Here is a 70,798-nt window from a genome sequence, read left to right as displayed (position 1 = left end):
TTCCTACACAGAATCTCCTCTTCTCATGGTTGTCCTTTCTTACCTTAGTCATGTGCCACTGTCACAGACGAGGGGCGCAGGTCCTGCTTGGGAAGAAGTCCCACATCCATGTTTTTGAACATGGAGGGGTTGCCCAGGTAAGTGGCACTGGGGGAAAGCCTACAATGCTTGCTTTCTCTTTTACCTGTCTTCTCTTAGCATATGGCCATGCCAGTGGAGCTTGGATGAGTTGTGGTATCCAGGGCATCACTGAGTCAAAGAATGGCTAATTCACCACAAGGGGTACAAGAGGCATTATTATACAGACTATTATACAAAAGAAACACAATTTAAATTTATTTTTGTTTGTTTTTGTCTTACATCTAAAAATGCCTCCAATGTGGGAGAGAACTCAAAAGAACAGTCAAATGTACATGCCATTCAGTACAGAGGTGGCATATATTAAGAACTTATTTAAACATGGCATAAAAAGACCACCATTACCTCTTAGATAATTTTTGGAATCTCATATTGCTGCCTAGGGCTAAGGTGTGGAAGACCCCAAGAAAAAAGCCAGTGTGATGTAGTGGTTAGCATGTTAGGCTATGCCTTGAAATAACCAAGTTCAAGTCTTCACTGTGCCATGAAACTCACTCGGGCCAGTTATTCTCTTAAACTGACCTACTTTACAGGGTTGGTGTGAAAAAAGAGGAAAGCCATGTTGCCTTGAACTTACTGAAGTAAAGGTAGAATATAAATGTACAATGATAGTAATAATAGGTAGTAATAGTAGTAATGATTAAAGAGTATTTGAAAGCTACTCAGAAGATCATGTGCTGTAGCTCTTCCAGGCACAGTGTCAAAGCTGAAAAATTATGCCTAAATTGTATCCAGAAAAAAGTACAGAATGAGTAGACTAATTAAACCATCTCAAGAGGCATATTTGGAATGAATTATGGTAAAGGCCTTCTACTTCTTGCAGCTGCCATAGCAAATGAAGTCATCAAAGCGACAAAAAGACTGAGTTTTCCAAAGCTTTTCCAGAATCTGAGGCTTATGGTAGAAGAGAAATAATGAGAATCCTGGTGATGTGCTTCCCCTAGTGGCCATTAATAGAAGCTGCATCCTTCATAAGCCATATCGTACAGTGGGTCCTTGGCGTCATCTGGAGCTTGGTTCCAGGACTACCACCACCACCACCACCCCATAGCTACAAAAATCCATAGCTGCTCAAGTCCCATTATATATAATAACAAAGCAAAACCGTGCCCCTTATATAAAATGGCAAACTCAATATTTGCTTTTTGGAATTTATATTTTAGTTAATATTTTCAAGCTGTGGATAGTTGAATCCATGGATAAAGAATCCGTGGATATGGAGGGCCAACTGTAGTTACATTAATCCAGGACTGCACTCACATGCATTTCTGTATACAAAATCAGAATAACGCATCTACGAAGCTACTTCTAATTAACTAATTAATTCCCAGTGATTGGGCAGTATATAAATAAATCCTACTACTACTACTATTATTATTATTATTATTATTATTATTATTATTATTATTATTATTATTGAGCCAACTATAGAGCTTTGTAAAGATTTGCTTTTTTTTGGGGGGGGGTCCCTTATTCCTGAGCCAGCATAGTTTCAGTGTTGGTCTATGACTCTGGAGACCAGGGTTCAAACCTCTGCTCAGCCATGAAAAGCCATTGGGTAACCTTGGGCAAGTCACACTCTTTGCCTTAGAGAAAGGTAATGACAAACCCCCTCTGAATAAATCTTGCAGATAAAAACCTGTGATAGGTTCACCTTAAAGGTGCCATAGGTTGGAAACAACTTGAAAACACACAACAACAATGCCTGGAACTGCCTTCCAAAACATCCACATGAACCCCCCTGCTTCTGCAATACACTTTTTCCACTAAATGTTTTTGAAATAATCACACTTTCCCTTTGTTCACTTTCTTCCCTTTCACTGTTTCATATAATGCACTGAATTTTAGATCATAGTTGCTTGAAGGAAAAGAACGACAACATTTATTTATAACACCCTTTTCACCAAAGAGCAGAAAATCAAACATATGTAATCAAAAACAAAACAATAAAGCACAACACTATAATATACTAAAATAATGTATTATCAAAACAAAATCCTCAGCACTCTACCTATCTCAGCCACCTTAGCACACTCAGCACCTTATTCCAGTGAACTGAAGAGGACCGTCTTCAACCCTTTGCAAAAATAGATAAGATTATCCTCTAGCTGGAGGTACAAAGGAAGACTGTTTGACAACTGCAGAGCCAGATTCTGAAAGACTCACAGCCTTGACAGACCCATACACATTGGTGGAACCACAAATAATCCTTTGCCTGTAGATCTTGCATGCTTAGATGCTACATGTCAAGCTAGAGGAATTTAGACTCCTTCCCTCCTTTGTACTCTGTCAAGTGCCAGGCACACACTGGTGGCCAAAAAGAAATGAAGCAAGGTGACAGAAGCTTCCAAAGGTCCCACAACAATGCTAGCACATAGTTTCCTGAACATGCTGGAGAGAATATGCCAGCCATGATGTGCAGAAATCTCTGAAAAGTACCACTCTTGGGCAGGAAAGAGAGAAGACACCATCCTACAGTTAAGATATGAATATTTTATTAGTTTTCACACATCACTGCCACTCATGCCAGAAATAAGCTTGGACTTTGAGACTCCCCCCCTCCTTTGTGGGTCATGTACATCCTCTGGTAGATTTCCAAACCAATAGGTACAGTGCAACTGTCGGGGTGGGGAGAACCCTACCATCCTCAATGCAATTGTTAAACAATGCTACTGTTAAATGGATTTGTAATTTGTTGACTGGCTGAACCCAAAGAGTGTTTACCAATGGCTCCTCTCCATCCTGGAGAGAAGGGACTAGTGGAGTACCACAGGATTCTGTCCTGGGCCCAGTGTTATTCAACATCTGTATCAATAACTTAGATGAAAGAATAGGGACATGCTTATCAAATTTGCAGATGACACCAAATTAGGAGGAATAGCTAATACCAGGATCAGTATTCAAAATTGCCTTAATAGATTAGAAAGCTGGGCCAAAGCTAACAAAATGAATTTCAACACAGAGAAATATAAGGAAGTGCACTTAGGACAAAAAAAATGAAATGCCTAGGTATAGGATGGGGGATACCTGGCTTACTGAGACTACATGTGAAAGGGATCTAGGAGTCCTAGTAGACCACAAGTTGAACATGAGTCAACAGTGTGTTGCAACAGCTAAAAAGGCCAATGCGATTCTAGCTGTATTAATAGAAGTATAATGTCTAGATGAAGGGAAGTAATAGTGCCACTGTATTCTGTTTTGGTCAGGCCTCACCTGGAATGGGCACCACAATTCAGAAAGGATGTTGAGAAGCTGGAGTGTGTCCAAAGAAGGGCAACCAAAATGGTGAAGGGTCTGGAAACCATGCCCTATGAGGAGAGACTTAGGGAGCTAGGTATTTTTAGCCTGGAGAAGAGAAAGTTAAGAGGTGATATGATAGCCTTGTTTAAATATTTGAAGGGATGTCATATTGAGGATGGAGCAAGTTGTTTTCTGTTGCTCCAGAGAATAGGACCCGAAACAATGGATGCAAGCTACATGAAAAGAGATTCCACCTAAACATTAGGAGGAACTTCCTGACAGTGAGAGCTGTTTGACAGTGGAACACACTCCCTTGGAGAGTAAGTGGAGCCTCCTTCCTTAGAGGACTTTAAATAGAGGTTGGATGGCCATCTGTCAGGGATGCTTCGATTGTGATTTCCTGCATGGCAGGATGAGGTTGGACTGGATGGCCATTGTGGTCTATTCCAACTCTTATGATTCAGACAACTAAGCTTTCCCCCTTCATCTCTCCAAGGCATCTCCTTCTGGCATTCGGAGGGGACAGCAAGTGCCCTACATCCCTACCCCCCACCCTGCCTTTTTAAAAAACTATTGGACTTGTGTCTTAGGTAATGCCAGAGCCTTGGATACAGAGAACTATGGTTGCAGCTAGGTGACAGTACTGATCAATCCTAAATGTATTCTTATCTCCTCCCTTCCCTTGCCAGAGATGCTTTACTGAACTTTTGCTGTTCTTTGCAACAAGTATACTGATGCCATGCCAACAAAAAGGTTTTGACTTTAGCTGACCCTGTCAAGGGATTTCTTCCTGTCTGACAACACTGTGACTGAAATATTATTTGCAGTTTTTGCTTAAGGGGAAAAAGCTCCCATGTCGTTCTTCATAGACTCTCTTACTTTTCTTCCTCCTTTTGGTTATCCCTGGTTATGATAAATTTTGCGCACATTGATCCTAAACTGATATCTGACTTTATGTCTCACTGATTGCAACAAGACTTGCTTCTACATTATGCATCTAGAATCAAGGTACCAGCCTCTATGACTTGTACTTTATAGAGAGAAAAAGAACAACACTGAAATTGCAAACAATATATGGGGTTGATGGTGCTTGTACTTCCACAAACAACATTTCCCCTCTACATTCTTATAATTGAATAACACTTAACACTTTTGAGTAGCCTTCACTCTGCTTCTTACTGGATCCCATCATAACTGACCTGTTCTCTGCACTCATAGCTCAGATTGTAGTCAGTTGAAGAAAGTACACAGAGAAACACAGGAATGAACACACAATACACATGGCTTGATCAGAACTGAAGTCTCTTTAGATTCAGATTCTATATTAATGCAACTAACTAGCAGCTTCTTAGAAGTCCACAGTCAGGACTGACATGATCTGTCTTACATGCAAGTCTTTGCTTTGTTTACATAGAAGTAAGTCCCGTCTTGTACAATTGACTTAAGTATACAAGCACGGGAGGCAGTTGGGGTTCTGACACTCCAGATGCTGGCTGGATTGCAATGCCTATCATTCCTCACCATTGGCTATGCTGATTAGAGCTGATTGGAGATGTGATTGAGCAGCATCTGGAGAGCCACAACTTTCCCAGCCTAGGATTAAAGCTTTGGTCCTGCTTGTGCAGCAGCTGACCTAAAGATAGCAATTAGAGCCTCAAAATATCTGAAAAGGATATTTTCCTCACTAGCTTGTTATCGCAAAGGTTCTGTTGTGTTCACAGGTACTGATTGTCTATAGGCCCAGATCACATAATTAGCATTATACCCAGGGTCACAGCTCACCAAAATAGGTCATAGGCCTGTGATTCTGCATACAAAATTTTGTTTTCTAGAGGTTTGTGGTAACTCTGGGCACCAAATGCTACAACATAACATAAATGCCATCAAAGTTAACTTTATTTTCTTCTACCAAAAGGAATTTAACATCTGCAGATTCCACTTTCACTGTCATTGCCTCTTGCCACCCACTTTGCTCTGGAACAGGTGGCTGGAGTCCATTCAGAGCTATTGCAGGATCTGCCCAATGGGCTCTTCTGTCTTGATGAACTGGAGTGTAAGATCCAGCAGGCCCACAAAAGCCAGTATCATCCCCGCCCTGAGCTCATCTGCCTGGAGAATACGCACTGCTCAGCTGGAGGACGTGTGCTGCCCCTCATGTACCTGCGGGAAGTGAGTACTGTGAGCTCCCTCCCTCTACTTACTGCAAACGTTCATCTCAGTTCCTACCTGAATGGGCATCTTTTCCCATTGTGGGGTTTCTGAGAAGGGCATCAGCAATTGCAAGTGGCCTGCAACAAAAAATTGCCATTCATACACTATTCCTCCAAAACAGGAAACCTTTTGACTTAAAGATGTATTTTGAACTATAACCACCATAATCCTTCAGCATTGGCTTTGCTGGGTGGGGCTGGTGGGTGTTGTAGGCCAAAAGAGGGAGAGGCTTCCGCTGCTGCGCCCTGTAGCCAATTTTTTTGTCCTTCCAGGATGTTTGCTGGTGGCTGTCATTAAATTTCTTAGTCTTTTTCTCATCCCTGTTTCCTCTCCTACTTCTTCAACTGACACATACTAAATCTGGGACGCTCATAGGTCCTTGTCAGACCAATTACATTTCTTTTAATTTACAAATTTATGCTGAAGTATGCTTAGGGAGTTTCCAAAGATGGAGAAACTACTACTCTTATTTTGGGGGTGGGGATCAGATTGGGCAAACACCCAAGCCTGCTCCTGGAAAGAATTATGATTCAACTACTAGCATGTTTCCCTATGCTATTAGAGAGAATTATGGTAATAAATTACAATAATGAACTGAAGTCTCAATAATGAATTCAGGCTCTCCTGGTTGGGTTCAATCTTAGTAAGCAATCTCCTGCCTGGACATTTTGACGTCTCTGACTGTTCCCCAATTACAGTCCAGCATTGCCTCTTCACTGTTACGTCTGAACTAGAGCCACCCTTCCCTGATCTAAAATGTCCTATCTTGGGTCAGAATGCCCCTGGATTACCTTCCTCTGCCTCTTGCTCATCTTTCTTCAAGTGGTAACAGCCCCCTTCTCAACACAGGTGCACCAACTAGCCCAGCAGTATGGGTTGCGGATACACATGGATGGTGCCCGGGTGCTTAATGCTGCTGTTGCATTGGGGGTACCAGCAACTCGTATATCTCAGCATTGTGATTCCATCTCTTTGTGCCTCTCAAAGGTGAGGAGTTGCTAGTGGGGCTGTAAATATTGCAAAGGGCATGCAGGTGAAAGAGTACAAATGTAGCACCTATGAGGTTTTCCTAACTATAAACTATGTCAGAACCCTATGACCATGTGTTGAGTACACCAAAATGGATGCTTTACCAGATCCCTCCTAGCCAATGGGGATGTAGGACTGCAGCTCCCATGCTCCCTCACTATTAGCTGCACCAGTTAGGGCTGATGAGAGAAGCCCAGAACCCTTAGCAGGACACATGTTATCTATCCATGAACCGGCAGCGATTAGAGGAGATCGTTAAAGAACAACTGCACACTACAAGCAGAGTCACTGGGATGAATTGTGAGGCAGGTGTTAGGCTATTATATGGTTCTTATTTCCTTTTTGCTCTACAGGGTGTGGGTGCACCAGCAGGTGCACTTCTAGCTGGATCCAAAGAGCTCCTCTCAGAAGCCTGGCGTGTGCGCAAGCTCCTTGGAGGTGGGATGCGCCAGGCAGGGGTTCTGGCAGCAGCGGGGCTTGTTGGATTAAGCCAAATGGAGGAGACTCTGGAGAAGGACCATAGTAATGCCAGGTGCTTTGCCCAAGGTACCTATTTTGTGAGAATAGGATGGGGAGACATAGATTAACTTCTAGGTCTCCTCAGAGCAATTAATTGAAACTGCCTTCATAGATACTGTGTACTACCTTGAGTACACTAACATGGCTGGAGAATAGATATCTTTTTGTTGGGTTGGGCTGGTAAAACCCATTTTATCAGGTTAGGCCCTGCTGTAAACTGGGGAGAAGCTCTCTTTTTCTCTGCCTTTCTTCTTCATATTTCTCTCACAAGCACATTTTTTCATGTGGTAGAATGCTAGTGTTAAAGGCAAGGGATTCTCACAATGTCCCATCTTTCTGACTCCCATCATTTTTCCTCACAGGTGCCTCTGCTTTTAGTTCCTCTCTCTGCTTCATAAATCCAGCCACAGTGGAGACCAATATTGTCATGGTGACAGTGTTAACACCCGGGCTGACTCCTGTCAGGTTGTGTGAACTAATGGAGGCTGTGAGTGAAGAGGAGATTGCTGTCACAGGACAAGCCATTAGCGTGAGGCTCTTCCCATGGGGTGAACACTGCCTTCGTGCTGTCTGGCACTGTGACGTCTCCCCTCATGACACACAACTTGCTGTGAACAAGTTGCGCTTTGTACTAGACAGGTATGAGCAGTAATATCCTATCGGGCTTCAGACCAGAAGTTAAGTTGGTGCTTGGCATGTCAATGTGGAATTAAGCCAGAGCATGCTGTTAAACTCAGTTATGCTAGTCTCAGATTTAGTTTTGCCAGTTGATCTGAAACTGAGACTGAAGTCTATATAAAACAGGGCATTGCAGTGGAAATGCAAATCTGGATGCCAACAAAAGGAAGACTTCAAGCACTACACACCACCTACAGGCTCAAACAAACATATTTGGCAACTCCTGCATCCCTTTTAATTCTGTTCCTGGCCACCTTACCTATTAGCCCATGATTCAAGACTGGTGTGCTTAGAAAAACACCATTCTTCATCCTATGATCTTAGGTGGAAATTAACAAAAGTCCAAGATGGAAATTGGTTTAACCTCTATCTTCACACTGCTCCATGTATTGACCTCTGCAACAAAGGCATCTCTGTAGCATTCAATGTGCAGCATACCAGGAAAGTAGCCCAGTGCAGCTGGCCAGTCCCCTGCTATGGAGAGACAGTGGTGGGAGAGCCAGTTAACATCTAAGTGTGGAACTTTCCAGGATCCTTTCTCTCCAGACCCCAGGCTGTCTTCCAACAGCTTGCCTTCAATGAGCTACTGATATTTCACCACCTGGGACCAATTCTGCAAGAAGTGCCCATCTTTTTCAGCCTCACCACCTCCCACTGATCACAGTGGAGAATGTTGTTACCCAAAAATACTCCACTGTTGCCAACTGAGGTCTTTTGTGAGGCACTGCAATGATTGTAGTGTAGCTGGAGGCATCCCTTTCTTCAGCCCAGATGGTACCAGCACCCACTGTGCCTCTCTGTGTCTGAGAACTTCCAGAAGTGCTCTTGTTTCAGGAAAGCAGACAGAGCTAGCAGGACCTTAGGACAGAGAGGCCATACAGACTGACTTGCTGCAGACAGTAGCAGTGGGCCTTCTGGAAAAATGATTAAACTATGTCAGCCATGCATAAACTCCCACTGCTTGTGCAACCTCTCTGCAAGCATTGCACATATTGCTGACTGTCTCTGTCTGAAGGGAATCATTATTTCAGAAAGTAATGCTACATCTACTTACTGGAGCAATTTATTTCAAGATGTTCCAGGTGTGCCAAAGGAGGACAGACAGTAGGCCATGCTTTGAGCGGTACTATCTATGCATAGTGAGAGATAGGATGATGGGCTCTGGCCACCACAGTTCTTGGGAAAGGGACAGGGTGTCACTTGCTTATCTTTGTGCTGAGGAATGGAGTTTTAAGCTTGGCCCTTCCCAGCACTCTGTGAAACCAAAAAGCATAGAGGGTGACTGTTAGGCCTTATGAGTAAGAGCTTCCCCCTGACATCACACCTCTATCTGCTAGTCACAACCCTGGCCCTGTAACTCCATATGATCATGGTGTGTGTGTTATTTTTGTGGAAGAAGAGGGAGCAGTGTCAGGATTTCTCATAAGGGACACGGAAGGTGCCACTGTGAGAGCGAGAGATTCCACTGCAAGCCTGGTAGCACTGTTAACAACTCTCCCCCAACCCCTGGCCATCCTCCTACCCTTTCCAGGGTGATCAAATGGCCACTGAATGTGCATCCAGCTTCAGGTGGAGCTGCCGAGCAGCCAGGAGAAGAAGAAAACCAGCCAGTCCCTCGGTGCCAAAGGAGAGCCAGGCAAGAGCCAGCGACCAGCCAAAGGTAATGTGGACATGCTCGAAGCGCTCTTGGTCAAACATACGCACTGTCTCTGTGAATGCTGCTCCAGAGTAGCAGATGTAGATGCTAATTCCTGACAGTGTCAGCAGTGCTGGGTAGGAAAAAAAAGAGGAGTGGGAAAGAAAAAAAAACGCATCAGAGGCAGTCCGGACAGCAGGCATTACTCTGAATAGAAAGCCTATTAACAGCCTGCATGGTGTAATGGTTTGAGTGTTGGACTACGACTCTGGAGAACAAGGCTTCAATCCCCACTCTGCCATGACAATAGCAGCTTTATTTATATACCGCTTCATACTGAATTAAGCAGTCTCTAAGCAGTTTACAACTGTAAGGTAATTACCCACAACAAGATGGGTATTCATTTTAGCGACCTCGGAAGGATGCAAGCCTGAGTCGAGCTTGAGTCCTGGCTAGTACTGAATTTACAACCTTATGGTTTTGAGTGAGTGGCTGCAGTACAGGCATTTAACCACTGTGCCACCAGGGAAACCCAGGGGTGACCTTGGGTGAGCCACACTCTCTCAGCCTCAGAAAAAGGCAATGACAAACCTCCTCTGGATAAATCTTTCCAAGAAGACCCCATGATAGGGTCACCCTTAGTATAACTGTAAGTCAGAAATGACTTGAAGACACACAAAAATAAGAACAATCCCATAAATTACATGGATAAATAAATGGAGCCTTGCTTGGCAGATATAGGACAACTGCTCTTACCATTAGGCAAAGTGAGGCATCCACCTTGAGCAGGTGGTTTGGATGCATAAAAGAGCAGCAAATTTTTAGCTGTTTAAGTCATGTTCGTTCTACCTGAGAAGGGTTGACAGCTTTGAAACATATGTTCTATTTCCTGTGCACATGTGTTTCTTAGTTCAGGGTGTTTGGGTACTCTGGGAATACCTTTGATGCTTCAGCTACAAAATATTCTTGGGGACATGGTACATTTTTATATCCTGCAGTACACTGGAATTCTCAAAGGGGTCAGAAAAAACCACAGATTAAGTCATTCAGTGCACCTTTTTTTCCCCCTAGATGAGGAGAGTTAATAAGTCTGCTTGCCCATCACCTAGTTCAGAACTGTCTAACCTGGCCTGACAATGGCTCTTTGGGGTCTCAGGGTGAGCTCTTTCACATCAACCGATAACTGTTCTTTCTTAGATGATATGTCAGGGGTTGAATCTGGAACCCTGTATAAACTAATATTTCAGATAAACAATTTTGAGACTCAAGCCTGCCTTTAAAGATGTACAGTTTAAAAATAAAATCTCCTAGGTGGAGTTATCAAGAAAAAAAATGAGAGAGAGAGAATGAAACAAGAAATTTGGGATTGAAATATATACAATATGTACTTTTAAGTCCTATTTTTCTAATGAATTTTATTGCTTTAATAAAATTAATTGCATATTTATGACTTAAGCATTTACAACTATTTGTAAATTTTTAGGACAATTTTACTTATTTGGCTTTATTTATAAGATTTAGGTTTTGTACTATTCCCTCAAAGTGGGCAAAGGGGAGGAAGGGGCTGCAAGGAGACTAGCCAAAGCAGCCTACAAAGGTTCCTGATATCAATAAACCAAAAGGGATGAAATGATAATCCCTGACCCCATAATGTAGGGCTGGGCAATTTGTGGCCCTCTAGATATTAGACTACAATTCCCATCATCCATCCACATTGGTTATGCTGGTCTAGACACTGACAGAAGATGTGGTCCAACAGTATCAAGAGTCATACATCCTCCAATCCTGTCATCTTAGTCATACCTCTCTCCTCAAGTCTACACTGGCTGTCCAGGAGGAAAAAGAAAAGAAAAGCAATCAGGAATTGGTAATGAGACAAAATACCATTCCCATGGCAACAAGGATGTGGCTATCACACAAATAGCCACTAATTGGCACCTTTACACTTGGTTGGCTGTGGCCAGCTGGCAGCCGGAGCCAACTCGGGTTCTAGTAAATAACCCCCAGGAGCAGAAATTGGGCAAGTGCTCAGTGGCAATTTTGACCACTGGAGCACCACTCCAAGACCTTTCCAGCCTCAGGATCACTCACCACCCATCAGAAAATAGCAGCCTGTGAACTGAAGAAGGCAGGTGCTCCTAACTAAGGATCCGATGATCCCACAGATCCAGCCAAAAACAATCAAGATGAGACTGAGCGGTAGGAGGACCACAAAGGCTCGGTGCATGCCTGGCAAAGAGACAGAAACAACAGATGTTGAGTTACAGAGGGCCAGAAAACATACCTGTTGTTTAGAGGCTAGACAAGTGGACTTGTCATTTCATCCTGAAATTAACTATTGTATTTTCTGTTGAGTGGAAAAGCAATCCTGCTATCTCCACTCTGACATGAAGGATGAAAGTCAATCTCCAACCATAATTTGAGTTTATAGATGGTACCAGCCTTACTCAACCCTAATTTCCAACAAGTTGGTCCCACCAACAGAAGGCATACGTCCAAATTCACCGTAACTATAAACTGAAGATTGCCACCACCTTCCAGAATCCCAAGCCCCATAAAATATTCTCTACTCACAGATAAGATGTTGGAGTGATGCTGGAACCTGCCAGCTCTCTGCACCAAATGGGTCAATCAAAGGTATGCAGGCATTCTGCCCTGAGGAGAGAATAGAGAACCACAGCATCAGAAGGGGAGACGCATAACTCACCCAGCCATGGAGGCAATGCTCAACTGCTTCCTCTCCCTATTTAGCAGTGTGAATTCATGCAGTATATTCTGAAGCTCTGACACAAACACCTGTCCATAAAATCAGCTGGCACTGACTTACTATTGTCTCTCTTATGAGAGGGCAGTAAGCCCTCCGCATTCACTGGAGTTAGGAGCACAGGACCCCCATGAAAGTCGGGAAATAGCACAAAACAACTTTTTAAAAAGTTCTCTAGGAATCTCTAGTCTAGGTTCTCCAGCAGAACCCTGTGGTCAACATCTGCCAGAATTTGACCACAGAATCATATTGGAGGACCTACAAATGCCTAGAGAAGTGTTCTCTCTAGCAATTTCTAGGTCCTGCAACACAACTGTATGGTCAACATCCTGCAGAATTTCCTGGAAGACCTAGTGATTCCTAGTGAGGACATATTAATCAAATCTGCAAATAATCAAAACTGCAAAAGTCAAAGCTGTAAATGTGGAGGACCAACTGCAATGCCTGAAGGCTTGTTTTTATTTTGGTCATTTACTTTTACACCTTATTCCATTACTTCTCAGAGTAACTTAATTGATAGAGGACTCCCTTCTACCTGTGTTAATGCCACAGCGGCTGATTCACTACCTTACTGTAGTGGAAGTCTCCATTTCAAACATGGGGGAGGAATGTTATGTGGGCCAGGGTGCACTCGGTAAGAAAATTGGCCCTCTTATTGGGCTGCAAGTTGCTAACCTTTAGTAGTCTGGAAGACCGTTCCCTCTCCTACCTGAAAAGTGTTTCAAAATTGCAAGAACAAGGTAAGTGATCACATTCCATTATTTCTGCCCAAAACTGCACTTTGCAGGCTGCAAATTCAAGCCTCACTTGCAGATGCGGAGAGAACGAGCGACACGGCAGGGCTCTGAGGCCAGAACAAGTCTAGCTTTCCTACTTTCTTTGTTATTTGCGCTGGGCTATTTCCACAGGAGTCCAGTCATCATACCACTGGGGAGCCCAGAACTCTTGCCAGGCATCAGAAGTGGCAATAAGTGTATTTGATGGTCTCTTTGACAGCCAGACAAGTTGTCTCCAACCAGGTGCAGCTAGCTTGAGGTTACACATTTCTGATTATCTTTGCCCTAACTCAGCTCAGCCTTCTCAGCTGATCTTCAGCCACAAAGGCACCTTGAGCACTGGACTCGACTCTAGAGGCCAGGGTTCAAATCCAGGTTCAGGCATGTTAACTCACTGGATGACCTTGGGCAACTCACACTCTCAGAGGATGGCTATGGCAACCCCCCCTCCAAGAAACTTTTTTAAAATTTATTTATTTATTGAAATACAAAAAATAAGACAACAATAAACCATTTCTACAGACTTCTACACACACAACATCACATCCACCTAAACCAAAATAAAACACACAGACAAACCCACATTAAACCCAAAAAATGACTTCCTGAGTTCCTTCTAGACCTATTTCTTTGTAATAATTCAAGATTTTCCATTTACCCATAATAAATTATTTACCTTACTTGGTTTATAACTCTTCATAATGCTAATCAAATATACCATATACAGTATGGCTGTTCAATTTAAATTCCAATTTAAATTATCTATATTTCTGTATTTTCACATTTCTTATTTTGAAAATTACATTACTTCAGCAATTACTTTTTCTTCCCATTCTTTTTGTAGAACATTTACAAATGGTTCCCACTCTCTTTTACAATTCTCCCAGGACTTTCCTCTTAGTAAGGATGTTAGTTTATTAACATATAGTCCAAAACATTCATCAGTTGTTCCTTACAATTTGGAATTCCTTTCCCTTTCCCTTTGGAAGCATATAAAATTCATGCAGCAGTTATCAGATCAAATAAAAGTTTGCCATGTTTATTTTCTAATTTATCATTAGAAACCATAGCTAAAAATATAGCTGAATTTCTGTTTTTTCTTGAGAATTCAGAATTTTGGAAATGAAATCATATATTTTACTACAATAAGTGTTGGCCAGTTTACAGTTCCACCATAAATGAAAAAAGTACCTGGTTCCTCAACACACTTCCAACATTTGATCCATGTGCTTTTCTATATCTTAGCTAATTTGGATGGTGTTAAGTACCATCTGTTTTGCATTTTTTAAAAGTTATCTCTTAAATTATAACTTAAAAGTACATTTTAATCTTTTTGATCAGGATTTCTCCCACTAATCTAATTGGATTAGATTAGTGGGAGAAATCCTGAGCCCATTTCACCATACTTGTTTTAATGGTTTCATCTTGCATTTCCAGTTTTAAGAAAAACTTCTAGAAATATGAAATTTTCTGAAGTTATGATCTTATCGAAATCCTGATCTGCTGTTTTGATTCCCATTGCATTTATATCTTTCATAAATATTTCCCCATGAAGAAACTTGCCAAGAAAACCGTCATAGTGACGCTTTAGGGTTGCCATATGTCGACTAGAAGGCACACAGCACAGACATACACATTCTGAGTAGTTTCTTAACTGGAGCCAGTCTTTTGTTCCTCCTTCCCAGCTCCATTACCACCACCAGGTTTTTCCTAGATCTCCTTGCACTCTCTTTTAAGGATGCTACATAAACGTGCTTGGAAAGCACCAGTGGGGTCTGGCACAGTGGGGATAATAGGAATAAGAACCTATCGTGGGGTTTTCTTGGCAAGTTTCTTCAGAGTGGGTTTGCCTTTGCCTTCCTCTGAGGTTGAGAGAGAGTGACTTGTCCAAAGTTATCCAGTGGACTTCCATGGCCGAGCTTGGATTTGAACCCTGGTCTTCAGAGTCATAGTAGTGTCGACACTCAAACTACTACACAATTCTGGCTCACTCTCTTGGTAGAGAGGTCCTGAAAAGTGCTGCTGTCTTACTTCCAATCATTTTCCCTCAGTGAAAATAGCTTGAGTGTTGAGATGATGAATTATTATTATTATTATTATTATTTTCTTATATCCCACCTTTCTCCCAACATTGGGACTCAAAGCAGCTAAGAACAAATTTAAAAACAATAAGACCACAACTCTGGAGACCAAGGTTCGAATCCCGGCTCAGCCATATGAACACACTGGGTGACCCCTTGGGTAGGTCACGCTCTCTCAGCCTCAGAGGAAAGCAAAGGCAAACCCCCTCTGAAGAAACTTGGCCAAGAAAACCCCATGATAGTTGCACCTTTTTGCGGTGGTGGTGGTTGTGTGCCTTCAAGTCCTTAGGCAAACCTGTCACAGGGTTTTCTTGGCAAGTTTCTTCAGAGGAAGGTTGTTTGCCATGGGCATCCCCTGAGGCTGAGAGGGTCAGAAAGGACACTAACCTCCAGGGGACAGACTCCTGAGCACAGGGCAGGGAAGTGGTGGCTGTTAAAAGAGCAAATGTCACACTCTCTCAGCCTCCTCAGGGGAAGAAGGCCATGGCAAAGCAACCCCTCTCAACACACCTGGCCAAGAAAAACAACAACAACAACAACAACAGCCCATGCTAGGTTTTTCTTGTGGTTGTGTGCCTTCAAGCCTTTCCCGACTTATCCTGGGCAAACCTCTTCTGAACAAGCCTTGCCATGAAAAAAACACCCCCCTGGAGAGGTTCCCCTTGTGCTTCTGGGCCCTCAGTGACTCCTTCCCCAAATGACAAAGCAACCCCCTTTCCGGGGGAGGGGGTGTTCCTTGGCCAGATTTGTTCTGAGAGGCTGAGAGAGTGTGGCTCCTCCTCGCCCAAGGTCCCGGCGGGGTCTCCACCCTCACCCAAGTGGGCAAGCAAGCCCTGCCTAGAACCCAGCACTCCCAAGCCCTCTACAAGGCAAGACACCCGCGCCGCCTGCCTTGGCCCCAGCAGTGGGCTGGCCCTGGCCCTGGCCTTGAATACCTTCGCAGAGGCGCCAGAGTCCGGAGTGCGAGTCCAGCTGCTGCTGCTGGGCGTCCCAGGCGCTGCTGCTGCTGCTGCTGCTGCTGCTGCGGTTGCCGGGTGCCAGGTCCACGCGGAGCAAGTACCAGTAGTCGGTGGCCACGGCGGCGGCCAGGAGGACGAAGCTGCAGAGCCCGCTGAGGGCAGCCCCCAGGCAGAGCGGGCCAGGGGACACCCCCATCCCCGCCGTCCTTCCAGCATCTGCCCACTGCGCAGGCAGAGCAGAGCAGAGCAGCAGAAACGCCCCCCGCCTCGCCTTGCCTTGCCTCTGGGTGAGCAGCCGTCCTCCTTTCCCAGGACGCGTCCTACATCGCCAGTGACGTCAGCAGGGAGGGTGCTGGGGGCTCCCACCCCACCAGGGGACACCCCCTGAAGAGTGGGGAGACACCACTGCCCCCCAGACACCTGTCCCTCTTGGAAAGGCTGAAGAGGTGGTGCCAGTGGGGCTGAGGCTCAGTGGGAGGAGAAAAGGCAGGCCCCAGGGTTGGTGGGGGGGTTGGTTGTTGAAATAAATCAATAATAGCAATAGCAAGCCCATTTCTATACCACAGGGACGAAGGTGAAGATGCCCGTTCTGACCATCTGAGGCCCAAGTGCTGCATGATGGGGTGCGCTCTCACCCCTAGTCCCAGCTTCTGCCAACCTAGCAGTTTGAAAGCATGCAAATGCAAGGAGGTAGATAGGTACCACTCCGGTGGGAAGGTAGCCTTCGGTGGAGTCATCATGCGGACCACATGACTACCAGTGCAGTCCTCATACAAGGCTGGCTCTTCGGCTTAGAAACGGAGATGAGCACCATCCCCTACAGTTGGTTAGGACTAGACATCCATGTCAAGGGACTACCTTCACCTTTTAAGTGGTTTACAAAGTGTAAGGTAATTGCCCCCAACAAGCTCAACCTCAGAGGGATGCCAGGCTGAGTCAACCCTGAGCCCTGGCTGGGACTGAACTCACAAGCTTGTGGTTTGTGAGCAAGTGGCTGCAGTACAGGCATTGAAGCACTGCACCACCAGGGCTCATTATTAATTAAAAATTTGGAAATACAATTAAAATTTTATTCTTTAAGAAAAATGTGGGGGGGTACCAAATTTTCATTTCCGCCACATGAAACTATTCAAAGATATAGCCATGTTCATCTGTAGAATCAGCATGGAGAGAGATCTGAGGGGCTACAAGATAGCCTTGGCTGAAGAGCAGGGTATAAATAAATATTATTATTATTATTATTACACATGAAACTATGTATATGTAAATGCATTGAGGCTGTGTGTATGATATTGTGATTTAAAGGTACAGTCAGCCCTCCATCTCAACAGATTAAAACATCCACAGCTTGAAAATGTTCAAAATGAGTACAGTCTGTCCTCCTTATGGGCAGATTTAGCCATCCAGGGAGGGCAAGCCCCTGTTTTGCTTAATGATGGCACATGTACATAGCTGCAATAGTGAGCACCACACCACCATTAATTTCAATGGTACTTCAGCATGCATGGATTTTGGTATCTGCAGGAGGGGGGTCTGGAATGGATCCCCCACAAATATGGACCTTTAAATCACAATATCATACATTCCAAATAGCCAACCTTGATTTTGCCATTTTATATAAGAGACAACATCCTACTATGCCATTGTATTTAATGGAACTTGAGCATCCACAGATTTTGGAATCTCAACTCAGGCTTGCATCCTTCTGAGGCAGTCGCTAAAATGAATACCCAGATTGTTGGGGGCAATTAGCTTACACTTTGTAAACCACTTAGTTAGTGCTTAAGTGCACAATAAGTGGTCTAGAAATGTACTTGCTATTGCTATTCAGCTTTGTCGCCCCCAGCTGTCAGCCGGCTCGCCCTGTCTCCATTTCAGAGTCCCTCAGGTTTCCAGAGATAACTGAAAAAGAACCCCCTCTTCCCTCTTTCTTTCTTCCCCTCCCCTCCAGAGGCCCACATTGTGTCCAGTTCTGGGCACCACAATTCAAGGGAGATACTGACAAGCTGGAAGGTGTCCAGAGGAGGGTGCCCCAAATGGTGAAAAGTCTAGAAACTATGCTCCTGAGGAGCAGCTTAGGGAACTGAGTATGCTTAGCCTGGAGAAGAGAAGGTTAATAATAATAATAATAATAATTTTTATTTTTACCCCGCCTTTCCAAACGCATGATCAAGGCGGCTTACAAGAGGTGCTGTGGTAGCCCTAGTTAAATATTTGAAAGGTTGTCATGCTGAAAATGGAGCATGCTTGTTTTCTCCTGCTCCAGAGAATGGGGCTGCATCCGTACTTGCAAAATAATCTGGTTTGACACCACTTTAACTGTCATGGCTCCATGCAATGGAATTCTGGGAAATATAGTTTTGCTAGATATTTATCCTTCTGTCAGAGCGCTTTGGTGCCACAACAAACTACAACTCCCAGAATTCCATATCATACAGTCATGGCAGTTAAAATGATGTCAAACCAGATTGTTTCTGTATTCCAGATGTAGCCTAGAACTCTTCCAAGTCTACAATTCTATGATTCTATATTGAGATTTGCTCCAATAATGGACTCCCCCACAAACCCTCACTTTCCCCCCTCCATTGCTGCACTTGGGCATCTGACTCTGGGAGACCAATCACGAAAAACCTAAGGTACAGAGACACATGAAAAGAGACAAGAGCAGAAGAGATAAAAATACTATTTCATTCCTAAAAACTTTAAATGTTCATTTTGATATTTGTGGGCTGGCTCAGGCTAAGAGTGACTAGCTCAAGCTCATTCAGTGTGTTGAGCTTAACAGCTGAGTAAGGAATGTGAGCCTGTTTCCTTTGCTTGGGGTCCAATAGTCTAACAAGCCACACCAGCCCTTATTTAAGTTACAATTTGTGGCATAAAGTGCACAGATATGTCTGGGACAGGGTCCAAGTAACAAATTTAAATTTTAAGAAAAAGTCAATGATGGGTTGAAGTTGATGGCACTTAACTAATTTTATTTCATTTCTCCATCCAGTCCCACATCTTCAGTTGCTTCCCTTGATAGTTCTCTTTAGATGCATCATCATTGTCAAAGGAAAGTATATTTTAATTGCTATACAGTACTTTATGACCAAGCCAAAATAACCACATATTCTTCCCTACTTTCCCCATTGTTCTGCAGTTTTCCCTCATCTTGTGAGCAACAGCCCATGCAAATCAAGGATCACCCAGTCACAGCCCCACAGTTTGATACCTGAGACAAAAAGCCCACCTCATCCCTGCCCAAATGTAAACAACTAATCAATCATAGCTGAGTATTCACTGACCTTTAATGGCATCTCAGAATGTGTTGAGGTGGAGCCCCTTGCTGGGCATACCAGTATTAGCTAGTCCCACCCAAGAAGGCAGCAGCTTTCTCCCCTTCATGCTAGACAGAGCTATGGCACACTTTACAGAAAGTGTAGTTCAATTATTTCCACTATTCTATCTGCAATTACTCTGGGAGTTCATTATAGCTTCACCACAGAGAGAAAAGCGAGGACTTAAAACTTCTGGAAAAGTGCATCTACATTGCTCGCTCATTGTCAGCACTCAGCAGGAAGGATTCTGACTTCCAGAGGCACAATTTAACAGAAATTGCTAGTTTATCCCGTCAGCTTTTCTGTGAACTTAGCTGTCTCCCTGTGTGATTAATCACCTACAGTGTCGGCAGCGCTATGAAGCCACCTTTCTCCAAACGGGATTATATACTAAGAAATCAACTCACAACAAGATGCGGATGGACAGAGCAAGGAAAGGTCGGTCTCCTGAGGCTTTTTCTTCCTCCACAGTACAAAAGTGTTTCAAAAATGATAGAAACAGAGCTTACATTTTTTGATACTATCAAAAATGCTAGCATATTAGATGCCAGTATAATTAGTGACCACAAACAAAATTACTGCACTCCTCAAAACCACTTCTAACATCCCACTGTTATAAACAGGTTGCAGTTGTTTTATTATTAACTTAGTGTTGGCTGTTTTAATATTCTCAATTTTTCAGTGGGCATTTCAGTTCCCACATCAGATGGTCTTGTAGTTCCCACAAAAGAAGTGGGAAAATGCACTTTTCCCCATCATAGCTGTGTTGCCTAGTTATTGTGGGTTCCTATTATCACAGTTATCTTGGTTTCATTGGTGATTGCTAAGTGTTCTTGAAAAACACAGGTTTGCTGGGATCTACCCAAAGGTTCCACGTTCTACCAGTGGGTAGGAGGCATAGATAGGAGACAGGGCTAAAGGTAAGTAGATGAGACCTGACGCAATTCTCTTACACATTTGCAGATTTCCTCCAAACAATATGAACCATAGCTCAATTTTATGCATGAACAATAGAACCAGCATAGTGTAGTGGTTTGGGCATTGGACTAGGACACTGGACGACTTAGGTTTGAAACCCCACTCAGCCATGGAATTCATTGTTTTGGTTGGTCTTGGCCAAGTCATACTCTCACAGCCTCAGAGGAAGGCAAAAGCAAGCCCCCTCTAAATAAATCTTGCCAAGAGAACCCCATGGTAGGGTCGCCTTAGGGCCACCATAAGTCAGGAATGATTTGAGGGTACAACAATAACCCAGGAATAAACTTCAGTGTTAGTATCTTCCCACACTGCACAGAACAGCTTGGATCTATACAACTAATCTAAGTTCTAGTCTACCTTCCTGTTTCCATCTTCAGAGGACGCAAATGTAGGGTGCAATTTTGTGCTCACCAAATCAAAAATGTATTTTTGGTTACAAAGATTGACACATTGTTTCTTTCCTAATCCATGTTAGGAGCCATCAAAGATAGTAGTATATGTGATGAATTTTGTATGCATTTCCTTTAGTGGCACTTTATCAAGAAAATTCTTTTAAAAGATAATGAAGTTAGTATCCATCATGCTTTGTGGCAATGAATGTTATTACTTAAGTATACATTCTTGGAAAAGGCATACTCTGTCTAAGAGAGAGGCAAAGGCAATCCCTCTCCGAACAAATCTTGCCAAGAACAGATAGGTTTGCCTTAAAGTCGCCATAACTTAGAAACAACTTGAAGGCACACAGCAACAACACATTGCATGAAGTATTGCTTTGTTTACCCTGAATATGCTGACAATGTTTAATTAATGATTGCAAGGTACATTCTTCCGAGAAGAATAGTTATCTATTCACATCCTTTGAATCATTTGTAACTTCATTGTCCTACCTTCAGAAAATCAGGGGGGGGATGTCATTTCAGAGGTCATTTCACAGTATAGGTGTATGTCCATTTAAGGAATCAGTAGATAAACAAATGGATGACTGAGCTTTCTCTGATGTCCTTTTTGAGAAAAGATGACTGTTTGCACATCGCTGATTTACATAATGGTATTATAACACCTGATTTTTTGTTTTCCCATCTCTGCCTAATAGTTCCTAAGAATAAATTGATGCTTTCAGTGAGTTTTTTTCTATAAGTCCAAAATCTCCCTCCAAATTGGTTTCAGTCAAATTAGACTCCATCAGTATTTATAAGAATCCTGGAATCCACCAATATCTAGAAGAATCCTGGCTTGTAATGTGTGGTATAGTGGTTTGAGCAACAGACTGCAACTCTGGAGACCAGGATTTGAATCCACACTCAGACATGGGAACCCACTGAATAGGCTTGGGCAAGTCACACTTTAAGCCTCAGAGGGAGGCAAAGACAAACCCTCTCTGAACAAGTCTTGCCAAGAAAACCTCATGATAGGTTTGCCTTAGGTCCACCATAAGTTAGAAGCAACTTGAAGGGACACACTTAATAGATGCACAAGAATGCTACGCCCCTGCTTACTTCAAGCTACCGTACCTTGGACTTTGTCCCATAAAACATTACACCTGATACCCTGCTTGCCCCACCTGAATAATGAAAAGGGGATTAAATCTGTTGAACACAATTTAGTTAACCACCCAAATATCTGGGTTTTCCTTTAAAGAAATCCTGAAATCCACAGCCTCCTCAGGATCTCTGGAGGCTTTCAAAGGCAACAAAGCCAAAGATAAAACCTAGCGGAGTGAACCTATGCCCAGGCTTCTTTACACGTCCTGAACAGAATTAGAAAGGCATTGGACAACCACTTTGCAACCAGGCAATGTTGAAAATTAGCTACAGCTGGCAAAACTGACAAACATAGAAAGGTTATTAGTAACTTCATGAATCTTAGACTGCTTTAGGGTTGCAAGATATTTCACACTAAGTGCTTCATTAAGCAACCAGATACTAAAGGACTGAGGTAAAAAAAATGGAAATTATACCCCACTGATGAATTGGTTCTCATGAAAGAAATTAAGATTTGTCCATGCTAGCCAGGCTGGTAGCTTGCTTTTTTGCCCTTTTCAAGTGGCAGGTTTGAGAGGTAGCATGACAACTATCTTTGACTATCTGAGGGGTTGACATGTAAAAGATGGAGCAAATTTGTTTTCTGCTGCTTTAGAGACTAGAACAACAACAACAACAATAATAATAATAGGATTTATTTATATGCCGCCCAATCACTGGGAATCCAGGCAGCTTACAACAGAAGGCATAATAGACAGTTCCCTGCCCTTAGGCTTACAATCTAAAAAGACACGACACAAAAGGAGAAGGGAAAGGAACGTTGGGTACTTACCGTGACACGTTCATTTCCTGCAGAGAAGGGTCCTGGCATCCTGTAATCTGGGTTTAGCTCCTCCTATTTGCTCCTGTAGGCAGGGACAATAAACAAAAGACCGGCCCCTATATAGGGAGGAGCTAGCCCCCCTGAGCCTCAGTCAATAACAAGCCAAGCGACTAGTAAGGTAATCAAGGAACTGAACATTAGTAACATCAGCTAAGGGTTAACTAGAACACCTTAGAAAAAACTAGTCCAAGAACAAACAAGAACTCAGAAAAACCAATCCAGCAACAACAAGAAGAACAAAGCAGGTCCACCAACAGGCAGCCAGGGTCGGAGGCCGCAGGCAGCACCCGGATGGCCAGGATGCCAGGACCCTTCTCTGCAGGAAATGAACGTGTCACGGTAAGTACCCAACGTTCCTTTTCCCAGCAGAGAGAGTCCTGTCCTCCTGTAATCTGGGATTTACAAAAGCCCTCTCGAACTGGGAGGGAGGTGCTGCTAGGAGACTGTGGCCCCCGACACAATCTGTTGGAGGAACCTCTTTTCAAATGACACCTCTATGGACTGAGACACGTCCAGTTTGTAATGTCTTATGAAGGTCGAAGGCGACTTCCGTGTGGCCACCCTGCAAATATCTGACAGGGAGGCGCTAATGGTCAAGGCCGCAGAGGTAGATGCACTCCTGGTTGAGTGCACCATCAACCCCTCGGGTGGAGTGAGATCAAGAGTTCAGTAGCTCTTTTGAATACAAGACCTGATTCACCTAGTCAGAGTCGAGACTGGTACCTTGCACCCCAAAGAGTCCAGGCGAAAGGAAAAGAACATCTCAGATGACCTTAAGGTTGAAGTCCTCTTGATGTAGATTTTGAGGGCTCTGCACACATCCAATGTGTGCCAGGTCTTTTCCAAGTCCTTCTTAGGATCGGGGCAGAATGAAGGCAGGAGAATGTCCTGTGACACCTGAAAGGCTGAGTTGACCCTAGGCACGAAGGTAGGGTCTGGACGAAGGCACACTGAGACAGGCCTAAAAATACACAAGTCTTTATGTACCGACAGGGCCCCAGCTCTGACACCCATCTGGCGGAGGGAATGGCCGTGAGGAAGATGACCTTGAGGGAGAGGTGTTTGAGGAAGGCCTCCCAAAGGGACTTGATCGGACCAACCGTCAGAGCCTTTAAGACCGTGTTCACATCCCAAGATGGAAAACGATGTCTGGTGGGCAGGCCCTGTTGGAAAACTCCCCTCAACAGCCTCTTAACGTGAGGATGGCTACCATTCTAGCTGCTCTCGTATGGAGCAGAAACGACGTGATGGCAGACACCTGCCTTATAACCATGTTGGGTCAAGCCCTTGTTAATGTCATCTCGGATGGACTATAGCAGGTCAGCCACTGAAAACCTGAAGCAGTTGATGAGAACTTGCCTAAGCAGTGGATTATGTGATCAATCAGAATAGAACCTGATCTAATCTGGACCTATGGCAGCTTCCAGCCTGTCACTGATCACCTTGTCAACTGATTATAGCAATGAAGGTGATATCAAGGTGATTTCATTTGTAGTAATTAAGACTTACCACTCTGAAAGAGGAATGTTAATGTCTGACCTCCAATTAAAATTTCAAAACAATGTGCAGTTCTTTACTGGAACATCTGTGACCTGTGTAAAATAAGACTAATCCCATGGTTAGGCAAAGAAGACACTGGATTAACCTTTATCTCGCAGACATTGGTGAGTCCATGCAGAAACATAGATGCACTCTGTGTTAACAGGGCATGTGGTCAGAATTAAGTCTGATTTCTTTTGAGGATGAACTTGTCTAGAGACTTCAAAAATCACCCCAACTCCATGTAGCAGACTATCATCAACTTGTATGAAGGCTGAGGGGTCTCGCGGCTAAATGAACTGCTGATTAAGGAGTCATGAAATGGGAACAGGGGGCTTGGCAAGGATAGCCCTCTGGTATCTAAATTCGAGGAGAGAATTTTCTCCACAAAAGGGATCTGTCAAAGGAACACAAACCTAAATTTAAAATAGTATAGTGGGCCCTCGATATGTACTGGAGTTGGATTTAGGACTTTGCATGGATACCAAATCCATGGAAGCTCAAGGCACATAACATATAATCGCATAGTAAAATGGAGTCTCCTATATAAAATAGTAAAATCTTAGTTTGCTGTGTTGTATTTTTGTTTTGTTGTTGTTGTTATATATATATATATATATATAAGCTGTGGGCATATAGGTGGCTGGTGTAAGTCTCTATATAGAGCTGTATGGTATATTAAATCTGAGCATTTTTGCTAGCAGAAAACAAGGCATAGGCACTAGGGAGTCTGTTTTTTCCAGCCCCAAAGGGTAGTAAACGATGGTGTTGTTTGGACCAGACGATGCCATGAAAACCCAATCAGGGATAAGACATTCACCCACACAGCAGCTAACCTTACAACCATAAAATCATAGAATCATGGAGTTGGATGACACCACAAGGGCCATCAAGTCCAACCCCCTGCCATGCAGGAAATCACAATCAAAGTATGCCCAACAATATGCAAAGGAATCTTGTAGCACCCTGAGACCACCAAAGAAAAGAGATTAGCAGCATGAACCTTCATGGCCTTGAGCCCAATCTATCATATGTATGATAGATCCTGTTACAATAGGCTTCCCAAGCCAGGCAGCAGTTGAATGGCAAGCCCATCAGCAGGCATTCTTATTTAAAATTTAATAATCTAGACAAGGTAAAAGGTAATTGTGATTTTTGTGGCAGACCCCTCAGGGCTCTGTAGGATGTCTGAATGGGATTCGAAGCAACCCCTTAGTAGAGAAACCTGATTATATTGTTTTAAAACACTCATGGAGGAAGGGGAGTTTCTCCCCCCATGGAGAGGAGTCTGTCTGTTTGTTTTTGATAAGAATTCTTCTTAACCCCCTGTATTAATGAGAACCATCTCATGGAAGAAACTGTGTTGTTTTTGTTTGTTTGTTTGTTTAGTTTCTTCCCTTTAACAGACATCTCTCCAACAAAGAAGGGAAGGCAAGGGAAGCCACATCTTTTGAGGCTAGCTGACTGAGGTTCACTGTGTTTTATAACAGGAACATAATCCTTTGCCACTAAAATGGAGTTTGGTTGGTCACCTTAATCCAATATATCTATCACCTCATATGAGATGTTTTTACCAAAGATCCTCAATGCATGTAAGCATTAGAGGTCTGTTGAGTGACCAGAGACCTTCTCCTTACTTGAGTCACCCTGTTTATTAGCATTTAAATGAATCTGTATTGTTAAAACTTATGGTCTTATTGAGAAGTGCTATGGCTGATAACAGTTTGCACAAAGGAGGTAGAACCATGTGCTCTGGACCTAATGGAGACAGTGATGGAGGCCCATGAGGAGGCAAGAAAAGTCATCATGTGGCTTTATGGCTAGCCCCTCCCTTGAAGAATTAGTTTCCAGGCATCTTCTCTGGCCTGGAAAAAGGAGAGGGGGGTGAGCAGAAAACAGCACAACTCAAACCTCATGTGCTAACATTAATAAAATGAACACCAGAAAGGTTAACCAGTATCTCTTGTAAATCTGAGCCCACAGCCCTGTTGATGTGGGGCTCTCCCCTCCTTTATTTGCCCCATCAAGGGAGGCTGCCTGGGCAGTGGCTTATTCCAAGCACTGAGGAAACTGCTCTTAAGTTAGCAGTGACTGAAGACCATTGCTAATCATGGGTAGATAGCTGCATATGGCTTGTAGTGTAGCCCTGATACTCACAGGGCACTTTGTTTTATTTATGTTTAAAACAGCCCCAACGTCAAGCTGGGGTTTACAGCTTAGCCCTTTTAATTTCAGGCAGGCTTTATAGTAACCTGGCTGCATGATAGAAGCTAGATTGGTCCTCAACTCCCTCCCACTTGCATAGGTAGCTGGGAAGGGCAGAGGGACTGCTGTGGGCCATGGCTCTACATTTACCTGAGGTAAGTCTGCGTCCTGAGAAAGAATAATCTCTGATGGAAAGGAGAGGCCAAGTGCTCAAGCTTTTCTCTTAAGAGTGCCATGGTTTGGGGCAGCCAAACACAATTGGGGGTGAAGGGAACTCTCCACCCATGATATCCACAAATGGTTTACCCCTTTTTGTTGTTGTAATTTTTGGGGAGGGAACACAGGAGGATTTGTATCCATGTGGTCTCTCAAAGAATCCTTGGGTTGGAAGAGATCCCAAGGGCCATCCAATCCAACCCCATTCTGCCATGCAGGAACTCTCAATCAAAGCATACCTAATAGATGGCCCTCCAGCTTCTGTTTAGAAGTGGGTGGCAGAGGCCATGCTCTCTCTGAGGAGGACATGAAGCCATTTTGTGCTTTTTTGTGGGATGCTCTGTGGCAGCCAAAAAAGACCATTTTAGAGTTGGAAGCTTCAGCTCCTGCTGGGCCAAGTCCAGCTTTCTTTACAGCCATGTGTCTGTGCAATACAGAGGAGGAATCCTCTGCCTCCTTAGACACCATCTCATTATAAGAATTCAAAAGGAATGTGCAGGAGCCCTGGCAACACCACCATGTGTTTCCCAGTCTGCAAAAGGATCCCCCACACCTGTTAGGGTCCTGGGTGCCATTGGGGCCAGAGATGGGAAGGAAGGGGAAGACCAAGGGTTAATGCCCCCATCTGCCCTCCTGGCAGAGTCCCAAACCTTATGCTAGGCATAGTGCCTGCAATGGCCATGGCAGAGGCCTCATGGCAATGCCTGCCCTGAGTGAGGGCATTAGATCTGGCAAAGGTTCTTTGGTGGCTAGAGAGAGAGGGCCCCTGGTACTCACCCTTCTCCTGTGTCTTCTGGCTGGCTTGCCTCTCTGACCTTGGCCGTTTCAGGCTGGACAGAGGTGATGCAGAGAAATCCTTTGCCATGGCTTTTGGCTGGCCTGTCCTCTGAACTCTGGCTGGGCAGAGATGCTGAGGAGGGAAGTTTCCATGACTTCTGGCCAGTTTCCTCACTGATCCCTGGCCTTAAACAGGCTGGGCAGAGGTGATGTGGAGAAACAGACATGGAGGGGATACCCCCTCACCATCTCTTCCCACGGCTCCCATGTGCTGCAATGCTGTTTGCAGAAATCTCCTGTGCTCCCACCATGAAAGGGGGCAGCTTTGGAGGAGAGGGAGAGTCATTGGCAAAGCCAAGACCTTTCTCCAATCCTGGGAGCCCTTGCCATTTTAAGTCTTCTTCATGCTTCCAAGGCTGTAGTAAAGAAGCTGCAGAGCAACAGCAAACACATCCCAATGGGTCTCCCTCTGTTGAGCTGGCAGACCCTGAGCTAGGGAAGCCTGGGTTAAGGATGGCCCTTCACCCATGCTCTCGGGGTCCTCTGCCATAACCACCACCAAAGAAGGGGGGAAAGGCAGGAGAGAGGAGAAGAGGGGAAGGCCAAGAAAGCTCTCAAACCGCTTTCGTAGAAAGGAAAAACTTCTCTGGCTCGAAGAGAACATCCTGCTAGGAGCATAGGCAGGAACAAGACTGAGGCTCAGGGGGGCTAGCTCCTCCCTATATAGGGGCCGGTCTTTTGTTTATTGTCCCTGCCTACAGGAGCAAATAGGAGGAGCTAAACCCAGATTACAGGAGGACAGGACCCTCTCTGCTGGGAAATGGTGGGGGATACAAACCAAAACACAGGAGATTCCACCTAAATGTTAGAAAGAACGTCTTCATTGTAAGAACTGTTTGACAGTGGAATTGACTGCCCCAGAGGGCAGTGAACTTTCCTTTTTGGAGGTCTTTAAACAGGGTGGATGGGCATCTTTCAGGAATGCTGTAGTACTCCTGCATGACAACACTTTGAAATGGAGAAGAGCACATCTAATTTAAGATGGTGGCTCTCTTCCACAAGTGTCAATGAAAATTCTTATGTTCCTCAGTTTCGTTGTGCTGCCTCATTCATACCACTTAGCCACACACTTCTAAAATCCCAAAAACCAATGCAAGCAGTCATGTATAAAATCTCCAGCCTGTTTCAGCGCTCTTCCCCATCCTGGACCTTTTTCAGACCTAGACAAGTATGCCCAGATTTTCATACTTAGACAAGTATGCCCAAAGCAAAGATGGGCAGGAACAAGGGTTACTTCAGCCTTTCTGCTTCTGCATTCATCTTCTACCACTTCCTTGGTGTTTGTATATTTCATGTTGTCATTTACTACTGCATTACCAAAGCACTACATATATTTTCATTTAGCCTTTAAGAGCAGCTAGACTGGAGATACTCTTCGGGAGAGAACAAGGAAGGTCCTTCAGGCATTACAACATAGTCACAAACTCTAAGCAGGAAACTGTCACACAGCCAATATATTGAAAATCAGTAACATTTATTTAGGAAAAAATAAATGAAGAAAAATTCCAAAAGGAGAAACTCTCGAGTTCTTTCATTGAGCAATTGAGCTTCAACTTCTGTTGAAGCCCATCTGTACAGTCAGTAAGGAAATTAACTTACATCATAAGAAGGCATACAAAGAGCTTTACAAACACAGCAAACTGATTTCTTTATGGATCTTAGCAGCAAATTCTTCTGTGTCGGTGATTTTCAGGTTAACTTGCTTTTTCTGGGGGGGGGAAAGCCAAAGCAACTCTTATTAGAAAATAAAAAGGCAGGTTTCAGCTGTAGAAAGAACTATAAGGGAAGGGCTTTATTCCAAATAGGAATGGTCAGGGGCAACTTTGGAAGGCAAGGAAATAGTAAAAACACACCACAGCAGGGAAGAAGTGTCCTCTGAGTTACAAACAGGTCTATACGCACAACACCACAAACTACTTGGAGTGGAAGAGACTGGTGTGCTACATAACTAATCTGAAATGGTAGGGTAGACAGAGGAATAGGAACAGACTAGGTAAATCTGTGCTTCCCCGAAAGCCATACTTACAATTAGGTTGATAGTTCTCTCTTTGCTAAGTTTTATAAGCTCTTGCACTGTCAAGTCAGCCACGTCTTTCTGAAGAGCAAGAAATGCACACTTGGGGGAGTGTTTCCGATGTTCTTCCCTAAAAATTAAGAAGAACTGTATTAGTTTGCTGAGTCTCAGAGAGGCAACCCTCCTGAGGCATAGATGTGGTGAGCTGTTAGTAAAAAGACCAAAACCACTGTGTCTTCTCATCTCATTCACTAGATGTGTTAGTTGGATTAGAGTACCACCAAGCCCCAAACTTCTTCCCATCAGTCTGGTATGCATGTGCTCATTCATGTCATTTGAATAAGCTAGCAGCTAAAAAGTCACCAAGAAAACTGGAGAAGCCTTGCATTAACAGGGAGACCTGGGAGCAACAGGATATTCCATACACTACCAAATAACCTTTGTGTTTGCCCTTAAGGACAGAGGGTGGCACACAGGTAGTAAGTTTAATTTATTGGATGTAACTAGTATCCTGAAATCAACCTGAAAGATAAAGGGAACCAGTGCAAATACTGAAATGCCATGTATTTATTGATAACTCATCAGAAGACACATTGAAAAGCAAAAAAACAGTGAAGAGACAAGCTCTGCATGCACTGATAATCAACTGTTTATTAGTATGTGTGGTTTTTTTTAAAAGCCCAATGCGTCTTGGCCTGAATGAGAAAAGCCTTCTTTAGGGTCTAGAAACAAATACAAACACACATATATTATAAGTACAGTTGGAGCCCCCACATTTGCAGATCTGACTTTTGTGGATTTGATTATTCACGGATTTGATTAATATGTTCTCTCTAGGAAACTCTAGGTCCTCCAGCATGACTCTGCCAAAGTTTGACTATAAAATTACACTGGATGACCTAGAGCTTGCTACAGAAAAAACTTCTTTAAGTATTTGTATGTTCTTCAATGCAATTCTATGGTCAGCTTCTGCCAGATGTTGGTCACAGAATTCCACAGGGGAACAGAGATTCCTAGAGAGGTGTTCTCAGACTTAGGGTAATAAAAGAGTAGTGTTTCATCTGCAGGTTTTTTCCCCACTTTCATGGGGGTCCCGTGCCCCATACCCCAGCGAATATGGAGGAAACACTATATTAAAAAGATAGGACAAAGCTCAATTAACTAATCCATAAAAAAATAATACATTACAGTATTTTACATACCCTCCAAAAGAAATCACTGAAGTTGAAAACACTCTCTGAAACACAGGCCCATATAGTATAAAGAGAACAGAATCTACAGCATTACTTTACATATTCATAGCCCAGATATGCCTTGAAAATACATGACCAATGATATGTCTTGGAATGAGACACAGGTACATCTGATCCAATCTCTCCAGGTGATTACTCAACCCATTTATGCCACTGTATTTCAATCATGTGCATACATACAATCCATTAAAATCCTCCTCTGTTGCATTTAAATGAAAAACTGTAGTTCCAGATCTTAATTCAGTCCTAAAGGCACCAGGGACCTCAATTTTAGCATCCATTCTACCTCAAAGAATCATAGAATCGTAGAGTTGGAAGAGACCACAAGGGCCATCCAGTCCAACCCCCTGCCATGCAAGAAATCCAAATCAAAGCATCCCCGACAGATGGCCATCCAGCCTCTGTTTAAAAACCGCCAAGGAAGGAGACTCTATCACCCTCCGAGGGAGTGCGTTCCACTGTTGAACAGCCCTTACTGTCAAGAAGTTCCTCCTAATGTTGAGGTGGAATCTCTTTTCTTGTAGCTTGCATCCATTGTTCCGAGTTCTGTTCTCTGGAGCAGCAGAAAATAAGCTTGCTCCCTCCTCAACATGACATCCCTTCAAATATTTAAACAGGGCTATCATATCACCTCTTAACCTTCTTTTTTCCAAGCTAAACATCCCCAGCTCCCTAAGTCGTTCCTCATAAGACATGGTTTCCACCATTTTAGTTGCCCTCCTCTGGACACGCTCCAGTTTCTCAATGTCCTTTCTGAATTGTGGCGCCCAGAACTGGACACAATATTCCAGGTGGGGCCTGACCAGAGCAGAATACAGTGGCACTATTACTTCTCTTGATCTAAACACTAAACACTGCCACATCACACTGTTCACTCATGTTCAACTTGTAGTCTACTTGAACTCCTAGATCCCTTTCACACGTAGTTTCATTCAGCCAGGTGCCCCCAATCCTATATTTGTGCATTTTATTTTTCCGCCCTAAGTACAGTACCTTACATTTCTCCGTGTTGAATTTCATTTTGTTAGCTTTGGCCCAGCTTTCTAGTCTATTCAGGTCATTTTGAATTTTGATCTTGTCCTCTGGGGTATTAGCTACTCCTCCTAATTTGAAAAGGAGCCATTGTTGAGTACCCTTTGCGTTCGACCGGTCAACCAGTTACAAAACCATGTAACAGTTACCTTGTCTAGCCCACATTTTACAAGCTTGTTTGCAAGATTGTCATGGGAAACCTTGTCAAAGGCCTTACTGAAATCAAGATATACTATATCCACAGCATTCCCTTCATCTACCAAGCTGGTAATTTTATCAAAGAAAGAGATCAGATTTATCTGGCATGACTTGTTTCTCTGAAACCCATGTTGACTTTTTGTGATTATGGCATTACCTTCTAGATGTTCACAGACTCTCTGTTTAATGATCTGCTCCAGAATTTTTCCTGGTATTGATGTCAGACTAACTGGACAATAATTGTTGGGATCCTCTTTTTCCCCCTTTTTGAAGATGGAAACAATGTTTGCTCTCCTCCAGTCTGCTGGGATTTCTCCTGTTTTCCAGGAGTTCTCAAAGATTATTGCCAATGGCTCCGATATTACATTTTCCAGTTCTTTTAGTACCCTTGGATGTAGTTCATCTGGTCCTGGAGACTTAAATTCATTTAGATTAACAAGGTATTCCTCTACTATCTCTTTACTTATTCTGTGCTGAAATTCCCCTATTCTGTCCTCTGCTCCATTATCCTCAGGTTGAGCACCCTTTGCCTTTTTTGAGAAGACTGAGGCAAAGAAGGTGTTGAGTAATTCAGCCTTGTCTCTGTCTTCTGTTAGCATTTTGCCATCTTCTCCATGCAGTGGCCCTACCGTTTCCTTCTTCTTCCTTTTGCTGCAGACATATCCAAAAAATCCCTTTTTATTCTTTTTAACCTCTCTAGCAAGCCTGAGTTCATTCTGCGCTTTAGCTTTTCTGACTTTACCCCTACAAATGCCTGCTATTTCTTTGAATTCCTTTTTTGTGATTTCCCCCTTTTTCCATTTCTTATACATGTTCCGTTTCAAACTTAACTCGGTTGAAAGTTCCTTAGTCATCCATCCTGGGTTCTTGAGACACCTCCCGTTTTTCTTTCTCACTGGTACTGTTTGAAATTGTGCCTTCAGTATCTCCCTTTTGAAAAAGTCCCATCCGTCCTGAACTCCTTTATCTTTTAGTATTTCTGACCACAGGATCGCCCTCAATACGTCTCTAAATTTACTGATATTTGCTCTCCTAAGGTCTAGAATGTGTGTCTGACTATGCCTGACTTCTCCTTTCCACTGTATTACAAACTCCAGGAGAACATGGTCACTTCCACCTAATGATCCCACCACTTGCACCCCATTAACCAAGTCATCCTTGTTGGTTAGGATCAGATCTAAAATAGCTGACCCACTTGTTGCCTCTTCCACCTTTTGGACCATGAAATTGTCTTCCAGGCAAGTGAGGAATTTGCTAGGCCTTGAGGATTTTGCTGAGTTTGACTTCCAACAAATATCAGGGTAGTTGAAGTCACCCACCACTACTACATCTCTCTTTTCTGACTGTGTGGTCATCTGTTCTAGAAAGGCATCATCCAATTCCTCAGTCTGACTTGGAGGTCTGTAGTAGACTCCCACCATAACATCCTTGTTGTTTCCCTCTCCTTTAATTTTTATCCAGATGCTCTCCACCTGGCTGTCAGTACTGATGTCCTGGATCTCTTCACTGGTGTAAATATCTCTGACATATAGTGCTATTCCTCCTCCTTTCCTGTTTGGCCTATTTCTCTTTCAGTGATGCCTATTATATCATATTTGCTTTGTTGTACTAGGAGTTCGAGTTCATCTTGCTTATTTCCCATGCTCTATGCATTAGTGTAGAGCAGGGGTCGGCAACCTGCGGCCCGCGGGCCGGATGCGGCCCGCCAAGGCCTCCCTGCCGGCCCCTGCGCAGTCCTGCCGCCGATTGCCGCCGATTTCCTCCGTTTTCCCGCCGTTCCGACCGCCATTTTGTTTTTCAAAATGGCGGCCGAAGTCTCGCGTGACCTCAGGATGGCAAAGGTCACGCGAGATTTTGGCCGCCATTTTGAAAAACAAAATGGCGGCGCCCATTAGGAGGCCTGGTGCAGCCCCTCAAGCACTCCAACAGGGCTCCAGGGGCTGCAGCAGGCCTGCATCAGGCTCCACCTTGCCCTCTGCCCTCCTCCTCCTTATGAATAGCAGAGCAGGGAAAGGAGGAGGAGGAAGGAGGAGAAGCCAGCCGGCCACAAGAGCAAGCCAGAGAGAGGTTGGTTGCTTCCTTAGGTGCTTTTTCCCTTCTATTCTGAATTGCATTTTAGTAGTTATTATTATTTATTTATTTGCCCATGGTGGTTTCATTGCAAAAACTCCTTTCAGTTCCTTGTGCTTCTCTGGGTTGAGACAGTGGAGCATGCTTTTTCCCTTCTATTCTGAATTGCATTTTAGTAGTAACTTGTTAATGTTATTATTATTATTTATTTCCCTTGGTGGTTTCATTGCAAAAACTCCTTTCTGCTCCTTGTGCTTCTCTGAGATGAGACAGTGGTGCATGCTTTTTCCCTTCTATTTTGAATTGCATTTTAGTAGTTTCCATGCTAGTAACCGTTGTTATTATTATTATTATTATTATTATCATCATCATCATCATCACTCCGGGGGCGGAGCATGCGGCCCCACCCCTGGAGGGTGGAAGCTCCACCCCCAGCATGTGGCCCTGCCCCCAGAGGGTGGAAGCTCCACCCCCAGCATGTGGCCCCGCCCCCAGAGGGTGGAAGCTCCACCCCACTGTTTCGGCCCCCCAGTTGTCCGAGGGACAGCAACCCGGCCCCCGGCTCAAAAAGGTTGCCTACCCCTGGTGTAGAGACATCACAGACCATGGGTCCATTTTATTTGCTGCCTGTGCAAGTTTTTTTGCCTCCCACTGTTGGGTCCTTGCATTTTTTTTCTTGTTTCCTCTATGTCAGTTTGACTATTTTCGCCATCCCTTTCGCCTTCCTTAATATTGTCTCCCTTCCCCTTGGAACTCAGTTTAAAGCCCTCCTAATCAAGTTCTTGAGACTGTTGGCAAAAACATTTCTTCCAACTGGTGTGAGATGCAACCCGTCCATTGCAAGAAGTCCCTCCTCGTGGAACCGCAGCCCATGATCGAAGAATCCAAATTGTTCTCGGCGGCACCATCTGTGGAGCCAGTTGTTCACATCTGCTATTTTCCTCTCCCTTCCTGGACCGTGCCCTTCGACTGGCAGAAGAGACAAGATGACAACCTGTGCATCCATTCCTTTCAGCTTTCTACCAAGCGCCTCGTAATCCCTTTTGATGTTCTGAAGGCTGTGTCTTGCAGTATCATTGGTTCCCACATGGACCAAAAGGAAGGGGTATTGGTCAGTAGGCTTGACCAGTCTTGTCAGCCTCTCTGTCACATCACGGATCTATGCCCCTGGGAGACAACACACCTCTCGAGACATCTTGTCAGGCCTACAAATCACTGCTTCTGTACCCCTCAGCAAGGAGTCCCCCATTACGACCACACGCCTCCTCCGAGGTTTAGCAGCGACTGTTCCCTCGGGTGGAACCCTAAGGCTCCCCTGCTCTGTCCCTGAAGTCTGTCCATGCTGCTCTTCTTCATCCTCCTTGATAAGGGAAAGAGCTTCGAATTGATTCTCTAGCTGCAAGCTCCCAGAACAATCCCTTCTTGGCTTACTTCTCTGTGTGACATTCCTCCAGCTGTCTGCCTCCTGTGTATGGGAAGTGACCTCCTCCGCCCTAGCATCTTCCTCTGCGTGGTACTCATCCAAAATTGTTAGTTCTGTTGTGTCCAGGAAATCCTCTTGCTCCCTAATATGCTGAAGTGTAGCTACTCTGGACTCCAGCTGCTGCACTTTCTCCTCCAAGAGTGCTACCAACTTGGACTTGGTGCATGTGAAGTTCTCCACTTCTGTAGGCAAGAAGAGAAACATCCCACAAGAGTTGCAGGTGACTGCAGCAGATCCCTCAGTGTCCATACTGCAAATCTTTAGTAATGACTGAAACAGGACTGTGGGGTTCCTCCTCAAATAATTCTCTGGTAAACACCAACGTTAAGGCCCCTGATGATGTGGCCTTTTCACCAGTCTGTGGAAGCGAGCTCAGTCTACTGGGAATACAACTTTATAGGAATGTCCTGGCTGCTATCTTATATTTAAAGGCAACATCTTTTTTGTTTAAAATATATTCTTTGTTATTGTAAATTTTCTATTGCCCAAAGGTGGAAATCTGCTACAGAACGTTGCATTTCTTCAAAATAATCAACTAAAAGAGCTCCCACCCTTCTATTCTTCAGAATGGAGAGATGGTACCCTATTCTCCAATTTATGGGTCTGGTAGTCCTTCCCACATAAAGTTTTGTACATGTGCACTGGACTGCAGAAATCACATGACTAGTACAGTGGGCCCTTGCTATCCAGATCCTCTGTGGATAACATAATCCATTGATGTCAAGTCCCATTATATACAGTTGCATAGTAAGGTGGTGTTCCCCATATAAAATGGCAAAATCAAGGTTTGCTTTTTGGAATTTATATATATTTGAAATATTTTCAAATGGTGAATGCTTGAATCTGTGGATAAAAATCTGTGGATATGGAGGGCTGACTGTATTCCATGTACTAAAGTGTGATAGTTTGTATCGTTGTTGGTCAATGCAATTTATAAATTCTGTCACTTTAGTTGTGTATGTTCAATATGTGCAATGACCATGTACTGGTGGCCTATTGGTTTAGGCAGGCCCATCGTAGCATTGTCAGCTGTTTTATTTTTTTGCAATCAGCATGCATTACTAAGTCCTATATATTGTTGTTTTTTTTAATGAAACCATTGGTTTTTGTTTACATCCTGGAATATTCTCTAATAAGTACCAGTGTTTGTGTATGATTTTCTGTTATGACTTTACTGATGTGATTAAATGTCAGAGAACAGTGTGTCTGATTAGTTCGGAATCTCTGTTATTTTTGCAGCAGTTCCAGTCTAAATTTTTATATAAAACATTGTATTTCCAAATCTTCATTCAAACCCCCTGGGAATGAGAATAAAAATTCTCATTGTTATTATTTATCACCTCCAGTACTCAAAAGCTTATGTCAGTATTTCTCAATGAGAAATATAAGAATAGGGGCCCCTCTTTGAACAAATGGAACATGCAGCAACTGACATATGCTTTTGAGTACTAGAGGTGATAAATAATAAAAATGCAAATTGTTTAAAGAAGAAAGAGGTAGAGTGGATTTTAAAATTTAAAAACTTAGTACCAGGGGCTTTGAATGAAGATATGGAAATACAATGTCTTATATAAAAATTTGAAATAAATGGCTAAAAAAAGTTCGAATATTGCATTAGCTAGATAGAACAGAACTGAGTAACCTTGTAGATAGACTGCATTATGTATCTTCTCATTGGTTCTCTTCAATATTACTTCAAAAAGCCATAAATATGAACTCATTGGTAGCCCTAGTCCCTTCATTCTAATACTCAGTGTCCATCTTATTGAGAGTGCAGATTGCAACTCCAGATATCTTTGATAATAGGTATGTATACGATAATATGGATAATAGATATTTGATTTTTAAGAAATTGTGTTTTAAGAGATGATGTGTGTTGTTCCAGTACAACTATAATAAATACTTTTATTTATTTTATAATCAGCCCCTGAAGAAGGCCAATTTGTGGCAAGGCCAAAACGCACTGGGCTTTTAAAGATTATTTATTTATTTATTTATTTATTTATTTATGAAGCGCTGTAAATTTACACAGCGCTGTACATACAATCTTTTTAGTTAGACGAATTCCCTGCCCTCGGGCTTACAATCTAAAAAGACATGACACAGAAGGAGAAGGGAGTGGTGGAAGGAAAGGGTAAGAGGTCCAGCAGTTCCTCTCTACCTCCAAGGCCTGGACCAAGGTAGATGGACTGGAGGGAGGGCTGGCTTCATAATGGATGGTTAATCTTCTTACAGGGAAAATACATACTCTCAAGTAGGATAATACATATACAGTACATAGCAATACAGGAAATGGTTTGATAAACAGGCATCAAAAGAACATCAAATAGTAAGCGACAATTATGCAATGCCTGGGAAGGCTTCTCTGAATAGGATGGTTTTCAACTCTGTTTTGAAGCTGGTTAAAGAAGTGATGGCTCTTGCTTGTGGGGGAAGAAGGTTCCAGGAGTGAGGGGCAGCAAGTGAAAAGGAGCAAATCCGGGATGGGGCAGAGGAAATTCTGGGCTGAGACAGAAGACCTTGACTACCAGAACGGAGGGTCCTGGTGGGAAGGTGAGAAGAAAGAAGGTTTGATAAGTAAGGAGGGGCCAGTCCATGGAGGGCTTTAAATGTCGACAGCAGGAGCTTATACTGAATGCGGAAAGGGAGGGGGAGCCAGTGAAGGGATGCCAACACAGGAGAGATGTGGTCAGAGTGGTGGGTGGACGTGATAATGTGTGCAGCTGAATGCTGGACAGAGATTAAAGGACGGAGGTGAGAAAGAGGAAGCCCAGCCAGGAGGACATTACAGTAATCAAGTCGTGAGATCACTAGGGCATGGACCAGGATCTTGGCAGTAGAGGCAGAGAGAAATGGTTGGATTTTGGCAATATTGTACAAAAAGAATCTACAAGCCTTGGCTGTGGTCTGGATCTGAGGGATACACGACAGAGAAGAGTCAAAGATAAAACCAAGACTGCGGGCTTGCTGGACTGGTTGAATAGAAATGTTGTCCACAGAGACAGAAAAGGAGTGTTGAAGGGTGGGCTTAGGAGGAAAGACAAGAAGCTCTGTCTTGGACATGTTGAGCTTCAAACGCCGATGGTACATCCACTGCGAGACAGCTGTGAGGCAAGACGAAACTTGCTGTTCAAGCCTTGGAGAAAGGTCAGGGGTGGAAAGATACAACTGGGTGTCATCAGCATACAGATGGTAGGAAAAACCAAAAGAGCTGATGAGTTTTCCTAAGGACAGTGTGTAGAGAGAAAACAGAAGGGGACCCAGAACAGAGCCCTGGGGAACTCCAACAGATAAGGGAACAGGAGATGAAGTCTGACCACCTGCAACTACTGCAAAAGATCTGCCAGACAAGTAAGATCTAAACCAGTCAAGAACAGAGTCTGAGAACCCAAGGTCAGAAAATATATCAACTAGAAGACAGTGATCAACGGTGTCAAAGGCTGCAGACAGATCAAGAAGGATGAGAACAGAGTAAAGGTCATTAGCCTTGGCCTGTAAAAGGTCATTCGAGATCTTAGTGAGAGCTGTCTCTGTAGAATGCCTTGGGCAGAAACCAGGCTGAAAGGGATCAAGAATGGAGTTGGCTTCAAGAAACTCAAGACAGCGTGAATGAACCTCAACAGCACGTGGGACGTTTCCTTTAACTCTTAAACTGTGAATACGTGCTTTTCAGTTTTTTATTCGGTTCCTGTTCTACATCAAAGCCACAGGTATGCCTCCTGGGACCTAAAAGAGGATCAAACCTGTCAGATCTGATGTATCAAGCAGGAACCATATCTTAGTGATGTCCAACACTTCCAGCCATCATGCTTTGATGTTTGTGCAGGTATAGGCACAGAACTTCTCTCTTGAAGAACACTAAACTTGGCAACTAATGTAGTTCTCAGGCCAAAGGCAAATGACTTTCATAATAACAAAATGAAATTATTAAAATGATTGGCTTACATAGCAGCTAGGGGAATTCAACTTGATTAATGCCACACACACATACTGCAGTCCTGGAGGCTGACACCAATTTAATCCATATACTTTGCAAATGCAAGTCATGCAACCCCACAAAATCTAAGCACATGCTTGCTTTGGGCAGTACCTCGATATGTTAAAAAACCAAACATTATATGCTATTGATAAGTAGTTTCACTTCCTCTGAAGTGGCTATATTAGGACAGCTTTTGGTTAAAAAAAGAATATGTGCACAATTCATCAGAAATATCTAACACACTTTACTAAACCTGGCTCCATTTCCCTATAGTACTAGTTTGGAGTTACACTGTGCAGAACTGCCACTTTATAACAGTTGATATACTTGTCTCAAGTATAATTGTTTGGATCAAAATTTCATGATACATACATCGGGTCATCTTCGGGCTCCCAACCCTCCAGCTCTTTAAAGCATATAAAGCATTGTACCACATCAGGTGCATTCTCAGTAGGACAGTGAATGAAGCCAGCTTCTGCCATCTGTATTGGGGCAAGAACAAGAGAAAAAGGAAAGTCAATAGAGGAAAATATTATTCAAATGGACATGCATTCCAGTCACACATCAAAGATTCCTGAGCTGAAATAATGAAAAAGACTGCTTGGCCACAGATCACCATGGCTCAAAGTATCTCCTCTCTTCACATCTGTGAACATGTGGATGAGAGGAGGGATAAGAACAGCACTGTGTGCATGTACTGCCTCCGCTTCTAACCTCCATTCACTGATATGAAAGTTTATCTAATGCTTTCATGCACTGGGATTTCTCCAGGTAGTTAAAAAAAATCCTACTTTTTCAGGATTCTCAACTGAACAGAATGTATAGTTATATATAGGCATTCAAATATTCGCATGAGGAAAGTATTAATGGCTTATTCAATTGCTTTTTAAAAATTAGATTAACATTTCAATTATTTTAAATGTTTCATTTAAAAACAGATCTCTCTGAAGTATCATTATATAAAGATAATTTTAAATAATTTAAATATAAGTATGCTGGCTTTATCATTGATTTCTAAACTGAATCATAGGCCCCAAACAGACAGGCCAAAATAAAGCTGCTTCGAGTCACTTTGGAGGTATGCTGTTTAAATTATGCCTGTGTACTAAGAGTCCAGAAGTTGCACCAAAGTTGTGCTCCAGTCCTTAGGACTGGATCGTGGCTTTAGCGCAGCTTCCGGACTCTTAGGACACATGCATCATTTAAACAGCATACCTCCAAAGTGACTCGAAGCAGCTTTATTTTGGCCTGTCTTTATGGGGCCATAGAGAACCAATGTGGTGTAGTGGTTTGAGCAGTGGACTGGAAGATTTGTGTTCAAATCGCTGCTCAGCTATGAAAACCCAACTGGGTGACCTTGGGCAAGTCACCTCTCTCAGCCTCAGAGGATGGCAATGGCAAGCCCTCTCTGAAGAAACTTGCCAAGAAAATCCTGTAATAGAGTCAACATGATTTGTGAACAGATTTGTAAATACACTAAGAAATCAGTTTAATACCTGGTTTAAATCTGTGTTTTGGTCAGCCTTTTCTCTTGCTGATTTAAACTACTTTGGTCTGTTCAACAGCAATATACTCTATATACTCATGTACAAGTTCACCTCATGTATAAGTTAAGGGAAGGTTTCAGGGTAAAAATCATGGATTTTGATATGCCCCATGGATAAGTCCAGAGTAGAACCTAGGGGGCTATATCAAAGGATGGAAAGAGGAAAGCATCACATCTGTCGCTCCTTCTCCTTTTCTGGACCCTCCTAACCACCTAACACCGCTTTCCAGGTGCTGGAGGAGAGGTTTCAACATCAAATTGGGGAAGAATGGAAGTGGTGTTAAAAGAGGTGTTTTGATAGAGATGGATAGATAAGGGGCAGAGCTTAGAAACATTACTGCATTGGACTACACATCCTTGAATGGCTCACTAGCATGACTATTGGCAAGGCTAGCAAAGGTAGGAGGAAGGTTGTTGATGAAAGCCAAGGAGAGTAACCATATGAATGAGTGCTGGAATAAAGGAAAGAGAAAGGGATGTGATGAACTCATCAAGGGCACTCTCAAGAGGATGGTGGTTAGATAAGGTTGAAATGTGTGTATTGTCTAAGCAATGCCCTTCAGCACTCTCCTTTAGGCAAACAGGCCAGTCCCTCTGCCAGAGGATAAATGGACACAAATCAGACCTTAGGAATGGGAGTGCACAAAAACTGACTGCAGAAAACTTCAGTCTCCCTGGGCATTCTATCTCAGGCTTCAGAAGAGCAGTCCTTGAACAAAAAACTACAAAGGAAGATTGGAACAAGAAATAACCAAATTGGAACCTAAGCAAGACTGCAATCTATCAGCAATGGGTTGAACAGAGATAATGGTTTCCTGGCACACTACACACATTTCAACCTTATCTAACCCCCATCTTCATCACATCCCCTCTCTCTATTTCCTACATTCCAGCACTCATTTATATGGTTACTCTACTTTTCTTGGCTGTCATCAACAACCTTCCTCTTGCCTTTGTCCCCCAAAGACCATCATTAAAACAGAACGTGTCACCTCAACTCTATACCCACAAGGTTTTGAATTTGAATTGACATTCTCACACACATAGTTCTGTCTCTGGATTCTCCACACCAAACACGCATCTGAGGAAACAGGCTGAAGTCTACGAAAGCTCATGCTACCAACTACTTTCTTCACATTAGTCTCAAAGGTGCTACAGGATCCCTTTCCAGACTACTGATTTTCCACACTAACATGGAATACTACTACTGGTTTTCCAGACCAGAACAGCTATGTCTTTGAATTCTAGATTACAAAGGCACACATGCTCTAGTCTTGAGAACTCTAATTTATAAGGTGGGAAAGGACAGTGACAACATTTTTATAAAATAAAGTATTTAAATAAAGTCTTCATTGTGCTTCATAAACATCACTAATGGGGAATCTCTGACCTGGTGCCAAACTCAGTAGGACCTGTGAACTTCTTCTATAAGGGCTCTTCCCCTCCCAGAGATAAGAGAGTGGCTCTTCAAGAGGCTTGAAAAGTGCTTCAGTTCAATCAGGTGTCAGCATCACTCCCTCTTAAATCTTTTCCCATTGTTACTAGTGCAAGGCGGGGGGGATCTAAAAGCAGTTTAGTCTGCTTCATTTCCACCATGCCTTGCAAAAGCCAAAGGTAAGTAAAGCTGGTTTGTAAATGAGCGTGTATATTCATTAAACTTGCAGCTCCATTTCAATCTTCTGTCCTGGACATCCAAAATATCCTCCATTTGAAGCATTACTAAGAAGCAAGAATTTATATTTATATTAGTGTTTTTAGCTTTTACTTTGTAATGCCCTACATTTTTTCTTGAATGCCTTAGATTTAATAGTGCACTGTCCTCCTTTGTGGTTATGACATCTGGTCACTGTGTGTTTGCTTGATCCTCACCTTACTACAGACCTGTGAGATAAGCCAGTATCAGGGCTGTGTATCAAAAAGTCCTGGAATACTAAACTCCATAACCTAGCCTTCCTCTGACAGGCTAGTCTTTTAACGTGTTTCCACACAGTAGAAATAATGCAGTTGGTCACCACTTTGACTACTATGGCTTCATTCTACAGAATGCTGGGATTTGTATTTTTAGCACTCTGACACAAAAGCCTGAAGAAGAAGACTTTGTAAAACTACAAATCCCAGGATTCCATAGGATGGGGCTAAAGCAGTTAAAGTGGTGTCAAACAGCATTATTTCTACAGTGCAGATGCACCCTCAGGCAACCAATGGAAACGCCTCTCCTGATTTGCCAGCCCCCCTGCTGTGGATGGTGGAGTCACAATGACAAACTACTTCCGTCCTGCTGTTAAAAGCCAAAGTGAGATGGCTATATTAACTAACGTAACTGAAGACAAATGGAAAAACAATATTTGAAAATTGGAAAGAAGTTATTCTGAAATGGAAGGATAAATGAGGAAATTTAGCAACAATATATTTTGATACATAAAAATAAAATGGAAGAAAAATTAAGATAAAGTAAGATTAAGTAGCATATTAACCACTCAAACTCTTTTATTTTTATTATGAGTAGTAAAAGAAGGAAGGAAAACATAATATATATGAAGGAAGCACACCATAGGTAACCTAATACAGATGTGATAAATGGTATACAATTTACTGTCGCCAGAGGCACTTAACCAAACTATATGTATGGGTAAATACATATAGGCATGTGCATGTGTGTGTGTGTGTGTGTATACTGCATAATATACTGTGTGAGTATTATGCAGTGTATACACACACACACAATAATGTATGATACACATAAAATCACATACAGTATATAAAATTTCTTCTTCGTGGTCTCTGCGAATCATACAAATGGGTTTCACTGCGCCTGCGCAGTGCTGCTCGGAACCTACTGGAATTACTGGGCAGAGTTTAATCTGCAACATATTGAAACTTTTTGGCGGTAACTCCGCCCACCCGTTATAAGGCCCCTGCCTTCCCGCTCTTTTCCCCAGTTCCTTTTTTCCGCCGCGCTAGCTGCTTCAGAGGAACTTTCGCTTGCTTTGCTTGCTTGGAATCACTTTCGCTTTTTGACCTCGGACTGTTTCTTGACCATTCTTTGTCTCCCGCCCCTGGTAACTTCGGACTTTCGGACTGTTGACCTCGTTTTTCGATCTCCCCATCGGCTTTGACGACTTCGAAAATGCCTGCACCCTTCAAAAAGTGCGACATTTGCGGAGGCAAGGTGCCCGTCCAAGATCCGCACTCCTCCTGCCTGCTCTGCCTTGGCAAGGACCACAACACCAAGGCATGCCTGCTCTGCAGGTCCCTCTCCTCCCAGGCGCGGAAGAACCGTGAGTCCCGGCTTACTTCAGCTATCGCCCTGGGAAGGGTGCAGGAGGGAGGCTCGCGGTCATCATCTTTGCCGCCTGCGGCTCCCGCCGCCTCATCTTCCCGAGCCAGCGTCTCCAGCGTGGGATCTGGGAGAGCCACTATCCCTAGTGTGGTGTGTGTCCCGGCCGGGACCCCTTCTACCACCTCCGATGTGGCCCGTGGCTCCAAACTGCCCAGTGCCACCGACAAGCCCTCCAAGCGCCCCCACAAATCGTCGGGGACTGAGGATACCGAGCCGTCCTCCAAGCCGGCGGCAAAACCGGAGAGCTCGCGTCCAAAGGAAGGCTTGCGCCCGAAGAAGGGCGTCGTGGCTGAGGGCCAACTGGTCTCGCCTTCGTCTTCCAAGGCGTCTCACCATGCCCCGAAGCAGAAGGAGCCGGCTGGTCCTCTTGCAGGGGCAAAGTCTCCAAGGCCTTCCTCATCGGCGGCGGCCGCCGTCCTCCTGGACCTTCCGGACAACCCCTTCTTCCCGGCGGAGGAGACTCCGAAGGCAGGGAAGAAGAGATGCCAGGATAAGTCGGATCGTGATCCCGCTCCGAAGAAGTCCAAGCCTTCAAGGGATCGGTCCACCTCTGACCCACCGAAGGCAAAGGATAAACAACGCTCCCCTTCAAAGCAGGGCCGCGCTTCCAAGGCGACAGCTCCACGCGATCCGGAGCCTGCACCAGAGGTACGGCGGTCCCCGGCACCGGACACGCCTCTGCCTACCATGGACTTTGCACACGGGATGGAAGAGACCATTCCCCTTCTTCCACCGGGACAGCAGTCGCCTTCTCCCCCAGGGTCTGTCAACGAGGAAGATCAGCCCCGTGGACAGGAGATGCCGGACCTGTTCTTCGATCCTCAGTCTGGCCGATATTATCTATCGGTTTCAGAGGACAAGGCCATGAGGGAGTTCACCAGGCTGAACCCCCATCCTGCTGATCAAGTCACCCAGTCCAGATCGGTCCCGACCGCTTCTGTCTCTGAGAGGCCCCCGTCTTCACCTCGCAGGCGTTCGAGGTCTTCGATGGACGTCACCCCATCTCGTCCGAGATCCCAAGTCAGGGTGACGGACCCCCTCTCCTCGGACCTCGACTCAGATGATGAACCTCTTCTCCCGTCTGAAGTCCCTTCCGACGAGGACGTCCTCTCGGTTTCTGTTTCCCCGCAGAGGATGCATGATCCTGAGCCATCTTCCCCGTCCGATGACGTCCGGTCCTTCACCGAGCATGTCGTCAAGATGGCGAGAGCCCTCGACATCAAGCTCGCCTCGCCGGAGGACGACGCGGAGGACCCGGTGGAGCGTCGGGTGCACGGACGAGTGCCCACCCCGCCTTGCCTGCCTCTCTTGCCTTCACTCCAGACCATAGTGAAGAGGTCCTGGGAGTCCCCAGCCACCCTGTCGGCGCCCTCCCGTAAGGTTCAGACGCTCTACAGGGTTGCCCCGGCGAGCTGTCCCTGGTTGGCCGACCACCCAAGGCCTAACTCTGCGATTGTCGAGGGAGCCCAGCACAGCTTCGTCCCGAAGCAGGCCACCTCACCTGTCGACCAGGAGGCGAAGAAGGTAGACGGACTGGCCAAGAAGGCTTACTCGGCATCGGCCCTGGGGGTCAAGGCTGCCAACTACACCGCCTGCATGGGGGCCTACATTCAGACCCTCATGGAGAGGATCTCCCCCCTCGTCCCGGACGTCCCAGATGACATCCAGAGACAGCTGGTCGAAATCAGGGATGAGGCCCATTCCATTGGGAGTTGGCTCATCACCACCTCCAGAAATGTGGCGGACTGTTCGGGGAGAGCCATGTCAGCATCCATGGCATTGAGGCGACATGCCTGGTTGAGGGCTTCTGACCTCAACCCCACGGTCAGACAAGCTATTGAAGACATGCCGCTCGACGGGACCGGGCTCTTCCACGCCGAGACCGACGACCGCCTGAACCGCAAGTTCAGGATGAAGGCGGCGGCGAGGAAACATGGCATGTCCTCAGCACCGGCCTCTCCGTACCGGAAGCGTCAACGCCCGTGGCAGCCGCAAGGTCAGTCACAAGGGACCTTTCCCCGGGATCGGCAGTCCCAGCAGCAGGGCTCCCAGAGACAGCGCTTCCCCTCGCAGTCTTCCTCCTCCTCTGGCCGTCGCAACTTCCCGCCTCGGTACCGCAAGTCCCGCCGGCAGGACACCGACCAGGGGAAGAAGAGAGCCTGAAGGGACGCAGCGCACTTCGCCTCTCCTTCATCCCCCTTCTTTTTGGACATCCTGAGGCCCTTTGTTAACACCTGGGCCTCCATAACATCGGACTCGTGGGTTCTCAACATCGTCCGTAGGGGTTATGCCCTCAAGTTCCAGGAGCTCCCTCCAACTGGAGCCTTCATGTCCACTCCCCCCTCGGACACCCTTCTCGACGAAATGCGCACCTTGCTCAGCAAAGGGGCAATCTCCCCTTTGCCGCCCGATCAATGTCCTCGGGCCTTTTTCTCCAGGTACTTCACGGTACCAAAATCGGATGGGGGCATCAGGACCATCCTGGACTTGAGACAATTGAACTTGTTTCTGGACTACCGCCGTTTTCGAATGGTAACCTTGGCTTCCATTCTACCTCTGCTCCACCAGGGCCTGTGGTTCGCAACCGTCGACCTGAAGGACGCCTACTTCCACGTCGGGATCCGAGAGTCCCATCGGAGATTCCTCGCCTTCGCTGTCGGCTCTACCGCGTACCACTACAACGTGCTTCCTTTCGGCTTGGCCACGGCCCCACGAGTTTTCACGAAGTGCATGGCACCGGTGGTGGCATACCTTCATCAGAAGGGCTTCATGGTCTTTCCCTACCTGGACGACTGGCTGTTTGCAGCCGAATCCCAAGACGAGTTGCAGGAGGCAGTCTCATTCGCCTTGCACCTCTTGGACTCCCTCGGGCTGGTCGTCAACAGGGAGAAGTCCCACTTCACACCGACCAGGCAGGTCAAGTTCATCGGGGCCATCCTCGACTCCGACAACTGCTTGGCCTTCCTCCCTCCGGACCGGTTTCAGGCCCTGACAACGTCCCTCAGGCCGTGCATCTCCCACAGAAGGGTGAGAGCCAGAGACGTTCAAGTCGCCCTAGGCCACATGGCATCGACGACTTTCGTCACCCCCTGGGCAAGACTTCGTCTTCGACCTCTCCAATCCTGGTTCCTCTCCGTCTTCTCTCCGTTGGAGGACCCTCCTTCAAAGTGGCTCACGGTACCGAGACCGGTGGCCGCCTCCCTCAGATGGTGGCTAGACAGCTCCAACGTTTGCACTGGGATGCCTTTCCATCAGCCCCAGGCACAACTGACTCTGACAACAGATGCATCCCTGGAGGGATGGGGCGCCCACCTGTGCGACCTCGTCGTCAAAGACAGGTGGTCCGCACAAGACAAGCTTCTCCACATCAACGCTTTGGAAATGCTCGCAGTGGAGAAGGCTTTGAGGGCGTTCAAGTTTGCAGTCACGGGAAGAGTGGTCCTTCTGAGGACGGACAACACCACCGTGATGTATTACATCAACAAACAAGGTGGTACCAGATCCAGGACCCTACTCGATCTCACGCTCCGCATCTGGGACTGGTGCTTCCAGAGACACGTTCTCCTCCAGGCGATTCACCTCCCTGGAGAGGACAACGAACTGGCAGATCGCCTCAGCAGGTCCCCATCGGTGTGCCACGAGTGGAGGCTCCATCCCGAGACGGTCAGCGACCTCTTCGATCGGTGGGGAACCCCCAGGATCGATCTCTTCGCAACCAGATGGAACAGCCACTGTCCCCAGTTCTGCTCCAGGAAGCGATCGGACGGATCCCTCGGAGACGCATTCGCTTTCCTGTGGACGGGGGAGCTCCTCTATGCCTTCCCTCCGTTCCCTCTCATCATCAGGGTGGTGTCCAAGATGACAACGGACCGCTCGCATGCGATCCTGATCACCCCGTGGTGGCCGAGACAGCCGTGGTTCGCATCCCTTCTCCACCTCTCCAGGAGATGCTTCTTCCGTCTCGACCCTCACCCGGACCTGCTGTCGATCCAGGACGGACGAATTCTCCACCCCGACATCGAGAGCCTGCCGCTGGTGGCCTGGAGGATTCGGCCCTGACTGCCCTGCCGGAGGCAGTGAGGACGGTGATCCTGGCTGCAAGGAAACCTTCCACCCAGCGGTCCTATGCCCTGAAATGGAAGAGATTTTGCCTCTTCCTTGACCAGAAGGGCTTGTCTCCTACACAGGTTTCCACTCCAGTGGTACTGGAGTTTTTGATGGCACTTTTGGATGGAGGGTTGTCCCTCACATCCATCAAATGTTACCTGTCTGCCATCTGTGCCAAATACCAGTTCGGGGGGAGGGTTTCTTTCTTCAAAGACCCCTTGGTGAAGGGGTTCCTGAAGGGTTGTGCCAATCTTTACCCTCCTGTGTCGGTACCAACACCGGCTTGGAGCTTGGAGTCGGTACTGTCCGCCCTCCAATCCAAGCCCTTTGAACCGATGGCCACAGCGGACTTGAGACTATTGACTTGGAAAACCGCTTTTCTTGTGGCCATCACCTCTGCCCGCCGTGCGGGCGAACTCTGTGCCTTACGGAGGGACCAACCCTTCCTGAGGTTCCACAAGGACAAGGTGGTCCTCCGGACAGACATTACTTTCTTGCCGAAGGTTGTGTCTGCTTTCCACATGTGCCAGGACATTGTGTTGCCCACTCTCGCATCCAACCCGACGTCGGATGAGGAGCGACGCCTACACTCTCTTGATGTCAGGAGAGCACTGGCATTTTACCTGGACAGAACTGCTGCCTCCAGTCGGTCCGAGAGACTTTTCCAATGCTACTCGGAACCGAAGAAAGGGTTGCCTGTGTCTGCGCAGAGGTTCTCCAAATGGGTGGCTGGTACCATCCACCTCTGCTACGAACAGTTAGGCAAACCTCTCCCTGGCAGGGTTCGGTCCCATTCCACAAGGTCAAAGGGGGCATCCTCTGCATTCCTGTCGGGGATTCCTTTGGAGGATGTCTGCAAGGCTGCCGTCTGGTCCCAACCTTTAACTTTTATTAAGCACTATCGGTTGGACACCAGGGCCATCCGAGACGCAGCTTTCGGGAGGGCTGTGTTGGTTTCAGGGTTGCATTGATTGCACTACTGATGTTTTTGTATTTGCTACACTTGTACAGTGACACTGTTTTACATTTGTTCAATGTTGGTTTGCACAAGTTCTATGGGATCGGTCTTGCATGACCTCTGTTCCCTTCTCAGGTTTAGCAACGTTATTGCTATGTTGACCTATGCATAACAAAAAGACTGACTTTTTTTATGATTCAAGGTGTTTTATTGTAATAAATATACCTTTGATTCACCATAGCTTTGGTCTCAGGACACTCCCTCCGCCGCATACCTAAGCTTGTCAGTCTAAACCCATTTGTATGATTCGCAGAGACCACGAAGAAGAAGGACAGGTTGCTTACCTGTAACAGTATTTCTTCGAGTGGTCATCTGCGAATACATACAAATCCCACCCGTCCGTCCCCTCAGTGTCCTTCTCTCATTGGCTCTTTCCATCGCCTGCTTGGCGGAAAAATTGCGGAACTGGGGAAAGAGTGGGAAGGCAGGGGCCTTATAACGGGTGGGCGGAGTTACCGCCAAAAAGTTTCAATATGTTGCAGAGTAAACTCTGCCCAGTGATTCCAGTAGGTTCCGAGCAGCACTGCACAGGCGCGGTGAAACCCATTTGTATGTATTCGCAGATGACCACTCGAAGAAATACTGTTACAGGTAAGCAACCTGTCCATACCACATATATTCAACTATAAATTGACCTCATGTATAAGTCAAGGGCAATTTTTGGGGCCACAATTATGAATTTTGATATGACCCGTAGTTAAGTCAAGAGTAAAACCTAGGGGCATGTGACAAAGGATGTAAAAGATGAAGCAAAGGAAAACAGTGCCAAAGAACTTGCAAAACTCCAGCGGGCACAACTGTTTGTGCCCATCCTTAAGGAGGGGGGGTGCTTCCAGGATAGATTACACTTTTGCTTTTTGCCAGGGGATGGTTCCTTATTCATATAAGAAGAGTTAAAGTGGAGTACTTCCATTGACCCATGGATATGTTGACTCAGGGTTTTTGGCTACATTTTTGACTAAAATTTCTAGACTTATACATGAGTAGATACAGTATGCGTATCACGCCTGTGTTTTATATATTTTGTACATTTAACTGATATTAAACCAAGATTAGAAGGAAAGTTATAAGAATAAATAAGTTGCCTGGGTTGGAAGAAATTGTTTTAATTGTATTAAATTTTATTTTTATAACAGATTAGACATATTTGTTATAGAAACAAATGATATTTCACTAAAGACGCTTCATGAAAAGATGATTTGTTAAGATATAATTACAGATTCTAAAGTATGAGATAATACAGTATAACAAGATTTCATAATATAAAATGTATTTACTTTTAAGTGATGACACTTTTTCTGTAAACATTCATAAGAAATGCAACATAGTACATACTAAGAAATATCAATAAAATATTAAAATCAAAAAAATTAAAATTAAAAAAAGCTGGATTTAGAAAACATGTTTGCAGACAGACTATAAACCTCACTTTTGCTATAGTTCAGAATGATCTTCCATGTTCAGGAAGGGAAGAGAATATCCTTTGGCATGAAGGACCTGTGAGCCATCTGGATCATTTTAAGTTGTGAATTAAGATGCTGAATTTTAAAGTGTAGACTGCTTTGAAATGTGTATGTCTTACTTGTCCTTTTAAACTGTTGCCTGTTTTAATTAATGTGGTTTAACTGATGTTACTAATTTAAAAATAAAAGCTTTGTAAAAACACTGAGAAATTATACTAACTTATTTGTGTGTGTTTTTAAACTTCCTTTATACTTAGTACTAGCTTTCAAACAGACCTAAGTTAAACAACTATAGAACTCAGAGACAGGACTGTTAGCCTTTAGAATCAGTGAGGAGGGAGGGGCCTTGTAGCCCCTTTGAGACTCACTTGAATCGAAAGCGCTGGCAGCAGCAGCGAGAGCAGTCCACTTCATTACTATTATTATTATTAAGCTTGATCTGCATCTGAGGAAGTCGCCTGGAGTCTAGGGAACCTCATGCTGCCAATCTCTCTCTTCCCGAAGGTGCTACAAGATCAACCCAGATAAATAAGTAGAGAGAGAGAGCTCATTAGACAAGAAAATAGAGTGTGCATTACTCATGCAAAGGCTAAATGAAGTGAGAGATCGTCAGAAAAGGAAAAGGTTTGTGTGTTTTGCATCATTTGTAAAGGCACCCTTCGGAGGCTTTGGGAGGCTGGGCTGTTGTTGTTGTTGTTTTGCAATCCTATTGTTACTCTGATTCTTAGACCCCGGCGCCCTCTCACCCTCTCTGGCGTGCAGAAGCAGTCGGAGACGAAGGGCCACTGGGAGAAGGTGGAGACCCGGTGCTCCTTCAGGTACAGCTCCAGCCCCGGAGGAACCTGCTTCGCCGCCACCATTTCCTCTTCCACCAATTTCAAACCGCGGCGGGAAAAACAGCAACTACTAACGGCCGCCGCAGCCCGAGAACCGCTAAGCACGACGGGAGCCAGGCTTCTGACGTTGAGGGCGGGGCTGTGAGGGAGGGAGCGCGGGGCGCGCTGGGAAATGTAGTCCCTTTTGTGTGGTGTGCTCCTTCAAGTAGTTTCTGACTTATGGCCACTGGCGCGGCCCTGGGGTTTTCTTGGCAAGATATGTTCAGAGAAGGCTTGCCATTGCCTTCCCCTGAGGAGGCTGAGAGAGTGGGACTTTTGTCCAAGGTCACCCATTGGGTTTCCATGGCAGAGCTGGGAATCAAACCCAGGCAGTGATACCTTTATTGGGACAACCAAAATACACAGTTACATGTTGCAAGCTTTCAAAGTCACACTGGCTTCTTCTACCATCTGAACTAAGGCCAGAAACAGAAAATGCAGGCTGACTATGCCTTACCTCTTCCATTTCTTCCTCCTGTTTGCCTGATGAAGAAGAAGCCAGTGTGACTTCGAAAGCCTGCAACGCGCCATTGTGCATTCTGGTTGTCCCAAGGGAGGTATCATGGTTTGGGTGCTATTGGATTCCCTCTATGGCCAACAGGGCTACCCCAGATGTTTTCCTGTCTCCAAAGTCTTAACACTCAAATCACTGCCCCACAATGGCAAGAGGACAAAGGGGAGAGAAGTCATTTTGAAAGCTTTGTAGAAAAGGAAGCAGGTCTTGGTTTGTTGTGGGTTTTTCAGGCTATGTGGCCATGTTCTATAAGAGTTTATTCCTGACGTTTCGCCAGCATCTGTGGCTATGGGCATCTTCAGAGATGCTGGCAAAACGTCAGGAATAAACTCTTACAGAACATGGCCACATAGCCTGAAAAACCCACAAAAAAAACTATGGATGCCAGCCATGAAAGCCTTCAACTTCACAAAGCAGGTCTTGATGAAACAGGGTGGTCAAATGGGTCCTCACCGCAAAGGAGGGCAAGGTGCTGTGACATTCAAGAAAAAATGGAGGCCATTGAGAGGGACATAAACATGGCTGAACTTATGCTTTCTGCTTCTGTGCATAGCTTTTGCAAAAAGCAGTGATTTACAGTAAACTCATTGAAATGAACTAGAGAATAAAGTGCTTGGGCTACAATGGTACCCACCCTTTAGAAAGCATAAGTTCAGCCATGTTTATGTCCCTCTCACCATGACCAAAGAAAATGCAAAATCATGCTCTTTAGTCATGCTCAGAATGGAGGGTATTTGGGGATTCTTCATAGACAGAAGGCTGAAATCAAATATATAGCTGTGTTAATCTGAAGAATCAGTAGAGAAATCTTGTAGCACCTTTGAGACTAACTGAAAGAAAGAAGATGGCAGCAGGAGCTTTCCTAGACTACAGTCTGTTTTATATGCATCTAAGGAAGTAGCCTGTAGTCTCAGAAAGCTCATGCTGCCAATTTCTTTCTTTCAGTTAGTCTCAAAGGTGCTACAGATCTCTCTATGTACAGAAGTCTTAAATAAATGTCCTGGAAAAGGAGGAAGTCTGGTTGTGTTGGAAATCCCCTTTTTCACGTCTCTTTAATGAGGTGGAGGAAATGGACTTTGTTCTGCAAAGTTGTACTTTTTCTAAAGGGCATTCTTTATGTTATCCTAACGTGTGTGTGTGTGTTTGAATTTCACATGGTTTCTGCTGCTTTGAACCATGTTCAAAACATGGTTTCTCTTCCTCTAAAAAGCCTGCCTCATGTGGGTTTCAATGAAATAAAGTGAAAGTTTCAGTGGAAGAGCCTTCTACAGACCAAAGCTTCTTCCAAAAGACATTAAAGGATTTCCCCCCATTATATTCCACTTTTCTTATAATTTCTGTTTTGGTTGCCAGACTTAGAAAAGGGGAGGGGGGATATCTGCTTTCTTTCATCCTTTTTTCTCTCTTTTACTCTTCACATTTGCTCAGGATTCTGGAGGCAGCTGTTGTTTAACTTGCCTTTAGTTTGTAGGCAAGCGCACACAGCTACAGAAGCATCCGCTGGAGTAGTACTCATTCTTTCTCCAACTCAAGCTATACAGTTACACCTCAGATAGCATCATATAGCTCAGATAGCTCCTGGGCATTACTTCCTCAACAGAAAATTTGGTACCAGAGGTAGAAATAATATGGAAACAATAGAGGTAGGTTCCTACATCACAAAAACAGAAGAGCAAATCAGTACATTTGTTCAAAACCAACAATATGCACATGTGAAATAAAACAACCAAGTCAAGGTAAGCCTTAAATAAGCAAACAAAAGCATCCTGAAACTTCTGGAGACCATTTGAATGATTCTCCCAAAATGTGTGGGGCTGATTTGCTTTTGTTACAGCCTCCACTTTTCTTATGCTTTCTATATTGGTGACCAGATCTGTCCTTTAACACACTGGGGATAGCTGCTGAGGCGAACTTACCTGTTGTCCCCTTTTCTCTCTGTTTTGCTGTTGATACAACTCAGGGATTTTGGGTGTAGCTATTTACCTTGTCTGCAGTAGCAGAATTGGAAACATATCAATAGTTGGATCAAGTTAGTGCCCCACTCTTTTCAGCTTACGTTTCATTGCACTTACTGTAGACATCCTGCTGCAACTAAACTCTTATCAATCTATGTTTTGCCAAATCTTCCTATCCTCCCTGTGTTGATGCTGCTAAAACTTTGCAGCTAGACAGAGGATGAAGAAGAAAAGGGGATTGTTGGGATGCAGCAAGCCTTAGTAAAAGGAATTTCATTGTTAGAGGCTTTGTTAACTGAGATATACCTGTATTGTAAACAGGGTATTCTGAAAGACATTATGGAAAAGCTTTAAATAATATATGTATAGCACAGAGCTGACACCTTTTCTTTTCTTTTTCCTTTAAAAGAAATTTTAAACAGTATCACAGCCAGAAATTCAACAAATCTAGCATGGATGTGACAAGATGACAAAAGCCACAATTCCACAGTGTCTATTTTACACTTCCTAATTATAAATGCCAACAAAAGGGTGGCAAATCAACTACAGAAAATTATGGCTGCTGCTTCTCCCCCAGCCTCCAGACACACACATTTTTTTCCTGCCCAAAGTGATCCTGTATCACTAGGTGGGGAGAGGTGTCATGTTCTGAGACAGAGCTAAATTACCCAGCAGGAGAGCAGATGTCAGAAGCTGCAGGATTGCATTGCTGTCTGAACTAGTGAGGAGTTAGTAATGGGTTGAATGAGCACTAACAAATTGAAATTTAATCTAGAGGAGATGGAAGGACTTTTAGAAAAGTTAGCAGAGCTGGTTCAAAACATTTTGGGGCCTGAGGCAAAGAACAAGATGGTACTTCTGCCACCTACACAGCCAGCGCAGAACATCCTTCACTACATCTGAGGAGGAGGTTCAGTGGGGTTATAGTGCACATTATGTGATACATACTCTATCCATTCTGCATCCACTACCTGAGATGCTTGCCTCATGTGGCCAAGGGTAGGGATGGCCCTGACAGATTGTCTGGAATGAAGAGTTCATCGTGTGTTGGACAGATTAGACTTCCTCTAGACGTCATCTAGAGTTTTCCAGGTCCATGATGACTCTGGATAAACCATTGATGGCTACCATCAGAATGAGACTTTGCCCAGTTTAGACTGGCGCATCAACTATATTTGTTTCTGAAAAAGACAGATTTGGCTGTTGGGCAAACACTTCACTGACTCCACAATTGGACTATTTTGGCATGCTGTATGTGAGGCTATTTTTAAAAAGTAGCCAGAAACTTCTGCTTCTTCAAAGTACAACAGTTAAGATCACAGGAACAATTCAAATTGCTGCTTTGGTCTTTAAAGTGGTATATGATTTGATATCACTAAACTGTCTAAGCTAAGGCATCTCCTCATCATACGTTGCCTCAGTAATAAGAAAATCCACAGAGGCTAAGCTCTTTTGGGATGAAGAAAGGAGCCTTTCTCTATTGCCACACCCAGACTTTAAAACTCCCTCCCCAAGATCTGCTCCTTATAATCTACCACAGTATGAAAAAGTTTGGCCTCAACAGGCCTGGCTTTACAATCTGGCCCAAATTAGCCTCCTGGGTGTGGCTTTTCATGATGATTTGTTGCTATGGGCATCAACAATTGTGTTGAACATCAAGACCTTTCTAATTGCAGAAACAGCAAAGACTTGGAATGACTATTGAGGAAAGTGAAGGAAGAAAGTAGAAAAGTAGGGTTGCAGTTGAATCTTAAGAAATATGAAGAAAACAAAAATAATTATCAAATATTATTTACACAATTTTATAGTGGATGAAGCCATTGAAATAGTCAAAGATTTTTTATGCTCTGGGTCAATCATAATGGAGACACTAGTAAAAAAAAAACTGTAAATACTATGGCATGGGTGATCCAGACTGTAGTATTCAACTATATATCTTTTTATTTAAAGCTCTTACCTAGTTCTCTGAAGATGCCAGCCACAGATGCTGGTGAAACGTCAGAAAGAAACTCTGCTACAACATGGCCACATAGCCCGAAAAACCCACAAAAAACTATCTTACCTAGTTCCTTTACAGCTGCCCTTCCAAATCCTAGTCTCATTCTTGTTTCTTGTCTATAGTCCTCATTTTGATTAATGACAGAGATATAGGAAAACTTTCACTATCTCTATGTCTTCATTGCCTACTTGTGTTTTCTGTCGATTTCAGAAATGGTAATTATTGCCCTCTTTAACTCCCAGTTCCTCTCTATCCAATCTTCCACACCTTTATTTCAGATAGCCTTGTATGGTTCTTAAGGTTGTATTGGTTTTTGTATGTTTGCATACACCCTTGTGCATTTCTAAATAAAGCCCTTTTCCACTGAAATTGGAGTGCTCTCTGCAGTTAGTACTGGTATACACAGGTGAAAAGTTCTCTGAAGCTACACTTCTCTCACAGGGCTCCTTTTGAGCTATAATTTCCCCAACATTTCAAGGACATACTGACATTTCTGGTGGGGACCCCCCAATATCCCCACACCTTTTAGGGCAACAGCCACCAGTTGATGTCTATGTATACACCTCTTGGTTGCTTGAAGGATATGTTTGCGATGAACAAACTCTTGGTTTCACAAAATTAAATTGGTTGCTCTCCTGCTTCGTGTTCCTAGACCAAATTATCCTACATGCTCTGTTTCCTACTTCTGTGCTCCACTCACCTATGATTACCAACATGTCCTGTTTTAATGCGTGATCAATTTCCTCCTGGATTACCAGGAAGAAACTTTAAATTTCTTCCTCTTCTGCGTCTGTAATTGGAACACACTCTTGTATTCTAGTTATACTGATGGGTTTTTCCTAAAGTCTGATTGATGTTATTCTGTCAGACTTTGCATTATATCCCTTGACTGCTTTTGCTACAATTCTCCTTACTTTTAATACCACCCTATGTCTGCTTAGATTTTCATTTCCTGAGTAAAATACTACATAATTGACTTAAAATGTCCCATTCCTGCTTGCTTTAGCTCACTCACTGAGTATTGCAGTGTTTATATATTCATTTTCTTTTACAATAGCTAGCTTCCGCTGATTTATGCATCTCACATTCCATGTTCCTATAATATGTGTTGTGCAGACTTTTCTTTCGCCTCTGAGCACATCAGAGAACATCAAAGTGTCCTTTTGGCTTGAGTCTGGTTGCATCCTTAGCCCCAGTGCTACTAAGACTTATCTTCTCCAATAGACAAGTAACATTCTTCCCTAGTAGCTCATTGAGTGCCTTCCAACCCAGAAGTCTCATCTTCTGACACTATCTCTTGTTTCCTTTTGGATGAACTGATTTCATCATAGGATTTCATGGTAAAAGCATTCAAAAGGGGTTTACCATGAATTTTTCTGTGCAGTGCTGACAAATGTTTGTTATGGTGCAACTGCCATTGTCTCCAAGAGATCCTCCATCATTACTTCTGCTGCTGCCCAGTAGCTGTTTGGCACTTTTAGTCTGGCTCCACAGCAAAAAGCCTGTCTGACATGGGAGATCCTACCAGCAGCACTGCTGCTATCAACATAGCCTCTTTCCTTGCAGGCATATGTGATCCTCTCACCACAGAGATTTTGTGCTATTGTTGAACTAATATGAATACTGTACTACAGACTGCTAAACAGACAAATGAATGGGCCCCAAACTAAATCTAGTCTAAACACTCCCTAGAAGCTAAATTACCAAACTGAGACGGTTGTATTTAGGACATCTCATGAGAAAACATGACTCATTAGAAAAGATGATAATGCTTGGTAAAATGGGAGGCTGCAGGAAAAGAGGAAGACTACATTCCAGATGGATAGACTCAATCAAGGATGGCACAACTTTGAGTTTGCAGGACCTGAGCAGAATGGTCAGTAACAGGGTGTTTTAGACATCTCTCATTCATAGGGTCATTGTATATTGATGCCAACTTGACAGCAGTCAACAACATTACTGTGGTCAGGCCTGGCTCCAGCTGTTCAGGGTGAGAACCTAGTAGCAACTCCAGTGAGACCTGCCATGCTTATGTTAATCCATACACTGATGCTGAGCTTGTTTGCAGCTGCTCCCATCAATTGCTGCCCCATGGACAGGCTTCAGGGTCTGTAATCAAGCCAAGTTGCACCAAAGACTCAGTTTCATTGAGTCAGACTGTATGTACAAGCTCTGAAGGACCATTAGAGATGGGTTCAAGCCTTAACCTGCTCCAAGGAAAAGGCAGAATACTATTCGAGCATTGTTACCAGCAACTGTGCCCTCAATCCCCACTTTTTATTTAGAAACCTTTGCTTCCATATAAAGGGGTTTTAACCTTGTTGCCATGTGTATCTAATGTAGGGCCAGGACACCATTGGCCATACAGATCTCGCTTGACTACATCTCCCATCATCTTTTGCTGGTTGGGGCTGATATGAGTTGGAATCCCAACAACAACTGAAAGGATTCAGTTTACCCCACTTTTGATCTAATTTTACCCTGCTGTAGGCTGACTCTGCTAAGAGTCTGTAGCATGCTTCTTGTGTGTCCCAAGAGCTGCTGCCAGTCAGAACAGACACCAATGGCTCAGGTAGACGGATGGTCTGACTCAATATAAGAGCTCTAAGTGTACCCAGAACATTAAATATTCAATTGATGCTCCAAGTGGAGGAAACCCACCTTCAGCTTGCTCTATACTAAGTGGAACAGAGGAAAAGTGGTGATTTATACAGCAATTATGTCTTCTCTGTGCTCACAGATTAATTCCCAGACCATTTCCCTAGTGGAAAGTGATTTACAAGCACAATGCAGTTGCAATTTATGTCCTAGTTTTATTTAATGTTCTCAGATCCCAGTGTGCTCTGAGGGAAGGAGCTTATCGCAGAAACAGATGTGAGCCGTCTGTGTGGTGGGCAGTCTGCAGGAAAGGAGCTGTGTTCTCTTAACAATTACCTGTAAACACAAATAGGAACAATCGGTTTCAGAGTCTCATTTGACCAGGATTGCCTTGCCCAACTAGATCTCTGGACAGAATACAAATACACTTGAGAAAGGAGAGTGGCAGGGAAGCTCATTCCCAGTTGAATATAAAAAGGACACAACTGGAAGATAGTATGGCAAGCAACTGGAATATGAATGGCCAGTGGAAGGCATGCTCATGGGTGATCATCTTCATCCCTTTCTCATCTGTTAGCCTCTGGAAATAATGTTCAACATCACCTGGAGAAAAAAAAAACAGGCACACATTTAAATAATTAGTGAGAGCTAATATAGTTTAGTGATTTGTGTGTTGGACTAGGACTCCTTGATACCAGAATTCAAACCCCCTTTTGGCCCAGGAACCCACTGGTTGATTTTGGGCAAGTCACACTCTCTCAGCCTTAGAGGAAAGTAATAATAATAATAATAATAATAATAATAATAATAATTTTTATTTATATATCCTGCCTCTCCCTACAGATCAAGGTGGGAGAACAGCACAAAAATAAAGTTACACATGGTTAAAATACATTCTCATTATACAAGGAAAAATTTAAAAACACATTAAAATACCTGTACATGTGCAATATCAAAATCTGATTCCTCATCAAGTTCCAAGTGGAGTATCATCTTAAGCTGTTAAAGCAGGTCTGGCGAGTAGGCTCGCCAGAATAATCTTGCCAAGGAAAACCCCTGATAGGTTTGCCTTAGGGTTGCCATAAATTACACAACTTGAAGGTTTACAACATTATTTAAATTATTTAATTAGTTGTTTTGTATAAAATATTAATCCTATAGGAAACATGTCTCAATGTCATTGGGTGAGTTTGTCTATGTGAATAGGCAGAACTTTTAAAAGTTCCTTTTTTGGACTACAACTCCCAGAATCCCCTAGCCAGCATGAACATTGGCGCTGTTGTCTAAAATTAACTTTCCCAAGTCTGGAAAAGGGCTTGAATCTATTCATCTGGGGGTATTGTCACAATATGTCAGAATTCTCCAGCTTACTGCTGCCCAGTAACTTCCAATGCAATACTTCCGTCTCTGGTTTATTTACTGTAACATCCAAACTTGGAAGTCTGGCTTGTCTCCGCTACAACCCAGAGGAATAATCTAGGGCTGGTTCTTGTGACAGGCAAGACAGTATGTCAGATTTGGGTGCCACAGGAAACAAGCCATGGACAGAAAATCCAGTTGCTCCCACCAATTAAGAAGCCACCATCAATATGCTGCCTTTTTCAAAGCAAGTCAGAATTCTTGTAACTGGCCATCAAAACCTGCCATTATGTATATTACATCCCAATAATTTTCTGCCCAACTGCCAGAGTTTTTGGTTTGTTTGCTCATGCTTCCACGATGTTGTGTGTGAGTATATACCACGCAGATGGGTATGGCCAACTATGGCCCCATTCCCACAGGGCTATAAAACAAATCAAGAATCGGATTATAGGGACATCGTTCCCATTTGAACTCACGTTCGATCCTTGTTTAAGGAAAATCGTTCCCATTTGAATTTGTGTTTGATCCTACTTTGATCGATTTCTCCAGCAAAAACCCAAATCAGTGGTGGATAACCCGGGTTATCCTGACTGCACTTTTCCAGCGATTCTTTTTGCAGCTGTCGGATCTGGGGCAAACTAATGGGAACAACAGGGTGTCTGAATCGGTATTTTAGGAGGAGAGGAGCAATGGCCAAGGGGCTGTCCCGGTGGTGTCACCCGCTTTGTTCTCTTTCCTGTATTCCCAGCGTCATTTCCCCCCGTTCGCATAGCCTTTCCCCTGGTGTAGCGGGCAGCAGGGCAAGGTGATCGTGTGTGTAGACAATTTTTTTTTAAAAAAAGTTAAGCTTTCGATCGCCTAGGCACTCTGTCAGGTGTCTGAACATTGCAAATTGCTCCATTGGCCTCCAAACGCGGTAAGCGCATGACGTGTCCCTGCCAACCCCCAACCCCCCGCTCCACATAGATTAGTGTGTGAGGAGACCCACTGCACACCCTTTTAATAACTATTATTTCTCCTTTTTCCTTTTTCTGTTTTTGCTGAGTGCCTCAGTGCTCCAGCGTCTGGGCGGCAATCACAATGACGTCTAGCTGCCCAAGTGCTCAGGTGCTTCAGCAATCCATTGACCACCAAAAAAAAAAAAAAAAAAAACCCAGAAAAACAGGTTTGAAAGATGCAAATGGGAATGGGGAACAAAAATAGCCCACGTCAAAATGCATTGAAGCAACTGATGTCACTGTGACATCTAATCGCCTAAACGCTTGATTGACAGCTTAAAAAAGGGGGAAAAAACAGTTCCAGACAGGCAATGCGAATGGGGAACAAAAAAGTCCACATCAAAATACAATGGAGAAATATCAATGGGAATGAGAACATGGGTCAAGAAAAACCGAGTCTGTTTGCTCCCTTTTGTAATGGGAACGATGGACCTGATTCAAATACGACTCGGGAACTCACTCCGAGTCTGACTCGCAGCAAGATTTGTCGCTTTATAGCCCAGTGGGAATGGGCCTATATGTGGATCTACAGTTACTCCCTAAGAAGACAGCACTTGGTGGGAAAGCCCCAGTTATCAGCCTCAGCAGGATCACTGAAGTATTTCATGCTCCTCAGTAATATGGGATCACACCACAGGGATTCCATGCTGATGAGAATTTGTGTGATTTTTTACTTGATAACTCAATTTGCACATTTAAAAGTGATGGCAGAGCATACTGACTCAGTAATTTGATGCAAGGATATATAGTAAGTGCTGCTATAATGCAATAGTTGCATCACTTGAAAAGTCTGTTATTAAAAAAAATCACACTCTAAAAATAACAGGAATTATGGGGAAAATAAGTTTAGGTTTAGGTGCAGATCTCAAAATATTACTGGTAGCTAAAATACTTATTTAATCTGCCACACATTTTAATTATGTAATAAATTTTAATTAGATGCATAAACGGTGACTTAACATTAAATAACATGAGGATACATATTTATGGTGGTGAAAAGTACAGAGACCCCTAGTAGTTTAAACTGCTAATAACACTTGCTGCACTCTGGTACAGACAAGCCTGTACTTGCTGCATCAGCCAAATGCTCCCTCTCCTCCTTCCACTCACTTTACTTCAATCCCAACTTAAAATCTCACAAATGTTCCTTCCATCTACCTCACTCAGCACTGTTCTGGCTTAAAATCTTTTCTTTTCAAATGCTCCCACCTCTCTGACTCATGTCCTGACTTAAAATCTCATCCCTGGTATAAAAACACTTCCAACCCCCTGTTTCAGCCACCTCACTTACCTGTCCCAGTTTAAAATTTCATCCTTGGCTTGCACATGCTCCCTCCCTCTGTTTCCATCCACCTCACTTCAATCCATCACTTCTCAAACCATAAAACTATAGCCAATTATACTAAGAGTTGGTGTTCTGCAAACATTATTCCTCTATTTGTGTTATTGCCAATTCACATTATAAAAACACGTGTTATAGCAGAACTTACTGTATTCAGAAGCCAAAATGACTACAAGCTACAACTGGCATTTCTCATTTTCAAATAACATGCCCTATGAGCTGCAGTATTTTGGAGATGCTGATGAGCATGCCCTTACTGGAGGCATTGCTCTTTGCTAAATTCATCCTCCATTCCTCCATCTCACATACAAAACTAGTCACCATAATTTTGCTCCAACTGATTTAGCCATCTACCTGTGTGAGAAGATAGTCCTCCTGGGAGAGGTTCTCAATTACATCAAAATGATCTGTCACTCCAATGTCCAGCAGAGAGGAATTCCAGCCAGCTGCACGTAGAGCCTAGAGGGAAAACCACTGGTATGTTAACAAAATGGTGCTCATAAGGTAGCTACAAGTTATTCCCAGTTCAATCCATCTTATTGTAGACTCCATCTTAACATGCCTTATAGGATCTACTTGTATCATAGAATGTTGAAGTCCACCAAAAGCTGTGGAGCAGTGGCTTAGACAAGGAGACCTATTCTTAGAAAAGAGTACAGAATGAGCATATGCCCAGGAAATGTGAACAGTATCCAGAACCATCCTCCATATTTATTTTCCCACCCCAACCTTGCCTTAATTTCATCAACCCAATTTAGAAGTAGTACAGGGTAACTTAAATTTTTGCTACTGCAAGACAATTTCTGTTGCAAACCACCCAGAACTCTATTCTAACAGATACACAATTCCAGTAGCTAGAGGAGAGTAAGATCTGGAGGAAAAGTAGTGATGGACTAAGTGATTCACAATTCACCAATGTAACATTAAGAGCTGAGAAACATGAAGCAAATAACTATTCCAGATAAATTTGTTACCTTCCACACAAACATGTATATGCAAGACGTTTGGATATATAGACATGCATGTGTGTACACATTTCTTTCTGTATATGAGCATGTTACATAGTGGCACATGGAGAGATATAAATGGATAAGGCACACACCTCTTATACCTGTTTAGACAATGGCGGGGTACAGACCGCCGCTTTGCAGCGGTCTGGCGCCGCCGCCAGAAGGTCCGCGGGGGAGCCGGAGCCTTCAAACGGCCCGACTCCCGCGCGGACCGAAAAAAGAAGCTCCAAAATGGAGCTTCTTTTTGCGTCGCGTTTGCGACGTAGCGAGGCGCCAGGGGCGCGCTCGCTACGTCAGCAGCGGCGCGACGCGTCTGGACGCTGTGCGTCCGATACGCAAAGATGGCGGCGCCCATGTAGAAAGGGCGCCGCCATCTTGTACGTATTGACTACGTATTAGGGTTAGGGGGGTGCGGAAGCACCGCCCCTTCCTAACCCTAATACGTATTCAATATGTATTTTTTGGCGGTTTGTAACCCGCCAGAGTGATTTGTTTAGAACAATGCTACTCAGAGTCAGGGCACATAGACCAGTGCCTGTCCCTGGGTTATCGGTTGCCGGTCCTTGGTAAGTTTACATGAAAGAAAGAAACAATTGTAGACAATGGACTCAGATATGGTACCTCTACCTGGCACCATGGGGGGAAAACTGGTTCCCCACATCAGATAATTTGAGGTGCAAAGCTCCATAAAACCATGTGAATTGCTTTCAAAGCATTAAATATGTGTACATTTGTTCATACGCATTCATTGTGTATACAAATACATGACTCAAATGGACATACATCAGAGTAAAACTGTAAAAAAATTTAAATGAGTTATATATGAGATCAAAGAAATGAGCAAGGAATCTTTACTAAAACAATACATTTATGAACCGTAGACTAACAACAATTTGGCTATGGCCATCTCAATGTTTCCTTGGTTAATCAAGTACTTAACTGGCTGTACAGCAACAGCTTGGTTAAGAAGGGAAATACCTGCCCTTTGGTTAAAACAAGGACTCAAACTAAGGGATTGCTCTCAACTGTCTCTTGGTCACAGACTCAACATGTACAGTATCCAACACACCTCAAAATACTCCTGGGACTGTCTGTGGAACTCAGGTGAATCATGTTGTGCCACAGCAATGAGTACCTGGCAAGCTCTCTTGTCCCCCAACTTAGGTACACACTGCAGAGGACTATTCTCCTGTGCCACCTCTCTGAGGAGAGACACGTAGTTGAGAGTGAGATGGTGCAGAGCTGAAAGGTAGGAAGAGTCTTGGCAATGTGAAAAGTTGAAAAGCAACGTGGGTGGGCAGATGGATGCACACATTGTGCTGGACCACACAGTTGCATCTGTACACTGCAGCTTTACTGCCCCTCATTAGTTTGGTGCTCCAGTCCTAAGAGGTAGCTCTCACCGACTCATGTGCAATTCTTCATTGACATAGGTGTGTGTGATGGGCTCCAGGTCATAGATGCCACTCACCAAAAAGGCTCCTGGAAAGGAAAGACACAGGCCCACAAAACTTTAGAGACAAAGGATCTAAACTAGGATCTGACATTCTCATGTGTTATGTGCCTCAGGAAAGGGAGGTGAGGAAAACTAGAATGCAAAGTATGAGAATTGGGTTGGATGGTTTCCAAAAGTACCTTTGATGTTTGGCACAACACCAAATTCAGCCCAATCTGTGGAGAGCACCATGGCTGCCAGGTGGGCTCCAGCTGAGTGTCCAAGCAGATAAACCCCACTAAAGAGAAATGAGAGGTGGTTGCAATGAGCAAGTAAGAGGATCTGGCTGCGGTGAAAAATGGTAGCAGGACTGCCAGAAGAATCAGAACTCGAGAGTTCCCCAAGCCCTGTGGTAGGCTTGAGCACAATGTAAGTGGACATCAGGGCACTCTTCCCCATAGCTACTACAGTGGATTCATTCTGCACCATCTCACAGTACCCATACACCTCCTACCTGATCCCTGTGTACTGCTGAACTGCAAAGGCCACACTCTGTCTCACCTGCCTAACCATCTTATCCAGTGAGCCTAGGCAAAACAAAACAGAAACAAATTATGATAAGCCTAAGTTATAAAGGAGAATAAGCAGGGAGGAAAAAGTGCCTACCCCACAGCTACGTACCTTTCGGAGCCACATCATAGCCAACTACAGCCAAGGCAATGCCATGAGTTACCAGGGGCACTGCAGCAAAGCCTGAAACATCTTTGCTAGAGGTAGGGAGACAGAAGAAAAAAAAGACAGATGGCTACACCCAGAAAGGACCCTCACTCATTACCTAGCAGCCCCCAGGCCAGAGAGACTGGTGTCCCAAATGGACACCTATTGCATTTAAGTCCTAAAGCCAGAGGACAAAAAGACCTCAGCCAAACTCAAGCACAACTCACCTGAGGGCTTGCCAGTAGCCACCATGGATATAGAGAACAAGGGGAAAGCCTGAAAATAGGACACAGTGGATGACAGGACAGTAAAGTCCCTCATCAGAAACTCTACCCCTTCCTACCACCCCCCTTCCCTCATGTTGCTTCCTAAACACAAACAGATTTCTACACCCCACCATTTCATTGCATCCCCTATTTTCTTACTTTCAGAGTGTACTTTGGGAAGATACACATCAAGCTTCTCTCCCTCGCCCATCCCATAAGGCACATTCAGCAGAGTCTGGGTGGCAGCCTGGGCATAGTGGGTACCTGGACAGCAAAAAGCACAATAAGATGGAGCCAACTTGTGCTCCCTCACTCCCAAGAGTTTCTAGAGACAGTGCCTCTACATCAGGGGTAGGCAACCCTTTTGAGCCAGGGGCCGGGTTACTGTCCCTCAGACAACTGGGGGGCCGAAGCCAAAAAATAAATAATTTTTTAAAAATTAAATAAATAAATAAACTGGGACAAATGTAGGACAAAATTTTCAAATGGAGGGCACTTTTTTATAAAAATGGAGGACATGAGAAAAAAATTGCTGATTTTTAAAAAAATGTTAAGATAAATGCATGTTTCTGAGGCTTCTATAGACAATTGCCCCACCATGCCCCTCGCATGAGACACCAAAGGCCTCGGCGGCAATCGGCGGCAGGACCGGGCTGGGGCCGGTCCCAAGGCCTCGCCGGGCCGCATCCGGCCCACGGGCCGCAGGTTGCCTATCCATGCTCTACATATTCATGGGTGCATGGCAATATACTTGCTGCTTGGGAAATCAAGGTATTGTTTGCCTTTTCTATACATTCCTGAGAGGTAAAAGGCTCCTCACTAATTTAGGAAGATCAGGGATGTAGCCAGGATTTTGGGAAGGAGGGGTCCAGACTAAGTGCCACCATTATAATGGGGCTTGGGTGCGGCGGTGCAGCAGCACACACCATTCATTTTATCTAAAGGAAGGGGGGTCCGGACCCCAAGAACCCCCCCCCCTTGGCTACGTCCGTGGGAAGATATTTTAATTTCAAATATCCCCCCAGCTTTTCCAAGGAGATGTTCTTCTCGTCTACACTAGAGATGAGCTGACTTCTGTGTTGTCTCCTCATGAGAACATGCATAGTCCAACAATTTTACAAAGCAAAATGGTGTCTTTGGGATATCTTAACTGTTAACACATATCTAATCCACATCAAGTAACCTCAGGTATGTGCTCTGACTTAAGATCTTAAATGTTGACAGTCTTCCTACATCAGCTCCAGATCCAAATGCCTTTGCAACAAGGCCAGCAATTAGCAGTCTCTTGGAAGCTGGCTGACTATGCCTCTGGTGTTCCACTTTCCCCTCCCTCCTGTGCTCTTTTTGCTGAGACTATCCATATGCGCTTTACCTTCGCTCGTGACCTGTTCATGAGCCTCTATCACTGCATTCTCATTCAACCGTGGAGACCACCTGCTAGGGGAATACTGAGTTTCCAGCTCCTGTAAGGAGAGAGAAAAGAGCTAGCATGTACAATTACACTGACACTTTTTTTTTGTTGTTGTTTAGAATAAGGAAAGCAGAAACAGAATAGAGAAACACCAGCAGGCCCAGAGGAGACTAACCACAGTGCAGTTACATGTTGAAAAGACAAGAGGACACAGCAAAGAGAACTTGCAGGAGGGGAGAATCATACGCAATCCTATTTCTAAACAAGTGTTATCCAATTTATAGCACACCTTTCTACTAAATCTTGTGCAAGCATAATCTCTGGAAATGAGATGTACTCTGTGTGTGGCTGCTGGAATAAGTGCAACACAATCTATTCTGCACCTTGTTTCATAGTCTGAAAATTAATATATGTTTGTAAACTAAGACAGCAATTCCTCCTCCCCTCTTTTTTAAAACAAACATGAGAACTTCAAAGATAAATTCAGTTGTCCTTTTCAAAATGCATTTTTGTGTGCCTCACCTTTTCCCCATTTTAGCCAGACATGATAGTAAGTGGCAAGGAATAACAGGGATACAGTAAACTATACAGCACTTAAAGATTTTTCAAAATGTAGCAGTACAGAAACTTCTTGAGAAATACAGTGTTCTCTGCCTAAGAAAGGGACCTGTGGCTTCACAAGGGGCAGGGACACCTTGGATCCTACAAGGGGTTACTTTGCTGTTTCTGGCTGAGTTTAAATTTTATTGCCCTTCATCTCTGTCTCCACAAGGCCAAGAAGCAGAATAGTGCCTGCCTACACTGAGATCCCTAACCAACTGAACTGCAAGAGAAACAACATCTGATACAAAATGTAGACCTATGACTCTAAACACTGTCACTTTTTTGTCCCATATGATTTTAAACATATTTTGCCCGATGAAGAAGTCATGGAACTTCAAAAGCTTGCACAGTGTATTGTGTGCATTTATTTCCAGTTGATTTATTGGTTGGCCAATAAATATATCACTCTTTTATGGATTTTGGATATTAGGGAGAAAACTAACAGAAATAGGAGGCCATTGTAACAAAGCTAGACAAAATTCCACCTATTTTGTATTGTTGTTGACAATATATACAGTGTCACAATTGTATAGAGTTTTGCCACTCAGTGGTGGTTGCTGGACCAGTGCCTGTTTCTGAGCCATTAGTTGATGGTCCCTGGAAGTTTCCAGGGAAGACAGAAACAATTGCAGCCAGTGGACATAAATATGGTGCCAGTCCTTGACGCACTGGAAATAAATGACTGGCAGTTCTCCACATCAGATAATCTGAGAATTACCACTTTAGAACACATTCCACATTCACTACATGAAGGGTGCTGGATGGGTTTAAATACTGCACAGCTTCAGTTTTGGTTAATTCCTAACATTGTCTATTTAGGCTTCAACGAGAACCCCTGGGTCATTTCAAACAGAAATAGTAGCCAATTGAGCAATTGAAGGAAAAACTTCTGATTCGTTAAGAAAAGGGTGCCTTTTCAACCTGGGCATTGCATTTAAAAAATAAAATAAAATATGTTAATATAAGTACAGTGTTAAGTAGGGCTTCTCTCACAGCACCGAATTCTTCATCTAATGTAAATCCAGTTCGGTCAAGTGTATACATTATCTCAAAAATAAGAAATAAAGAGATGTATCTAAAAATAATATTTTAGTCATATACAAGATTATGCTCATTATGGCATGTGAGTAAACAGGTGACTTGAAAGCACATAGACACAAGAGAGCTATGCCTGGGGCAATTGTCTGATCTTGTTGGCACCACATGAAGACCTCTTTATGCCTTCTGGCATTTTGAATAACTTGTGTTTCTAGACTGAGCCTTTTGATTTAAAATTTAACAATATTTTTAGTTCTAATAGTTTTATTATTTTATACTGTCTTTTAATGTATTAATCAACTGCCTGGAGAACGTCTGTTACTGAACGGTTACACATATTACTACAAATAAATACATGTTCAAATGACAACACTACTAATTACTTTACATGAGATTTTAAAGTGTGGCTGAGACTATTCAAGCATATTTGCTACTTATTCTATGTTGCTAGATTTGATCAACAGATTTACCATATATACTCGACTATAAATCAACCTCATGTATAAATTGAGGGCAGGTTTGGGGACCAGAATTATGGATTTTGACATGACCTGTGGATAAGTCAAGGGTCAAACCTGGGGCATGCAGCAAAGGAGCTAAAGGGGCATGCAGCAAAAGGAAACAATGCCAAAGAACCTAGAAAATGTCAGCAGTTATAAATATTTGTGGTCACACTAAAGGCTGGACAGATGAGAGAGTGGGTGGGGGGCAGAATCAGTGCTTCCAGGACAGATTATATTCTTGCCTTTCACCAGGGGATGATACCTTTTATATAAGAGTTAAAGTACAGTACTTAAACCGACCTGTGGATAAGTTGACTCAGGTTTTTTGGGTCAATTTTTGACTAAAACTTCTAGCCTTATACAGGACAATATACAGAATGAATCTCCCTGATTTCAAGATATGTACTTTTACCCTTTCACAGACTGCAAAACAGTCTCATGTGCATCTCTTGTGCGTGGGTGGGTGTGTATAACTTTCAGACACATCCACTACTATTCTCATAAATCTTGCAGAGAAGCTTCTCTGCCTGTGAAAGCAATGTCCTTGGTTAGTCTTTAAGGAGACAATAAATTTTCTGTTGTTCTTGTAGCAACAGATTATCTCAGCTTCTCTTCCAGAATAAACTCTGCTGTCTCATCCTCCAAAGAAGGCTGAAATTCGTTTGATAGGTGCAGCCACAATCTCCACCCCCACACAAAATTTCCCCCCTAACAAATGCTGTTACCTTTTTTGTCATTTCTTGCCATTTTCCCATGTCACTGGCTCAGATGTGGCCTCCGCTATGTTTTCTTCTTTGGTCTGTGCATGCTGGGCTGCAGAGCAACTCATGTTACCAGCCCCATGTGATCAAATGTAGCCTCTCACTGGGAGGAAGCTGTAGCATGGATCAGCTGCTGCTCCTTGACCTGTGCCCTGTGGCTGAAGGGGGGGCAGCAATCTCAGATAAAATAAAGAAACTATGTTCTGTGCAAATAAACAAATTGGCATAGGAATTTAGGTGAAGGGCAGTCCCATATGTACACCCAGTGTTTACTCCAGAGAAGACAGCCTTGGTAAATTCAGATAGCTGATATCCTGCTACAAGATGACATGGGGTGGGGGGGGGGATTCAGGGAAGCTTTTATTTTATTTGTGGCCACCGATCTTCACCTACGCCCCCAATACTTCTAAGGAAAAAA

The 70,798-nt window shown here is 44.1% G+C and overlaps 4 protein-coding genes across 9 annotated transcripts in view; 1 reads left to right on the top strand and 3 right to left on the bottom strand.

The window, feature by feature from the left end:
- The window catches only part of LOC121922786 (probable low-specificity L-threonine aldolase 2), a 13,781-nt gene extending 5,009 nt beyond the window's left edge, over nt 1-8,772 (top strand). Inside the window, exons 3-7 of the mRNA XM_042452588.1 lie at nt 49-137; nt 5,362-5,547; nt 6,439-6,576; nt 6,972-7,164; nt 7,500-8,772. Coding sequence (XP_042308522.1) covers nt 49-137; nt 5,362-5,547; nt 6,439-6,576; nt 6,972-7,164; nt 7,500-7,789 — 896 coding nt within the window. The 3' untranslated portion in view covers nt 7,790-8,772. The remainder of the gene's footprint in view (nt 1-48; nt 138-5,361; nt 5,548-6,438; nt 6,577-6,971; nt 7,165-7,499) is intronic.
- Nucleotides 8,773-8,795: 23 nt separating this feature from the next.
- Nucleotides 8,796-16,227, bottom strand: TMEM235 (transmembrane protein 235). The gene is made up of 4 exons (XM_042452620.1): nt 16,008-16,227; nt 12,026-12,106; nt 11,543-11,680; nt 8,796-9,584 (listed from the first exon to the last, which is right to left on the bottom strand). Exons 1-4 carry the CDS (start codon nt 16,225-16,227, stop codon nt 9,352-9,354), a joined length of 672 nt encoding a protein of 223 aa, XP_042308554.1. The 3' UTR covers nt 8,796-9,351.
- Nucleotides 16,228-28,943: 12,716 nt separating this feature from the next.
- Nucleotides 28,944-51,917, bottom strand: BIRC5 (baculoviral IAP repeat containing 5). Its single transcript, XM_042452619.1, has 4 exons — nt 51,740-51,917; nt 39,892-40,001; nt 29,517-29,634; nt 28,944-29,198 (listed from the first exon to the last, which is right to left on the bottom strand). The coding sequence occupies exons 1-4, from the start codon at nt 51,851-51,853 to the stop codon at nt 29,115-29,117; spliced, it is 426 nt and encodes a 141-aa protein (XP_042308553.1). The 5' UTR covers nt 51,854-51,917; the 3' UTR covers nt 28,944-29,114.
- Nucleotides 51,918-59,129: 7,212 nt separating this feature from the next.
- On the bottom strand, nt 59,130-70,499 carry AFMID (arylformamidase). Of its 6 annotated transcripts, none has more exons than XM_042452607.1 (11): nt 70,345-70,499; nt 67,437-67,527; nt 66,224-66,328; nt 66,026-66,074; nt 65,763-65,848; nt 65,596-65,668; nt 65,282-65,379; nt 65,050-65,128; nt 64,782-64,848; nt 62,991-63,095; nt 59,130-59,270 (listed from the first exon to the last, which is right to left on the bottom strand). In XM_042452607.1, the coding sequence occupies exons 1-11, from the start codon at nt 70,372-70,374 to the stop codon at nt 59,163-59,165; spliced, it is 891 nt and encodes a 296-aa protein (XP_042308541.1). In that variant the 5' UTR covers nt 70,375-70,499; the 3' UTR covers nt 59,130-59,162. The 6 variants fall into 6 exon arrangements, with proteins under 6 accessions (XP_042308541.1, XP_042308542.1, XP_042308540.1 ...); XM_042452608.1 differs by having other exon boundaries at nt 59,130-59,537; nt 64,716-64,848; nt 70,345-70,497; XM_042452606.1 differs by having other exon boundaries at nt 64,716-64,848; nt 70,345-70,497.
- Nucleotides 70,500-70,798: the final 299 nt, after the last annotated feature.

Source organism: Sceloporus undulatus, chromosome 2, assembly GCF_019175285.1.
Source record: "Sceloporus undulatus isolate JIND9_A2432 ecotype Alabama chromosome 2, SceUnd_v1.1, whole genome shotgun sequence".
In the NCBI taxonomy this organism is placed as follows: Eukaryota; Metazoa; Chordata; class Lepidosauria; order Squamata; family Phrynosomatidae; genus Sceloporus; species Sceloporus undulatus.
Note: the sequence above shows the minus strand (reverse complement) of the source record. Positions and strands in the feature narration are given on the sequence as shown.

What these genes read in the sequence shown, in the direction of transcription:
- TMEM235 (XM_042452620.1), bottom strand. Translation starts at nt 16,227, where the DNA reads ATGGGGGTGTCCCCTGGCCCGCTCTGCCTGGGGGCTGCCCTCAGCGGG. An exon ending in ACTCTGGCGCCTCTGCGAAG is followed by an intron (nt 12,107 to 16,007) that starts GTATTCAAGGCC and finishes TTCTCTCCTCAG; the next exon opens with GGCAGAATGCCTGCATACCT. An exon ending in ATCACTCCAACATCTTATCT is followed by an intron (nt 11,681 to 12,025) that starts GTGAGTAGAGAA and finishes TCTCTTTGCCAG; the next exon opens with GCATGCACCGAGCCTTTGTG.
- BIRC5 (XM_042452619.1), bottom strand. Translation starts at nt 51,853, where the DNA reads ATGGTGGCGGCGAAGCAGGTTCCTCCGGGGCTGGAGCTGTACCTGAAG. An exon ending in GAGCCCGAAGATGACCCGAT is followed by an intron (nt 29,635 to 39,891) that starts GTATGTATCATG and finishes CTTAATTTTTAG; the next exon opens with GGAAGAACATCGGAAACACT. An exon ending in AGAGAACTATCAACCTAATT is followed by an intron (nt 29,199 to 29,516) that starts GTAAGTATGGCT and finishes TCCCCCCCCCAG; the next exon opens with AAAAAGCAAGTTAACCTGAA.
- AFMID (XM_042452606.1), bottom strand. Translation starts at nt 70,374, where the DNA reads ATGGGAAAATGGCAAGAAATGACAAAAAAG. An exon ending in TCCCAAAGTACACTCTGAAA is followed by an intron (nt 66,075 to 66,223) that starts GTAAGAAAATAG and finishes TCCTATTTTCAG; the next exon opens with GCTTTCCCCTTGTTCTCTAT. An exon ending in GAAGAATTGCACATGAGTCG is followed by an intron (nt 64,849 to 65,049) that starts GTGAGAGCTACC and finishes GTCTCTCCTCAG; the next exon opens with AGAGGTGGCACAGGAGAATA.